General features: G+C 48.6%; 1 protein-coding gene, 1 long non-coding RNA gene and 1 other non-coding gene across 4 annotated transcripts; 2 read left to right on the top strand and 1 right to left on the bottom strand.

Moving 5' to 3' along the window:
- The first annotated feature begins 11,854 nt into the window (after positions 1–11,854).
- On the top strand, positions 11,855–11,956 carry LOC115030438 (U6 spliceosomal RNA). The gene has a single exon (XR_003836037.1). It is a non-coding gene; the product is annotated as a U6 spliceosomal RNA (small nuclear RNA).
- A 6,377-nt stretch (positions 11,957–18,333) lies between these two features.
- Positions 18,334–33,070, bottom strand: LOC110308369 (uncharacterized). Its single transcript, XR_015045796.1, has 2 exons — positions 32,656–33,070; positions 18,334–24,586 (listed from the first exon to the last, which is right to left on the bottom strand). It is a non-coding gene; the product is annotated as an uncharacterized LOC110308369 (long non-coding RNA).
- A 5,173-nt stretch (positions 33,071–38,243) lies between these two features.
- Positions 38,244–64,229, top strand: Hnf4a (hepatocyte nuclear factor 4 alpha). Of its 2 annotated transcripts, none has more exons than XM_021180831.3 (10): positions 38,244–38,511; positions 42,682–42,856; positions 43,667–43,761; positions 49,289–49,395; positions 50,059–50,214; positions 53,699–53,786; positions 55,310–55,465; positions 57,265–57,501; positions 60,213–60,335; positions 61,262–64,229. In XM_021180831.3, exons 1-10 carry the CDS (start codon positions 38,397–38,399, stop codon positions 61,402–61,404), a joined length of 1,395 nt encoding a protein of 464 aa, XP_021036490.1. In that variant the 5' UTR covers positions 38,244–38,396; the 3' UTR covers positions 61,405–64,229. The 2 variants fall into 2 exon arrangements, with proteins under 2 accessions (XP_021036490.1, XP_021036484.1); XM_021180825.2 differs by having other exon boundaries at positions 60,213–60,365.
- The last annotated feature ends 6,303 nt before the right edge of the window (positions 64,230–70,532 follow it).

Raw genomic sequence — 70,532 nt, 5'->3', positions numbered from 1 at the left:
CAGGAAGTAGAATCAAGAAGTTTAGCAGCTGAAGGTCACCACCCTCGGCTATTAGAGCACAAGTCCTAACTTACCTTTTTTTTTTTTTTTTAATTGTGTGCACATCATATCCCCACCCTTGGTACATTTTCTAGAACACTCACAGAACTCAGGCTTGTTTCCTAGCCTAGGAACTTAAGGACACTGAGGGCTAAATTCACACTTCTTTGACCTTCCTGGAACCTCTCCAAAGATACAACCGCAAGTTGACCAAGGAGCTATTTCTGCTTCTGTCTTTCTTCCCTACAGCATTCCGTCTGCCCCAGTCTATCTTCTGATTACTCCACCACTGCACTCTGTCGCTCTCTCTGTCTTCCCTCAAACCATGTGCCCTGCTCCATCTTCACTTGATCCATCTGCCCTGAACCATCTTCCTTCGATCCATCTGCCCTGCTCCATCTTCACTCGATTCATCTGCCCTGCTTGGTCTTCCTTCACTCCAGCCCTGCCCTCCCTCTGCCCTGCTCGGTTCCATCTCTAGTTTTCCATCTGAGGCTCTACTAGCTGGTTTTCTCCTCGTTCTCCCTTGCAATGTCATTTTCATTCCAATAAACCATTTCCCCTCTCTCCACCCCATCTCACCCATAGATCATAAAACACAAAAGTCCTTTTGTCTCGAGGGATAGTAAAAATCTCCCCCTTCAGACCTTGCCCTCATGCTGGGACCCACTCCCTGTAAGCTAAAGAAGGCTCCATTCAAAGAAAGTGCCCAGACTGGACAGAAAACCCACCCCTTCCCACAGAGCCTCTGTGGAATCCTGAGTCTTCTTTCTGGTCATTTCCACCCAGGCCTTGACTGGTGCTTGTCACTCTCCCCGCTTCCTGCTACCAACACAGGCCTTTGATCCTGGGTGGTGGCTCTTGTTGGATCTCTTTAGCTTGGTTGAAAAGGGGGTGAGGGTAATGGGGTTCCCCTGGGAACAGGAAAGGGGGCAAGCCCAGTAGAGCAACACAAGGCGTAGATATTACTACTCTACTTGGTGGAAGAGGAAGGGTGAGTGTTGACTTCCAAATTCTGGAAGTGAGTGAAAAAAGGAGCTCCCAAGGATGCAGCCGCATGTTTGTCATCTCAGATCAAAATCCTCCCCGGGGATGGCAGTGTTAAAATGTCCCTCCTGGGCTGGGGACATAGTTCATCTGGCAGAATGCTCACCTAGAATGCAGGAAGCTTTTGGTTCTGTTCCTAGCATCTTGTAACCCCCCTACCTGTGATCCTAGCACTCAGGAGATGTAGGTGGGAGAATCAGAAGGTCAGGGTCATCCTTGGCTTCAGAGAAGTTTCAAGATTTCCTATATATCCTTCTCACGCACGTAAATACCTCTCCCCACTATCCATGTCAAAGCAGATTTTAAAAAAAAGATTTAGCCGGGCGTGGTGGCGCACGCCTTTAATCCCAGCACTCAGGAGGCAGAGGCAGGCGGATTTCTGAGTTCCAGGCCAGCCTGGTCTACAAAGTGAGTTCCAGGACAGCCAAGGCTACACAGAGAAACCCTGTCTCGAAAAACCAAAAAAAAAAAAAAAAAAAAAAGATTTATGCATTATTATTAATAAGTACACTGTAGCTGTTTTCAGACTCACCAGAAGAGGGCGTCAGATCTCATTACGGGTGGTTATGAGCCACCATGTGGTTGCTGGGATTTGAACTCAGGACCTTCGGAAGAGCAGTTAGTGCTCTTACCCACTGAACCATCTCGCCAGCCCCAGATTTTTGTTTTAATGAACTTATTTTTACTTTATGTGTATGAGTGTGTTGACTGCCCACATGTATGTACATATGTGCATAGCTTGTGAGTTTGGCACCTACAGAAGCCAGAGAGGATATCAGATCCCCTGGAACTGGAGTTATAAACAGGTATGAGCTGCCACGTGCTGGAACCAAACCCCTGGATCCTCTGCAAAAGCAACAAGTGCCCTTAACTAGCGATCCATCTCCCCAGGCTCCTTCAACCATAAAGGGATGGTTGAATCCTAGAGAGGTGAGCTAGAGGAAAGGATGCGGTGTGTGTGTGTGTGTGTGTGTGTGTGTGTGTGTGTGTGAGAGAGAGAGAGAGAGAGAGAGAGAGAGAGAGAGAGAGAGAGAGAGAACCAAAATCACTCTTAGGGAATCCATCAGGGGTATACTAAGATCCTATCACTGGAGCCAACTGATGGCACATGCTTTTCCCTAATTCCAGCATTCAGGAGATAGACAGGCAGATCTTGTAAATTCAAGGACAGCCTGTTCTACATAGCAAATCCCAGTCCAGCCAAGACTATGTAGAAATCCTGCCTCAAAAAACAAAAACCAACCAACCAAATAAACAAACAAAAAACACCCCAACAACCCAAGATCCCATCACTAGAATCATGGGATCGGGGTTTCACTGGAGAACACAACAAGGGCTACATAGATGAGGACCAGATTCATTGAGGGCCCCCACTGAATGCTGAGAAAGAGCAAAGAGCTATTACGATATAGAGGTAAAAGTTGTGATTGGCTTGAAACAGAATGGTAGCCCTGGAAGGGAAAGCAAGTGAACTGAGGAGCAATTAAAGGAGCTGTAGACACGGTGCCCATGATGAAAGACCATGAGAAGGCAGGCTGGTAGTTTACTAACAGGGCTCTCAGGGCTGACCCTGACTCTGCCTTCCCTGAGAGATTAACCTGGAAGTGGCTTGAAGAGTGCTCTGGAGGGAGAGACTGAGAGAGTGTAGCTGGTTTTAGAGGTGGGAAACCCACCATGGGAAAATTACTGTAGGGAAGCAGGAAGAACTTAGCAAAAGGATCACCAAGAAAACAGCAGAGCTGGGGTCGATTGCTCCTCTGAGTTTCAAGTTTGTCATGTGACCAGTGTTTTAACCTGTGGTGATCTGGATGGGCTGCCAACGATTTCTGGGAGATCCAACCATGGGCCAAATGAAATGGGTGTCAGCAAAAGAAACAAAACCGAGAACCAGGTGGTAGGTTGTCATGTGTGAGAGGTTTAGACCAGACTGCAGGAGTCCACAGTGGGTTTCCCATAGGATGGAGAAGGAGGCCAGCAGAAGGCTATACCACTAGCTAGCCCATCTCAAATAGCATCCACCCTTAACTGATAACATGATTATGGTTCATCTCTTCCATTAGTCCTCAAGTTCCATGTAGAGAGGGTGAAATCTGCTTGGCTCATTTCTGTCACCGGAGTTTAACACAGAACACCACGCATAGTAGGTACTCAGTTGACCCATGAGAGGCGTGGTGGGCTAGCATGGTGATCCCAGTTCTTTCTCTGCACCCAGTGTGAGACTCCAGGCAAGCAACATCTCTCTATGCATCAATGTTCTTCATTTATTTACTTTTGGATTTATTTCAGTTTGTGTGTATTATGTGTATGGGTGTTTTACCTGCGTGTATGACTGTAGACCATGTATGTGCCACGTGTCTGTGGAGGCCAAAAGAAGGTACTGGGTTTCCTGGAACTGGAGTTACAGATGGCTGTGAGCTACCATGTGGGTGATGGTAATCAAACCCAGGGTCCCCAGAAAGAATAGCCCACGATTTTAACCACTGAGTTCTCTTTCCAGCCCCCGCCCCCCAAACTCCTTTGGCTCAAGGCTTAATTAATCCAAGCAATGCCTATGTTCAACTCCCAGCATCTAGGCTGGTATGCAATAAACTTAGCTCTCCACTCTCCCTCCCTCCTCTACCCCTCCTCTGACTTCCCCACTTTTTCATGCACTCACCGCACCCATAGTCCAGAGCCATAAAACTCCACCCATCACTGACTCTCAACAATTCCCTAGGCCCTGCTGCTCAGCCTCCTCTCTCAAGTTGGAAGGCCGATGTTTCCAAAATCTGGCTTAAGAGTCCCCTAGCTCCAGAATCCAAGATTGGGCCTGAGGGGACCTCAGGTCTAGCCGGGTTGCTGTTGCCATGACAAAAGCATGACAATCACCAGCCACAGGTTCCCTAAGTGACTGGTTACTCTTTAACGTATCCACCCACCTTGGGTGATTAGAAGAATCAATAAGATAACCGGGCGGGGTGGCAGCTGGCTGTGCTCACTGCCTTCCTGGTGGACTGGCTCCCGGTGGCCCCTTTGCTGCTGTGTGTGGGCCCCTGCTCCTCCATGCCCCCCAGTGTCCAGCTGGGTACCCTTGGTCATGGTCAGTGTGAACGCGCCCCTCGGGGCTCCAGTGGCGAGTCCTTATGGTAAGTAAGGCCAATCTCTGGGGCTGGGAGATGGCTGGACGGGGTAGGACCACGGTCAGGCTGGGGAGGATAGAGGACGACAGTATGTTTCCGATGGACTCCAAGACCCTCCAAGGGTTCCTTTAGAATGACTGGAAGGTCAGCAGATGCTGGGCCTTGCTCAGGTCCCTGACAAGGGGATGGCTTGTTCTGGGAAGGGTGTGGGAAGGACTGGGAAGGGCTGCAGGAGTCTGCGGCAAGGGCTTTGCTCTTTTTGAGGGGGAAGACTTTTCTGAGAACCTACAGCCAGGGAATCATTTCATGATTCTATAGAAAGGAAGGGTTCCCGTACAGATGTTCCAAATCCTCTGAAAGCGGTGCTGAGCCTATCAATGTAGCCAGATGGGATGGGACCTTGGTGCATGAACCACAGGGACCACATGTTGGTTCCTCCGTCCCTCTGTGGGGATGAACTTGAAATCATTACCCCTCAGGGTCTAAGGGAACTGAGTGTGATCTTGCATTGGGTGTGTGAAGCTGGGAAAACGTGCTGTCCATAGACCACAAAGGCTTCGGTGACCAGCAAACTGGCAATATATAATGAAATTGGAATATGTAAATTAGAATGATGTGTGCCCAGATAGAAAGTCTCTGATAACGAAACGGATGTAGTCCTGTATATGTACACACAGGTTTGTATTTGCATAGAAAATTCCTTGGGAGGATGCAGAGAGACTGGTGAGGGTTTTGTTTCTGGGGAGAGAGATCCAAAAGAATGTTTTTCCTCTTGAAGCACATTCTAGATTAAAAAAAAATAATAATAACTTGGTCCATTTCATGGAGCTAAATTACATGTGCACACACATATACAGAACCTAGCCCCTGGGGTGCTGTGCATGTTGGTTCTGTTTCTTGTTGTGGGACAATCATCCGAGGCAATTAGTGTTTCTGTGCTTCCACTGTTTTTAACATGAAGACAAAGTTGGAGTTGTGGATATATAAGGGGTCACAGGTTGTAAGTAAGGCTCATGACATCACACAGACTGTGAGGGCTCAGTAAATATTACATAACAGCATTCTTTTTAAAAATGTGCTCACGGAGGCCAGCGCACCACCCTCAGGAGTCAGCCAGTCCTCTTCTTCCATCCTGTGGGTCCCAGGGATCGAACTCGGATCATCAGCCTTGTCTGCAAGTACTTTTACCCACTGAACTGTGTCTTCTGCCCCTTGATATCATTCTTAGCTGAGGCTAGATTGCCAGTGTCTTGTCAGAGACCAATCTTCTGACTTGTCTGGGGATTCTTCACTTTGACTCACCAGTAAGCAGGAGAATGTGACACAGAGGACACCCAAACGTGAGAATCAAATGGCCTGGGACCCATCCCATATACCATAGGTGTGACCTTGGAAGAGTCACCTCCCCCTCTCAGGCTACTTCCTTTTTTGTAAAACGAGTTGATTTCACTGAAGTAGAGATTACAGGAGCATAGTTAAAGGACTAGAGGTACTTTAATTCATAGTTGTAAGACTTGGTTGAACCCATGGCCAGAGGAAATGGCTCTGGAACGGGACACCACATGGCTTCTGCAAACTATAACCTTTCCACTAGCATAGGCTAGAGGTGAAAAAGAGGCCCCACAGGGTCTTCCTAAAGGATAAAGTACTAAGAGCACTCAATAGCATCTCTATGTCTCCTAGGGCTATACTTAGGAAGATGTCCGTATGTCCCTTCTTTTCAGATCCTTTGCAGTGCTTAAGAAGTGCTGGTATCTAACGTAGAGTTGCTGCCATATATAGATGGGTGGTTGGGTGGATGGATGGATGGTTGAGTGAATGAGTGTATGTATAGACAGAAGTTTGCATGGATGGATAGTTATATGTATAGATAGAAGGATAGATGAAGAACAATAGATGAATAAATGGATGGATGGATGGATATGTGGATAAATAAATGGTGGAGTAAATTGCTATATGAACAATTGGATGGTTATATAGATAAATAAATGGATGTATGGATAAGTGCATAGTTGAAGGATGGATGGTTGGATGAATGGATATATGGTCAAGTGGGTGGGTAGAGGGTTGGATGAATGGATGGATGACTTTATGGATCATTGGATAGAGGAAAGGATAGATGGTTAGATGGGTGGATGGATGGGTGATGGATGAATGAATGAATGGATGGTTGAATGGTTAAGGGGATAGTTGGATAGACACATAGTTGGGTGAATGGCTATATGAGCAGTTCAATGGTTAGATAGTTAAATAGGTGGATGCATGAATAATTGGATGGATGATGGATGGTTGGATGTGTGGTTTGATGGCTGGCTGAATGGGTGGGTAAATGGCTATATGGACAGATGCTTGGATATATGATTAGATAGTTAAATTTATGGATATATGGATAAATGAATGGATAATTGAATATATGTGAATATGTATGTATATATATATATGAGTAGATAGATAGTTGAATGTGTATATACATGTGTGTATGAGTAGATATATATGTATGAGTGGATAGTCTGTATCTATTGTCCCATTTAATGGGCATACCAGTTATGCAAAACAAAGAATATTGTTATCTCCAAGGTGGGCAAAACAACAACAAAAACTAAGGCTCAGGATTTTAAAAAATATATATCTGACTTGAGATACGATGTAGTCAGCTGTTGCCAATCCTCTTGGCCATGCCACATATGTGATTGATCAGAGAAAGGGGGCTCCAATGGCCAGAGTCAGAATATGTATCTCCCGTAACAACAACAACAGCAACAACAACAACTACAGAATTGTCCCTGGACAGTGAAACATTTTCAGTGGTGTGTGTGTGTGTGTGTGTAGAGGTGGTGGTTAAAGCACCCCATTTTATGATAAAAATAAGTTGGCTTGCATCCCGGTTTTTCCCTCTTCAAGCTGTACTATGAACTTTCCAGAACTTCTGAGAATCCATCTGTAAAGTGAACCAGGGAAACCTGCTGAGAAACTCAGAAAAGTTTTTATTCTGACAAAAGAAAAAAAAAAAACTACTTAAAAGAAAAAACCAAAACCTTCTTTTGGGGACAACAGTGGCTATTCCTGAAGTTAGCGCAGCAGAGGCTGGAAACGGCAGAGACAGCAAAGGGCGGGGGCTCTGCAGATCAGGGAAGGAGCACGTGAGTGCCTAGACTTCTGCACGTCCAGCCTGTCCACAGCGTGTTTGATTTTATCTCCCATGTACTGTCTCTTGGATCAGATGTGAATTGTAACATCTGTCCCCTGACTAGACTTAAACTTCAGTAAGTCAGGGATGATGGTGGCTTGCTTGGTCTTGTTTGTCGTATAAAGTCTCACACAATTGACAGACACAATTGTGTGTTGGATGAATCCATCAGGACAATTTTTGCAAACAGCTACATAACAGTGACCCTCAAGGCCAGCCAGCTGTGAGTACTTCCTGACCTTTATATCATCCTCTGCTTGGCTTTTGTACCTTGTGTCTGTCCCAGTCTAGAACCAATGTGGTCCAGCATCAGGCGCCATGTTGCCTGTTAGAGATCTGAGGCTGCAGGAGACTGGAAGAGTTCCCCTCAGCACACTGAGGGGTTCTCTTCTTTCTGTTTTTTCACTACTGTCTCTCAATTTAAAAAAAATCAGGTTCCCCTAGAAATCTCGCAGCACACTTTGCTCAGTTCAGGAAAGCTTAAAGCCAAGGTGGGAAACAACAGAGGGCTAAGGCTGCCTTAGCCCTGCTCCTCTCTTGGGCCCAGCACACTGTTGCTCCACACTGTTCTATTGCAGGTTTCTGACCTCAGCGCTCTCTGCATGTTGGCTGGGTAGCTGTCGCAGAGGGCTATCCTGTAGCAGGATATTCAGCACCATCCCTGAATGCTGCTCTACTCCACAGAGGCCAATGATGCTTCTGCCCCATCAGCTGAAGCCACTGAAACCTCTCTAGATTCTAAACAGGTGTATCCCAGGACACGTGTCACATCCATGTGTTACATGGCATCAGGAATAGCTACTGGGACAGGGAGAATACTGGGACTCATGGATTGGTGTTTGCTTTAGGTGCCAGGGTCTAGCTCCCAGCTGACTTTGGAGCTGTTCTGGACAACTGTGAGGATAAGAGGCTGTGATTACATGCCTTGTGTGCTGATCGAACTCCCAGCTCTGTTTATTTCCTGTCTTTGTTTACCTTGATTATTACTTTGTCCCCTTAGTAGTAATCATTTCCGCTACTACTCTGTTCTTTTTGGGCTAAATCTGTATAGTCTGATTTTCTTTTCCTTCTATTTGCAAGATTTATGTAAGAGCTTTCTATAGGGTAGGGCTCTATGTAGTCTTCGGGGAGGCTAACTGAATGGAAGAATCAATGGAAAGATAGATGGAGGGATGGAAGGATGGAGAGATGGAGGGGTGGAGGGATGGAGAGAGGGAGGGGGACGAAGGGAGGGGAGATGAGCAGTAGAGCAGCCCCTGCAAATGCTTACAGGACAGGTAAGGAGAGAGGAGTCATTTAGCCACCAGACGACAGGGTAATAGACCTGTTTTAAAGTGTCAAATGAGCCCCATTTTTTTCCATGGGATAAAGATCCCATCTTTTGACCATTGGCAGCAACCTTGGCTCAGAGGTTATTGTCAGAGGCACTCAGCGTACATGGATTTCTCACTTAAAGCCATGCAAAGATAGGCTCTTCCCTTCATCCCTCTGACTGATGCTTCCAGGATCTTTTTTTTTTTTTTTTTGGTTTTTCGAGACAGGGTTTCTCTGTGTAGCCCTGGCTGTCCTGGCACTCACTTTGTAGACCAGGCTGGCCTCGAACTCAGAAATCCGCCTGCCTCTGCCTCCCGAGTGCTGGGATTAAAGGCGTGCGCCACCACGCCCGGCTGCTTCCAGGATCTTGTGGGAGATCTTATCTTACTATGTAGTCCTAGTTGGCCTGGACTCGATATGTAGACTAGGCTGGTCTCCAACTCACAGAGACCCACTTGCTTCTGCCTCTGGAGTGCTGGGATCAAAGGTGTACATCTCCACACTCAGTTTAGAATTTTACTTTGTAGCCCAGGTTATCCTGGAATTCACTGTATAGCCCAGGCCGGCTTTAAACCTGCAGCTTTAACCCCTGCTTCTGTCTAGTGGGTGCTATCAGGTGTGTGCCACTGTGTCCAGCTTAGATTCCTTTATCTGTCAAGTCAGTCTTGGGTTGAGCTAATGAAGCAAAACAGGTACAAACCATAGCATGTTTTGTGGCTTTGAAGAGTGATAGGCCCAAAGTTAAATAGAGACGCAGATGCTAGCCAATGATGGAGTCATGTCCAGTATCTATGGATGCTTCGACCCTTTCATTTCCTCCACTCTCCCAACCTCCTCCACACATCTCTCTACCTTACCTTAACATGGAGGAAGCCTCTGTGATTCAGGGTCACAAGCCTGGCTGCATGTGGAAAACTTTTGTTTTCTGTTTTTAATGTGTGTCCATGTGTGCGTGCATGCACAAGTGCGTGCATGCACGACTGTGTTTATGTGGTCTCGCACATGCATGTGTGTATGTGTGTGTGTGCATGTGCATGTGTTGGGAGTGTATGCCTGAGTACCAATGATCACTGTGGGGGTCAAGGGACAAACTTGGGTGTCAGTCCTCCCACCTTGTCTGGGTCTCTGTCATTCACCACTGTTTGTCCCCAGAGCCTCTGGGGAGTCTTCTGTCTCTACCTCCTTGCTCACCCATAAGTTGGAATTACAGATGCATACTGCTTCAAATGGTTTCACATGGGTTCTGAGGACTCAAACTCCAACCCTTACCCATTGTACGTTAAGTGCTTTATCCACGGAGCCATCGCTCCAGCTCAAGGGAGACTTTCTTAAGCTCTACACCTGGAGGATGAGGGCCTCCTGGGATGGTCTCTATGCATCTGTCCTTTTTTATTGATGTCTGAGTGTGACTTTAGGCATCCCGGTTAGCTGGGATTTGGAAGCTGTTGCCTCATTTCCTCCCGTGTATCAAAGCGAGGAGTGAATTCCCAGAATGCATCCTGTTTCCGCCGTAAAGCCTGGGCAGCCACCCCTACTCTGTGTTCTCTTTCATTCCTGTGTTCAACAACTAGTTAATGAGGAAGAGTGTGCCAGACACTCTGCTAACCACTGGGAAGGTTTAGCAGGCATCATCGGGAGGGGAGGAGAGGAGAAGAGAAGAGAGAAGGTTCCAGCTGAGGAGACAGCTTTACAAAGGTCCAGAGCCTGGCTGCCCACTGCGCTGACTTTATCAGCACTTAGCAGCGATGGACTCTACCCTTTATGAAGAATGTCTTGGCACAGGCTGTTCTGTGGCTGGTTTACCTAGTTTCCAGAAGCAACCTGAAGTGCAGAAGTTGGGCCTTCTATGTTTTTTTTTTTTTTTTTATTCTGACTCAGATGTCCCTGGCATGAGAATGGGCCTCCAACCAGGAGGGAAATGTTCCCCTTGGGCTGTGGTGAGGGTGGAACGCAGTTCACCTACAGTAGATTTTTGTAATTGATTAATTACAAAATTAATTTTAACATCAATTGATTTTGTGGTACATGCTGGACAAGTGCTCTACCACTGAGCCAAAGCCATAGCCTGCATTGTCGCCGGAAAGGGCTCCCTGGGGAGCCCATGGAATGGGCTGTGTGCATCTCAACCACTACAGTTATTCCTGTAGCTACAGAGAGTGCACCTTTCACGCGCAAGGGGCAGTGGGCCTGCTGTGTGCTAAACATCTTTTTATCTGTTATGGAGTAAACAGAGATAAAAGAGGGAGAAGTGACAGGTTCCAAGAGGCAAGTGTATTACACTGGTCTAGCTATGCATAATTGTAACCTCCACGCTCCGGAGGATCAGGGCTGAGTTCAAAGCCAGCCCTTGAGACACAGTGAGTTCAAGGCCACCCTAGAATACTTGAGACTCTATCCTAAAACACAAAACAGAGACTTCTATAGTGTCCCAATGAGGGCTCAAAATTCTCAAAGTGACTCTGTGAGGTAAGCGGGCATTGTTGCTCATTTTGCAGATAAGGAAATGGAGGCACAGACTAATCAGGCCACTCAGCCAGAGTGACCAAAGGCACTCAGGCAGGTGGGCCCTGGGTCTGTGCTTTTACGGTCTGCACAGTATATAAAGAGTGTCTAGCACAATGTCCTCTGAGTAGAGGCCGGTAATCAAAAGGTTTTAAAGCCGCAGGACAGAATGTTCTAAAAGGTTCATGACCACACTTCCAAGCCGCTCTGCTTTCGTGGTGTCCCTGGGGAATGGGGCTGCTTGTATCAGGACATGGACAAACATTTTTAAATCTTTCTGAATTTGCTTTACACCGTGTTAGGAAGATTTATAACAGGCATATTAAGACATCAATAGAAAAGCCCCTGGGTGGGCTGGCGAGAGGGCTCATTAGGTGAGGGCACTTGCTGCCAAGCCTGGTGACCTGAGTTTGACCCCCCTCCCGAATCTGCAGGATAGAGAGAGAGAGAACTGACTCCAGCAAGCTGTCCTCCGACCTACACACACACACACACACACACACGTGCACACAAGATAAATAGAAAGCTCCCAGGTGACTCATATTGGGGTCCCCTCCCTGCTGCTTCTCCCCTCAATTATGTTTGCTTGCTCTTCAGAAACAAAAGCAGGAAGGAACGTTCCCTTGTAAAGTAGCCCGTGTCCTGCTTGCTTTAGGGGCGCATGCGCTGAAGTTGGAATGCTACAGGGAGGACCAGCAAGGCCCGTGTGCAAGGATGACGTACGAACTCTGAAGTGTCCTTGTTCTCTAAAGTTCTATCTCCTCCTCCTCCTCCTCCTCCTGAGTCCTGTAGACCAGGCTGGCCTCAAACTCAGAGATCCCGCCTGCCTCTGCCTCACAAGTACTGGGATTAATGGCGTGCACCATCACTGCCGGGCCTGTATTCTTTTTCAAAGATTAACATGTACCTTCAAAGAAAGAAAAATACCAACTAAGTGTTTGCATGTAGAGAAAGTACAGCCACGAGGCAGCTGAGTGAATTGCTCTGGGAAGGACAGATGCTGCCGGATTCTGGGCACCGGAGGCTGGAGGCTGACCCTGGAGTCGGGAGCTCATCCAGTCACCATTCATAAGCTGCATATCTCATGACTCCTTCAGTACTCCCTACTGTTCAAAGCACTTTGTAATGCCGGGCATGGTGCTGCACGCCTTTAATTAATCCCAGCACTCAGGAGGCAGAAGCAGGCAGATTTCTGAGTTCTAGGCCAGCCTGGTCTACAAAGTGAGTTCCAGGACAGCCAGGGCTATACAGAGAAACCCTGTCTCGAAAAAACAAAACAAAACCAAAACAAAACAAAAAAAAAAGCACTTTGTAAAACTCCACTCTTTGATTTCTCTTAACCACCCAGTGAGGTAGGTTTTGTAATGATATTATTTCTCAGAGAGGATAGCAAGGCTCAGAGAAGTTAAATCACTCACCCAAATCACACAGCCCCCGAGTGATGGGATTTGAACTCCAACCAAGTATGTATGAAGGAGAGCAGAGCTAGCTGACTGTAACAACCAAAGCCAGAGAGCATACTTCCTTTGCACAGTTATCCAGGGACCAACACACACACACACACACACACACACACACACACACACACACACACACACAGTCTTTCTCTCTCTCCTTTCTTAGTACTTAAAGGTGTTTTGCTTTGTTTTGTTTTGTTTTAACCCCATCACCCCACTGCTGGCCTGATTCTTTTTTTTTAGATGTCTGAAAGTTTGAAACTGTGTGATAGTAGGTGCTCCATAGACCTTTGCAGACTGTGTAAACAGAGATGGGGACAGTAGAGTCCGTGTACTGAGCAACTGTCTGGGTTCCTGGTGTGGGAAGGAAGCCACTGCTCCTACCTAGGCTCTGCCCTAGGTAAACATGCCTCCCTCTGCCCAGACAGCTGCTATTTGGCAAGTGTCTGTGGTGGGACTGACCAAGGCTGACCACCGTTCTGCCAAGGCCCCAGGATTTCCCAGGACAGGCAGCAGAGGCAACCACACCTCAGGCAGGGCCTGGGAGAAGCACTCAGAGATCTTTGAACAGGCCTGAGGAAGGCTGAGAAGGTAGAAAGACCCTGGGAGTAGTCAGAGAGAAGGCCTGTGCTGGTCAGGGCCTAAGGAGATGGAGCCACCCGCCACGTGACCCCTGCAGGGCTGAGCTGTGGACTAGGAACCCGGAATCAGCCCCAGTTCCCATGCCTCAGGCATCTGCCTTGTCTGAGGCTCACTTTCCTCTTCTGTAGTTTGAAGGGCCCTGTGTGGGTTTCTTTATTTGACACAAGGTTTCATTCTGTAGCCCTGCTGTTTTGGAACTCAGTATGTAGCTCAGATGGCCTCTAATTCATGGCAATCCTCCTGCCTCTGCCTCCTGAGTGCTGGGATTAAAGGTGTGTACCACCATCATCCAGCTAACCTCACTATTATTTTAATTCCATCACTACGGGGGAATCTGATGCCTCTGGCCTTCTGCTTGGCAACAGTGAGAGAGAGAGAGAGACAGAGACAGAGACAGAGAGACAGAGAGATATATTGATTTAAGATTTTAAAATTAGAGTTAACTAAGGAATGGCATTGTTTCCCCCTCCCCTCCCCCTCCTTCCCTCTTCCCTCCCTCCCGCTCTTCCTCTTTCCTTTGTTCCTATTAATATTGCATGCTCAGCAAGTCAGGGCATGTCAGAGCCCAGGGTGGAACAATGGCTGGTGAGACCTTGGAGAAGCCTTTGAGGTCACCTGTCATCTGCCCTTTACCTCAAGATGCCACTGTAACAGGAAAGACCCTGTTGTCAGGCATGTGAAAAATGTCCCATTGCAGAAGCTTGGACTTCAGGACCAGAGAACTCAGAGACCCTTACTCATGGTCATGTGTCAGGCAGGAAGTGTGTAGAGTGTGTGAGCCCCTCCCTCGGAGCTCCTGGCAAGCCAGTGCAGCTCTCTGCCCTGGCTTTCCCTGGATGTGCTCTGTTCTTAGATATAATGCCACCAAAAAAAAAATTTATTTATTTAATGTATATGAGCACACTGTTGCTGTCTTCAGACACATCAGAAGAGGGCATTGGATCCCATTACAGATGGTTGTGAGTCACCCTGTGGTTGCTGGGAATTGAACTCAGGACCTCTGAAAGAGCAGTTAGTGCTCTTAACCATTGAGCCATCTCTCCAGTCCCCTAGAACCTGTTTTTAAAAACTAGATTCCTAGATGTTTCACTTTGGTTTTCTCTTATGTATGTATGTATGTATGTATGTATGTATGTATGTATTGCTTATTCGTTTTTGCTTGAGACAAAGTCTCCTGTAACACGGGATGGCCTTGAGCTCACTGTGTAGCCAATGATGACCTTGAACTTCTGACCCTTCTATCTCCACCTTCCCAGTGCTAGCTTGTGTGCTGAATACAGTTATGTGCTACTGTGAACACAGATCAGGGTCCAGGCCTGGTCTTTCCTGCCTCTTAGACAAAATAACTGAAACTCCGGGATCACACAGATATGCAGAAGAAAGCTTCATTGGATGCTAAGCAATAGTGCAGGCTATCCAGGGAGACGTTTGTCGTGACTGACAGCGGGCTGCACAAGTGAAAACACTGTGGAGCCCTGAGCGGGTGCTGTTCCTGGCATCCTTTACAGGGTTCAGAAGAGGGCGGAGCTTGTCCCTAACAGGCACTCTTGGGTGGTTCTCTATTTTGATTGATAGATTAGGTTATATAATCATTTCTCTGCTTTGCGTGTCCCTTCCCATAATGCACCTGGTTTTAATCATATGCCACCCAATTATGCAGAGATGAGATGGTGAGTGGAGACTCTCCATCAGAGATTAATAGAGGACAGTGTTTGACTTCCCGCTATGTACCCAAAGCACTTCAGGCCAGATTAGTCGTCTCCCCGGATGTCCTGGAAAGACACTCGCACAGAAACTGCCTAAGTCTAAGTGTTACGAGGGGTGGGAAAACATGCAGAGATAGGGGTACACATAGCCTGATGCAGTTGGGGGGACCCATGGGTGTTCCAAGGTTGTTAGATGCACTTCTTAGAGGGAGTGTGTGTGTGTGTGTGTGTGTGTGTGTGTGTGTGCATAGTGCATACAAGTGCATTATTACAAGAGGGGATATTACAACTCCAAACCAAAATGGGGGCCGAAGCCAGTCTCCCTACTATGCTAGCTGGCCTTACTAGCATCCCTGGCTTATGTAAGGCTGAAGTGAAATTCATGACCTCATTCATGTATGGTAGGCAAACCCTCTAGCAACTGAGTAACATTCCCAACCCAATCTTCTAGACATTTTAAACAGTAGGCTTTTAAAAATGAGGTCATGGGTGATATCACACCCCTGTAATGCCAGTAACTGGGAGGTGGAGACAGGAGAACCAGGAATATTTAAGGCCATCTTTGGGTATGTAATGAGTCTGAAGCCAGCCTGGGCCACATGAGACACTGTCTCAAACGAGATTCTATTTCTGAATTGTCAGTTGCTGATGCACAAAGTTGCCTTCCTTCTCCTAAGTAGAAACTGTTTCAAATGTGGAGGAGTGCCCGAAGGTAATATTTTTGTGAACAAGGATATATATCTGCTTCTCACTCTTAGCAAATCTACTATGTGGCCTTGTGTTCCTTAAATTTAGTTATGTTTGTTTTATTATTTTATTGATATTATTATTACTAATGATGTGTGAGTGTGAGTGTGTGTGTGTGTGTGTGTGTGTGTGTGTGTGTGTGTGTGTAAGCACCTATGTGTCCCAACACAAGTGTGGATGTCCTGGATATCCTTAGGAGTTGATTCTCTTCCATGGGCTCCAGGTTTTTGGGCATGTTTGTGTTTTTAGCTGCTGAGTTATCTTACTGGATCTAGTTATGCCTGTTATAATCCAGGCTCATGGACCTGATACCCTATTCTGACCTCTGTAAGTATCAGGCACACATGGTGCACAGACACATATGCAGATAAAACATTCATACACACAAAACAATAAGAATTTATAGGGGCCAGAGAGATGGCTTCGTGGTTAAGAGCACCTGAGGCTAAGACTCAGTTCCCAGAGCCTCTTCTGACCTCCAGACACACATGAGGTATACATATATGTACACACAAAATACACAATAAAGTTTAAAAGCCTAAAGAAATCTGTCTATCTATTATCTCTCTCTATCTATCTATCTATCTATCTATCTATCTATCTATCTATCTATCAATTATCTATCTATCTATCTATCTTCTGTCTATCTATCCATCTATCATCTATCTATCTATCTATCTATCTATCTATCTATCTTATGTGCATGGAGTGAGGGACCCACAAACATGTCAAGGAACATGGAGAGGGCAAAGGACAACTTGTGGGAATTGGTTGGGAATTGGTTTTCTCCCTCTACCGCATGGGATTATTGAACTCCGATCCTCAGGCCTGGCAGCAGGCATCTTTACCGGCTGAGCTGTCTTGCCACCTTGTGGTCATTGTTGACATTTTGTTTTGCCAGTCTAGTTCTTTGAGACAGGTCTGTGTAGATAACCCAGGCTGGCCTTGAGCTTCCAATACCTCTCAAGTTCTGGAATGTAGACCTGAGCTACCATGTCTAACCAAAGAACCATTGTTTAGTTGGCCTGTAGGTCTGAGATGGGAAGTCTGTGATAGATATGGGCAACTCCTGAAGGTCTTTCTTGGTGTCTTATCTTCATGACTTCCTCAAATGCTAACTAGCTCTTGGCGGTCTTCCTCAAAAAATATCTTTAACATACATTAGGTTTTCAATACCTGGGCGCCTGGGGAACTCATTCAAGCCCCTGCAGACATCTTTACACTTTTTGTCACGTGGATGAACAGTGGGTCTAACCTTGGTCTTTGCACGGGTTATGCCTCCACTGACCAGTTTACAATGCCACAATTTTTCTTTTGTTTTCAAATATATGCAGATCTTCCTGTCTTAGTTAGAACAGAACACTGTGATCAAAGCAACCTGCGGAGGAAGGGATTCATTTCATTTTATAACACGCAGATCACACTCCATCGCTGAGGGAAGTCGGGACTTAGAGGCAGGAGCCGAGACTGGAGCCATGAAGGAGTACAGTCTATGCACCGCTTTGCTCCCGCCCTCCCGTGGCCTGCTTTGTCTGCTTCTTATACCAGTTAGGCAACTGCCCAGGGGTGCCACCAACCACACTGAGAGGGGCCCTCCCACATCAATCAGTCATCAAAGTGCTGCCCCCACAAGTTTACCAACTAGCAACAGAGGCATTTTCTCAAGTAAGACTCCCTCTTCCCAATCACTTCTAGGTCTGCGCCAAGTCGACAAAACCCAACCAACACACCATTCTAGGCTCAGTAGCCATATTTAAAAACTCTCGAAAGGGCTGACTGAGGTTGGATATGGAAGTATGTGTCTGTAATTCCAGCACTTGGGAGCTGGAGGCAGGAGGATCCGGAGTGGATTATTAGTAAGGAGTCTCTAGAGGAGCAGAACTGATAGGGGAAAATCTATATGTGATTGTTTAAATCAGTTTACATAGAAGTAATAACACCCAAGGGGCTGAGACTCTGGGAGTTGCTCCGTCCTAGAGGTGGGGTGCCTCCACAGTCAGGTGGCTCCACAGTGACTGTCTCACATTAAAGAGGTCCAGAATCCCAGAGTTGCTCAGTCCCTGAGGCTGGGAGCCTCCACATTCCCTATTTTGTGCCAAACCCTGAAGGGTTCCTGGTGAGCAGCTGATCCTTGGGCATCATGAGTGTGTGGAAATGCTGATTTTGGTGTCCCTGAAGGAACCTGCAGCTTCTACTATGGGGAAAGTTAGCTTGGCAAAAGGGAAGGCTAAGAGAGCCGGAGGCCAAGCAAGCAAAGGCTCTTTCTCTACCACACCCATTTTATCTGCGCTGCTCCCAGAAAGTTCGCCCACATATGGGATGGGTTTTCCCAATCACTTACAATTCCTCAATTGAGGTTCCCTTCTCAAGTTGACATTAATCCGACCTTCACCCAAAGTTCAAAGTCATCCTTAGCTATATAGCCAATTTGAAGACAGCCTGGGCTACAGTGGACCATATATATATATGGTGTGGGGTCGGTTAGCTGTTAGAACATTTGCCTAGCATACTTGAAGCCCTAGGTTTATGTTAAGAAATTTGTGACCCCTGGAAAAAGACCATAGACAATCCAATTGTAATTAAAAGGTTTATTGATTAGCTGCTAGCAGGATAAACAATCTCTGAGCCAAATTCGAGGCTACAGTAATGGAGGCCTATGGGGAAGAACTTTAAACGGGGAAAACCACGCAAAGACCTTCGATATCTATACAAGCCAGTGGTTCTATTCTGCCAAGTTAAGTGATTAAGGCGACTCAAAGCAATCTTTGGGTATCTACATAAGCAAGTTACAGAAGCAGAAAAAGCAGCTAGTCATAGCATAACAAATGGAGAGTCAAGGTTACTGAGAACTTACTTTCCAGAGGCTGGTGGGTACCAAGATGGATGCCTAGCTTATGGCTCTTCTTCAGTCACAACATTGCAAGAATACACTTACAAACTCAGGAGATGGAAGCAGGAAAAATGAGGAGTTCAAGGTCATCCTTGCCTACGCAGCGCATTCGAGGCCAGTCTGAGCATGGGATACACAGGAGGAGGGACTTCTGAGGTCTCACCTCTCTGTAAGGATGTGTTTGCAGTTAAGTTGGTTGGTGGAGGACAGAGAGACATTTTCTTCAGTTGTGTGTCCCCAGGTAAGGTGCTCATACTTCTGTAAATAACCCAAATGACTCCACTGGGTCACACACACACACACACACACACACACACACACACACACACACACACACAGAGAGAGAGAGAGAGAGAGAGAGAGAGAGAGAGAGAGAGAAGAAAGAGGGTAGTTAATTAAGGGAAAGAAACGGCATAGTGGGAAGTGGAGTGAGGCAGAAAGGGTACTGGACAGAGAGTGAATATGGACAAATTATATTATGGACATGTTTGAGAACCATACTGCTTTCCACAGAGGCTACACTACTTTGTATTTTCAACATTATTGCCCAGGGATTTTCATGTTTCTACATCCTCACAAACTCTCTCTAGCCAAGGCTGGCCTGGGACTCAAGACAATCTTCTTGTCAAATCTTCCCAAGTGATGACAGTGTAGGCAGAAAGCATCACACGAGGCTTCTGTTATATTATTGATGAAAGACGCTATGTTCTTCTTGGTATTTGCCATTTATATATATATATATTTATATTTATATTTATATTTATATTTATATTTATATTTATATTTATATTTATATTTATATTTATATTTGAGACAGGGTCTCACTATGTAGCTCTGGCAGTTCTGGAACTCACCATGTAGACCAGGCTGGTTTCAAACTCATAGAGATCGCTTTGCCTCTGCCTCCAAGAGTGCTGGGATTAAAGGTGTATACACCATCTCTGCCTGTCTTAGGTTGGGTTTTGAGGCAGAATATTGCTATATAGCCCAGGCTGGTATTGAACTTTCGATCCTCCTGCCTCTGCCTACTGAGTTCTGGGACTGAAGGCATGCACTGCCACACCTGGCTTTCCTACTGCTGCTGGTGGTTTTGTTTTATTTTTCACTAATGCCTGGTGATGCTAGTGTTCCCATGGTTACAGAGTCATTCTATCATTTCTTTGAAGACGTGTCTGTTCCAGCTCAAGTGAAGTTGTTTGTTTTCTGATGTCGGGCTGTCTGTATTCTTACCAGCTAGATGACTTACAAGAATTTCCCTCCCAGCCTGTGGATGCCTTTTCACTCTATTGATAGTATCCTTTTGAAGTGGGTTCTTTGGAAGCCATGGAACTTTTCTTGGCTCTTAGTAACTTTAACTCAGTGTCTTAGATAGGGTTTTATGGCTGTGAACAGACACCATGACCAATGCAAGACTTACAAAGGACAACATTTAATTGGGACTGGCTTACAGGTTCAGAGGTTCAGTTCATTATCATCAAGGTGGGAACATGGCAGTGTCTAGGCAGACATGGTTCAGGAGTTGCTGAGAGTTCTACATCTTCACCTGAAGGCTGCTAGCAGAATACTGACTTCCAGGCAGCTAGGATAAGGGTCTTAAAGCCCACCCCCACAGTGACACACCTACTCCAACAGGGCCACACCTCCTAAAAGTGCCACTCCCTGGACTGAGCATATGCAAACCATCGCACCCAGGTACCTAGGGTGCTGGATGACCTTGGTTGCCAAAGCTGTCCTGAGCCAGTGGCACCTGGGCTCATTGTCTCAGAAGAACAAGAAATGTAGACAAGGAGAGAGTAGAACGACCATACATCTGTTAAGAAAAGGGGAAAGACCTCCTAGAGTGAAGAACACCCTCATGCCTCCCTCCCCTGTGGTCTTTCACGGGTGTCATGGTGGGAGCTGAATGCAGAGTGAGGTAATCTTTATTAGGACTGGTCATTTCGAGTGCATCCTGGCCTGAAATTCTGAAACGGTGAGACGTCCACATGCACTACAAAGCTCTCTTGGCTCCACTAAGGAACTCCCTGTGTCCTGGAATGATCTTGAACCTCTGCTCTTTCTTCCTCTGCCTTCCAAACGCACCACCATGTCCAGCTCGTCAACCTCATCCTTTTACGCGTGGAGACCCAGTTCCCCCAATGCGCTGGAGTTTGGTTGTATTTCATTTGAGATATTTGCTTTCTGGAAGAATTTGCTTCTGGAATCCACAACCCATCTTCCTTGGCATCATGGTTCCCAGGCTTGTGTCCAAGACCCCCAGTGACAAGAAGCTAACATTTGGATCCATCAGGATTGCCCCTGGTAGGACAATCATAGCACATAGCAAGGTCTTTACTCTGGGCCCAAGTTTTTGTCCCAGCTCTTGATTCCAGCTTGCTCTTTGGGATCATTGGAACCAGCAAATTCCATTTTTGTTTTTGTTGTTTTGCTTTGTTTTGTTTTATTTTTTTTTAAGACAAGGTTTCTCTTTGTAGCACTGGCTGTCCCTAACTAGCCTTGAACTCAGAGATCCCCCTGCTTTTTCCTCTCAAGTGCTGGAATTAAAGGTGTGTTCACTGTTAACCACTGCTAGGCTAACAGTGAATTCCTGTTTCCTAAGAAAAGCCTTGTTTTGCATTTCTGGAATAAGACTCAGGACTTTTCATGTGCTGGGCGAGCCGTCTGATGAGCTACAGCCTCAGACCCGTTTTGAACCCACACATAACTGCATGCTGGCACCTGCCTGCCAGGTGTAAGAAGGCTTATCACGTTTGCTCCACAGAGCACTCTATAAAGGGGCCCTATTGTTGCGTCCTATCTCGTAGGAGGAGCAAATAAGATCTGAAGAGCTTGTAACTTGCCCAGGATCAGACAGTTCAAAGGCCCCAGCCTCAGCACTTAGCTGAACTGCCTCTCTGCAGCTGATAGCACCTAGCCCGGGTCTCTCTGCTCCTTCAGTTACTCTCCAAAGGGCACAACTTTTACAGCCTGTCCTGTCTGTCCTAAGTGTCCCTCCTAAAATTAAAGCTTGATGCCAGTGTCCATATATGGTCACTTCAGGACAGTGTGCAGGGGAAGGGGCGTTGAAGCTCTTGACTGAGCACTGGGTTCTCATGAGTGACACTTGACAGAGAGCTGGAGTAACTGTCTCCAAATAAAACCGAGGGCTATGTTACATCACCTGCCCTTCCAAGCCACCCTGGGATAGATGTCTAACCTGTGGAAAGGATGGGGCTCATACTCTTATTCAAAGACACTTAGGTGATGGTTGTGTTTTGTTTCTTTGCTTTAAGTCTGTCTCGTGTGGCCCATGCCTGCCGCCCTTTGCAGCTCAGCCTGGCTTTGAACTCTTGACCCTCTTGCCTCAGCTACCCTGGTTCTGGGATCACAGGTGTGTGCCACAATGGCCAGATGGTGTTTGGATCTCAATAGGGTCATTGTTTTGCAGCTGACATCTTTGTAGCATTCACAGTGTGCCAGATACAGTTCTAGCCCTTTATCTATAGGAACACCAATAATCCCCACCATCGCCCATAGCCTACACATTTACTGTTTCCAAGTAAGAAAACAGACCCTGGGCTGGGGTGCGGGGCGGTGGTAGAGCACATGCATCAGGCCAAGGGCACAGAGGCCTTGAAAGGCACGTAATGTTGAGTCAGGATGTAACAAAATGGTTTATTTCATTATGATTATTTTTATTACTTTCTAATTAGGAAACGATATCCTACTTGATAAGAATAACGTTTCCTTTGAAAATAAATCCAGGACCTGGAGATGTAGCCCAGTCAGTCAGATGCTTGCTTGCCTAGTGTGTTCCAGAACCCCATAAAAACTGAACTAACGACACATTCTTGTAGCTTTATAGAATACAGGAGGGATCAGAAATTCATGGTCATTCTTGGATGCATAGCAAGTTTGAGCCCAGTTTGTGTTACGTGAGAGCCTACCTCAAAAAAAAATTTTTTTAAGACAGTAAAATAAACCTAAGTAAAAAAGAAATGACCATTGCAAGAGAGATTGTATTTGGTAACATTAGAGGTGGTTTTCAGATATGATAAGAGTTCTTGGGAAAACCCGAGATGCGTTGAGAAGTCCCATCTGATTAGGTATGTTCTGTGACAAAACACCTCCAAGACTGGTTCCATTAGCGGGGGTCTAAGTCCCTTATAGTGCATGTCCCGCTTTGGTCAGCAGAGGGCGCTCTTCACCGTGGTGACTCTACCCATCTTTGTTTCTGTAAAGAAGCACCTAGCCTCAAGGCTTCGGACTGGGGTTGGCACCACTTGCTTTTCCTCTCATGTCACTGGCCGAGACAAGGGTCACAGTCACATCCAGAGAACAGAGCAACTATGAGGCTATCCCCCTGCCTAAAAGCAAAGTAGTCCAATGTGAATAGCCCCGATAGACTAGGAGCAGACTGATCCAGAGAGGTGGGTTGGGCCAGGGCCCTTCGTTTTGCCTGTACTTACCCACCAACCGCCTGCTCGTGGTCTTCAAGCCCCTGTTCCTAGGGAAGGAAGATGAGCCTGGCAGTCTCTCTCTGAACGGGTACCTCGTGATTTCTTCATTGACTGGCCAGACAATCTAGGATCTAAAGGGAGTTGAACTGGGGCTAGGGTTTGTTTTGAAAGGACATTGGGGAGCACGGGGCAGGGTAGGTATCTGGAAAGGGGAGGAAGAGAAGGGGAGGAGCCACTGCTGAGAACCTTGCCCGAAACTACTTTTTTGCTCCTTCTACAGTGTGGGTACCAGGGATGGAGCTGAGGTCACCAAGTGCCTCGCCCTGCCGAGCGTCTGCTATTCCTCACCTTTTATTTTTCTTTTTTAAAGATTTATTTATTTTACGTATATGAGGACACTGTAACTGACTTCAGACACACCAGAAGAGGGCATCAGATCTCATTACAGATGGCTGTGAGCCACTATGTGGTTGCCGGGAATTGAACTCAGGATCTCTGGAAGAGCAGACAGTGCTCTCAACCGCTGAGCCATCTCTCCAGCCCTGTACCTCACCTGTTCATTTTGTGTATTATTGGCATGTGCATATGCATATATGTGGGCAAGCATGGCAATGTGGAGCACAGATAACTAGTGAGAGCCAGCTCTGTCTTTCTGCTGAGTCCCTGGCAAACATCTTTATTCACTGATCCACATTGTTGGTCCCTTGATGAATTCCTTTTCTTCTTTTCTTTGTTGACATGGTTTCATTTAGTGCAAAGCTACACGTAAACTCACTATGTAGCCAAGGATGGCCTTGAATCCCTCATCTTCCTGCCTCCACTTTTTTTTTTGGAGACAGGGTTTCTCTGTATAGCCCTGGCTGTCCTGGAACTCACTCTGTAGACCAGGCTGGCCTCGAACTCAGAAATCCGCCTGCCTCTGCCTCCCGAGTGCTGGCTGCCTCCACTTTTTAAGGGCTGGCGTTTTAAAGCATTTGCCACCATGCCTTGACTAAATAATTTATGATTCTCAGGCTGTTTACTTCACTCTGCAAAAAAACCCTCTCCTGTAATATAGAGTTGTTTTCACTAATTGTCAACTATCTACTAGACACTTAATGACGTTCTCTTCATGTATGCATGTGTCGGGGAAGGGTGTTACACAATGATCACATGGAGGTCAAAGGGCAGGGGTCACCTCTCCTCCTTCCACCGTGTAGGTCCTGGGGATTGCATCCGGGTCATCAGGCTGAGAGGCAAGCACGTTTACCTGATGAGCTCACGAGATGAGCTCACGAGCTCACAGTCCGCATCCCCAACAATTTCTCCTCGAAGGCCTCTTCAGCACACTACCAAATTCCTATTAGTTGCATCTTCTTTGTTTCATTTGGACCTGTTCAGGGTTTGGGGTGTACTATGAGGAATGCAGCCAGCGGGCATCTCCACATCGGGGGGCTGGAGAAATGTAAGTAGATTATCTCCAAGTAGCTGAACACGGGGCCATTTCAAGCTGACATTCTGGAAAGACGGGGCAGAGACAGAGAATGCAGGTTGAGGAAGGTACAGAACTCACACACTGTGTGGGAGAGCGGCCAGTCTGGAGCAGAAGATCTAGTCTCACACCAGGGTGTGGCAACAATAGTTAGCAGAAAGGGAGTGTGCAAAGGCCCTGAGACAGGAAGGAGAAAGGGAGGAAAGAGATGAGGTTGAAGCTGTGGGATACAGCGACAACATCTCTGTGGCAGGAGTCTTGTGAGCTTTATAAATGGCACTTCTCTTTATAAAGACATTCTCTTCCTTAGATGTGTACGTGTGTATGTATGTATGCATTGGGAAAGGTGCTCTACAGTGATCATGTGGAGGTCACGTGGAGTCGCTTCTTTCCTTCCACGATGTGAGGCCTGGGGATTGAATTCAGGGCATCAGGCTGAGAGGCAAGGACACTGTAAAAGTTTAATGAGGGAAGAGATCGGAGGCAAGGTATGTTTGCGCATGATCACGGCCCAGCTCTGGGTGAAGAGTAGACGGCACGGGAGCAGAGTGGGCAAGGGAGAGTTGTGCACAGATTTCTGCTGGCTTCCAGAAAACATGGTGACTGCACCCAAATTGGCTATAGTGGAGCAGGGGAAACATTCTAGCTAGTGTCAGGGATAGCGTAAACTGAGGGGCTTTTTTTTTTTTTTAATGAAGATGGAGGTAGATATGTCATGTGGTGGTGGTGGTGGTGGTGGTGATGTTAAGAACTTAGGAACAGAATAAGTCATCCTACTGGACAAAGCTCCCAGTGTGTTTAACATGAGCCTAATTAACAGAGCTAATTTCACTCATATCTCCATGCTAACTTTTATTTATTTTTATTTAAATATTAGCACACATGTGTATGTGTGCATGTGTGTGTGGTGTGTGAATATGCGAATGTTTGTGTGTATTTATTTTTCTGCCACGTATGTTGGAGACATGGAGGCCAGAAGAGGGCATCAGATCCCCTGGAGGTACTGCTGTGAGCTAAACCGTAGGTGCCGGGAACCCATCTAGGGTTCTCTGCAAGTAAGCTCTGTTCACCACCGAGCCTTCTCTACAGCTTCCATATCAACTTTTATGATGAGGGAGTGTTATTTAATGTTATGAATACCATTCTAAATGACGGTGTGTGCAAATAAAGGCTTTCGTTTGATGCCAGCACAAGCCTGGGAACTTCCTCAAAGCCGCCCGCACACTGGCTCCTGGGGTTGGAGCCTGAACTTTCGGAAATGCAGAATAGATTTTTTTTTTTTTTTTTTTTTAAATCTCGCATTCTGGTTGGTGCAGTGGCAGCGGGCTGTGACTAGATTACAGTATGGCCTCCTGGGATGTACGTGAAGTACATCCCAGTCTTGAGCGCCAGTTCCCACGTTGGCCACGAGGAGGAGCCCTCGAAGGCCAAATCGCTATGCTGGATGCGATCAAGAGGAAGATTTTCTGTAGCCCTGAGAGGAGCTGCAATCGCGGGACGCGACAGGGGTAGGCCAGAAGAGGATATCAGGACGCTGAGCTCTGTTAGGTGGCTACGCTTCTCTGCACAGCTCCTTTGGCCCCTTTCCTCTGGCTCTCAGCCCCGCTGAGGACATTGGCTGACCTGGGGGGTGGGACCACGGGTTTACGCAGGATTGCAAAGGCTCAGATCCAAGGTGTAAAAAAAATGCACATTCTAGCAAGTGACTCAACAGCCAGCAGCCCCCTGCCCGTCCCTCACTAAGTACCATGCGCATTAAGCTTATCCTAACAACGCCTCACGAGGGTGTAAAATTGTCTCCTCGCAGGAGAGGGCCATCTTATCCAGAGGCCAGGCCCCCTGACCACGAGGTGCTGTCATCTCTCTCAGCTTCCTTGTTCTGGGCAGCTGATCACTATTTAAAATTTACTTCTCTTTTTAATTTACCTCCCTTACTGCCTGATATGCCAGGCTGAGAATGCAGTTGCCAGACACAGCCTCAGCTCTCAGTTACATCTGGGACGGGATAAACCACACCCTTCCTTAACCTTTTTAATTTAATTTATTTTATTTTATTTTTGGGGTTGTTTTGTTTTGTTTGTTTGTTTGTTTGTTTTTGGTTTTTTGTTTTTGAGATAGGGTTTCTCTGTGTAGCCCTGGCTGTCCTGGAACTCACTCTGTAGACCAGGCTGGCCTCCAACTCAGAAATTCACCTGCCTCTGCCTCCCAAGTGCTGGGATTAAAGGCGTGCACCACCACCACCAGCCTTTTTTTTTTTTTTTTTTTTAATTTATTGTGCGTGTAAGGGTGTGTGGGTGACCACAGTCTCCTGGGGAGGTCAGAGATAACTTGTCGGGTGGGTTCCTAAGCCACCAGAGTCAGGCTAGGGGACAGATGCCTTTACCTGCTGAGCCATCCCTTATTTTTTAAGTATAAGTATGTCATTATGGAGGATATACTTATGCTACAAAGTACAATATGGTTGTCTGAAGTTACAGTCCCACTGGATGTTTTTATTTTCGTTGCTGACTACAATCCTGTAAGGGAAGGCTCTCTCCCCCTGTCTTCCTTGCTCCATCTTCCACCTCCACAGTAACGGTGCTGATAAGTGAAAATGCTTGGATGGGTGGATTCCTTCAATCCTTCACTCATTTATTCAGGCAACATATTTACTTTAAGCACCTGTTGGGTCCCTGAAAAACCATGGTAGGCAGGCAATCCAAAGGAGGAGGCAGTCACCATGACAGACACTATGGTAAATATAGTGTATACGCTCTGGGGGCTGGGAAGGAGCAGGGGAGGAGGAGTCCTCAACCCCACCCAGGTCATCAAGACTTTTCCTGGAGAAAAGCAACCAAGATGAGACACGGAGCCCCGCAGGCCTGTCAGAGAGCAGGACCTGTGGGGTCCTGGAGGCGCCTGGGGAGGGCGTGTGAAGTGTTATCAGACCATCATTCACACTCACTGGGTGGGTTTATTCGCTTCCAGACCCCTGAGTGAAGCCAGGGCAGCTTTGCTGTACTCGTATATGGGGAAACTGAGGCCTGGAACGTGAAGTGCCTGGCTTGGGCTAGACTGGGAAGGGAAGGTAGAGCTTCCAGCCCAAGTCCTACAGACTTGGAAGGGAGGCCTTGAACTCTGCTAGAAAAGCTACTTTACTGATGACCAAGGCTCCCAAAAGAAAGCAAGGGACCTGGGGCTCAAGAGGAGAACAGGACTCTCTCTACCAATGTGGCTGCTCCCAGCTTAGCAGGAGAGCATGAAGAGACAGCAAGAGGTCTTTGCAGGTTCCCAAGTGCAGCCTCTGTGCCTCTCACGCCTATCTAGGTTGGGCCTTCAGGCCCCTTGTGGAGGCCTATAGCTGATTACTCCCATGGGTCCTGGGAAGGTCTTTGGTCTCCATGGTGACCACTTCCCAATGTCCCCGAAATCTCATTGTGACCAGTATTAAGGGATTAACTCGGCAGCAGCCCTCACAGGGTCTTGGGTACCAGAGTGGCAGCAGGAAGTGGTTCAAGGATGAAGAGCTTGCCCACCGTGTGTGACCCCATAGGACTAGGAGGAGGATGTCGGACAGGGGCCAGGGGTTCCTGCAGATCACATCAGGTATGCTCTTGAGTTCATGTCTGTCCAGAAGGGAGCCCAGGGAGGTAGAAGAGAGACCAGGGACTCAGGGAGAAGCTTAGAATTCAGGGCATGTGGAGATCTTTAGTCTCAGCCCCTAACTCAGCCCAGAAGGACAAGGGTACCTGATGGGTAGAGGACATTTGATCAAAAAAAATATATGTATGCATACATATATATATATATAGAGAGAGGACATTTGATCAAAAAAAATATATGTATGCATACATACATATATATATATATAAGGTCCAGATCCCCAATGACTCTTTGGGGGTACTGCAAGGCTTATCAGCCATCTCATCTTCACTTTGCGGTTGGGGAAACTGAGCCAGAGAGAGGCAAGTGAGCCATTTAAAGTCAGGAAACTGAAGCAGGTGAAGAATTCAGAGGGGACCTCATGGTGATCTAAACAGAGCACTGTTAAACGAAACAAGACAAAACCTGCCGTCACTTCTGTCTTGAACTCCACGTTGCCCACCGTGTCTTCAGGAGCCAGAGGCAGCCTGTCTGACTGGCCCTGCTTTCTCCTCAAGAACTGGAGGCAGCCTGTCTGACTAGCCTGTTTCTCCCCTCCTGACCTTCCCAGATCTTTGCCCGCTCACCCTGAGGCCGGCAGAGAGTTCTAGACAGTCTCCACAGGGCTGGAGGGCACAGAGCCAGGACTATGCCATCCCAGGGGACAATTAGTCTCTGGGTCCCTGGTTTGGCACCTTGCTCACCTTTTAGCCTCTCTGGGGATTTCAGACCCCAAATGCCCTGGCAATCCAGCAACCAGGAGGGAAATTTAAGCCCCAGGGGCTGGGGACGCAGCTGGTAGAGCACTTGCTTGCTTGCCTACCGTGGGTGAAGCTCTGTTTTCTGTATTCAGCACTGAATAAAGCAGACCCGACGGTGCACACCTGTAATCCTAGTATTTAGAAAGTACAGTCAGGAGGACCAGAAGTTCAAGGTCACTCTCCACTAGTTAGCGAGTTTAAGGCCAGCCTAAGCTACATATATAAAACCCTACCAAAAAATAAAAATCTGAGATTTGACTCCCTGGGAAACGGAGGCTCCCTGACTGAGCCGGCTCTTCCTTAGCCAAGGCTTGCCCCAAAGGTGTCAGATAACCTACTGACCACCACAGAAAATGAGAAAAGCAAAGTTCAGGACAGCGAGGAGGCTGCGTGACAACACAAGAGTACAAAGGTCATGGACATATCTGCAAGGCTCCTGTAACGCTTGGAAGACAAGAAAAACTAAGAAATGGCCCCAAACGGTACAGAAGTTGGGAGCAGTGATGGACAGAGTCAGGGGAAGCGAGTCTCAACAGGTACCTTCTTATACTTTTATTTTGAAACACAGCAATGCAGCAAGGACATCAGATGAAAGGCTTCAACAAATGAGGTAAAATAGTAAATAAGAATAATCATTTTTAACTACCCATACTGCCATAGCGACGGATGTGCAGAGCAGATTACAACGCATGTCCTCTGAATTAGTTCCAGGTCATTTCATCCTTGACCTGGAAGCCAATATGCTGTTGCCAATAATAACAGCAATAGCCATCGGTGCCTGGAATTGGAGCTGTCCACAAACTGGAGATGGAGCCAGGTGTGGTGCAAACATCACCCATGAGTCAGCATTCTGACTTGGAGAGGAAGTTATCACCGACCCACCTAACAGATGGGGACACTGAGCCTCAGCCAAAGTTTGACCTGTACACAGTCAAACCTGGACCCCTATTAACGTATTTCCAGTCTTCCCTGACCCAGCAGAGGTTCAGAATTCTGACGACCCACCAGATTTCTCGGGAGATCTCCAGCATCTAGCACTGTGCCTCCCATTGCAAGATTTTTGTTTTGAGATAGAGTGTAACTACATAAGCCCAGGCTGGCCTTCCTCTCAGCGGGATATAGCCCAGGTTGGCTTGGAATTCCCAATTCTCCTGCTGTGATTACAGATGAGTGCTACCTTGCCTGCCTGGCTATGCAACCCCGAGATTTGCCTGTTGGTTTGTGACAGGGCTTGGGAATCACTGTTTTATCTGTCCCTTTTTGTTCCCTGTGTGGAGCCGGGGCATGACCGGGGCCTGTCACATGCTAGGCAAACATTCTACCACTGAGCCATACTCCAGCACAAGGCCTTTCAAAAGTGGTTCCATTTGGTGTTAGCCAGAATGAACCTTCAGCTCGGTTTCCCATATGAAAATCAAAGACCAAAGAGGGAAATGGCTTTTCTAAGGACCAGGCATGGCTAAGAACAAATTGGGACAAGCTATCCAATGGTTTACATGGACTGTTTGCTCAAATAAGAAATTGTATCTCCTTTGGATAGACCAGGCTCTGGGGCTTTGGAACAAGGGCGGGATTTCCACCCCCTGCACCATCCCCCACCTCAGCCTCCTGGACATTTGTGCAATGAGTGACCTGTGCAACTAAACACAGTGATCCTGGCCTGTCTCCGAACGAACTCCCAAATACTTTACCCTGATGACATCAGACAAATCCCTGGGGCCCCTCCGAACAGGAGTCGAGAAGATTAAGGATGACTTCTGAATAGCAGACTCATTCCTCATTCCCAAGACCAGGACTTGGGGTAACAGGGGCTTCCCCTCACCCCTCAGGCCCCACACAGGCCAAGGTCACCCTCACAGAACACAAACAGGGCAGTGGCAGTGGCAGCTCGGATGTCATAAGCCACCTGGCCATAGGCAAACAGAACTCAGGAAACACCGCCCACGGGACCCAAATCCTGGCTTCTACCCTGATCGTTCCCCAGACCATCCGTTCACCAAACCTCTTAAGTTTTTCTTGTCAGAACCTCCCACAATACACTGCTGTCTGTCCAGAGCTGTTTCCATGCCCCTGTGCTGCCGGTTTCTCTTGAGCATTTTCTGTGTTGGGAAAGTTTTGAAAGGATGGGGTAACCTCGGGACCAGGAATACAAGTTCTGGAGTTAGGTTGGATTTGAGCCCGACAACTTATTTCCTATCAACTGTGTGAGCTTGGGTGAAGAACGAAACCTCTCTGGGCCAGCTGTCTTAACAAACCGCTCATGAAAACGCCCAGCATCAGAGCAGCGTGGGAATTCAGGAGCGAAGCTCCTGACACAGATGTCCACGCCATTCATGTCTCTGACACCATTCGTCCTTGTGGGACAATTAGAACTTAGGCATCTTCTCAACTCATGGGGAAGAAACTGAAGCTGAAGGGTCCAGACAGTCTGGGAAGGGCTCTGGCTTCTGTGTGTCTCTAAGGGCCGGATGCTTCCAGAGATAGGACATAGCCAAGGTTAGGAGGTGCCCCTGCCTCACATTTCTGCTGCTGGGACTACTCAGAGACCTACAGGACACAGATGTCATCCCCTAACTTGGGCCTCTGGTGGCTCTCAGAGATCTCAGAGAAAAAGACCTGTCATCTCTGTCCCAGGAGAGCCAGACTATCTATCTAGTATAGCCTGTTCTTGGACAGGCTGCATCCCATCTCTGCCTCCATCTCCCATCTGCTGGGTCTGGGCCAGCACTTTCCCAGCTTGAAAATGAACTATTAAGATCTCACCTAAGAAGGCATCATGTGACACCCCCCCCCTTCTGTGGGAACCCCAGGACCCAGCTCCGAAAGCCTCCGTTTGCATGTCCCCTTAGATTCCCCGGCTTGGACGTTGGAGGTACAAGCCCCTGCTTCACATCCCCCCTTCGGATGTTCCAGCTGCCTTTATCTCCCTGTGGTAACAGAGTAAATATACTCAGGCCCTGGAGCAGGGCACATGCAGGCTGTTGACTCTTGAGCAAAGTCTCCCCTCCGGAGGGCGCAGCACAGGCTGCTGGACATGTGTGGAGAGGCCAATGGCCTCTTGCATAACCCAGGAGGCCTCCTGCCCACCCCGAGGCCTTTTCAGGGTTAGGGGTGAGACAAATTGCAAACTCATGCCCAGTTAATTTTTTAAAGCAAGACCAACAGGCTCAGCAATGATTAGCAGACAGGTAAGTTCATCTTAATCACACTGAGGACAGGGAGGGAGGAAGAGGCTACTGGAGGCCCCAGGGATGGGTCCCAGTTATCAGTTAACCACACAAATGTTTCCTTCTAAAACCGCTGGCCTTCAGCCCCCAACACTCTCATCTTCCTCTCTGAGATTCTGTGGTCAATGAGCAAGCTAGTGGCCAACAGCCATTGAGTGAAGCGACATGTAGCCATCCACAATCCTTGGGATAGAAAAGCGACAGGATCCTCTTTATAAGAAAGAGTTCACATGCCACCACAAATTAGCTTGAAGCAAGTCCCTTCTCCCCTCTGGACTTGGTGAAAAGTCTCAGTTTTGGCCCAATTTCTAACATGCAGCAGGTACCCTTCACTTGAGAGATCCAGGGTCTCCATTTGCCCTATGGGTAGCTTAGGAAGATGTCTTATCCAGTCTGAAGTTCCAGGAGGTCTTGATGGGACTTAGCCATGGTGGGATAGAGAAAGGAGCTCAAAAAGGAGCAGAAAGGCCCAGAGAGGGTACCCACCTGGTTTCAGTTGTTGGCACCAACAAGTATCGGGTTCCAGCTTCAGGAAGAAGTGATCCTCTCAGATAGGAACAGGGGTCCCTGGGTCGTGAACCCCATGGGAGATACAGGATGGCCTGGCAGGTCCTAGCTGCCCAGGACTCCTACCCTCAGGTCTTGGGAGCTGCCAAAGGAAACGGCAAAGCCAGGCCAGTCTCAGGCCAGGTGGCTGCTTGGACTGGAGTTTGGTCAGCAGTTGGGGACCTATATTGTGAGATAGTTAGGACTTTGTCCACAAACTGGAATTTGAAATTTCAAAGGGGCGAACCTGAAGGCCCTACCCCAGAGTAGACATGACTCTTGGCTTCTTGCCCCCACGACTTTTGTTCTTTGTCTTGATAAGTGCAGGTTTCCCCTGTGCTGCACTCTGGGTGGTAGGTGGGGGAGGAAGGAGAGGAGATAGAGGTGAGGTGAGCTCCGAGAGGAGAAGCCAAGGCGCCAGGTGGCCCCAGGGGGCCCCAGGTGACTAGAGGTCTGTAGAATGCCTCTAGACCTGCACTGGGGCCAGATACAGGGCTGAGGCTACTCGGGTTCATGATAACACCCCTGCTGTATGGAGAGCTGGAGCCAGTCCCAACCTCCAGGATTCTGTAGTTATTCCAGTGACCCCCGGTGTGGGGGCAACACAGAGGGAGGGAGCCTCAATCCCGTAGTCAGCTTTGGGCCAAATGGCAGACTCTTCTGTTACACGCTTCATGGCTTTCAGGCTTTTTACTTCATTGAGTCTCCATTTGGTCTTAGAAAGCGAGGATACCCTAGACTTCAGAAAAAATGAGAAGAGTGAAAGGAGTCGGGTTCTTATCATGAGGTGGGAAACACGCTTCCACAGCAAAATGCTAGTACTGCAGTTTGGTTGAGGGGCTGAGGATGTAGCTCAGTCAGTACAGGGCTTAGCTAGCATGTGTGAAGCCCTGGGTTAACTCGGGAACCAGACCTGGTGGGCACATACCTGCAATCCCAGCACTCAGAAGGTAGAAGCAGGAGGATCAGAAATTAAAGTCATCCTTGGCTACATAGATAGCCTAGGCTACATGAGACCCGGTCTCAGAAAGAGTAAGCGAGGGGGGAGGAGATGGCCCAATGTGGCAGGACCCTAAACCTCTGTTCACAGCAGGGCTGTGAGCTCCCCGCCTACCTCTTGGTTAGCTGCCACCTCTTTGGACCATCTTCTTCCCTGCTCAAGTTCCGTCTCCATCTGCAAGATGAAGGAGTTGGGTCTCCAGGTGAGCTCTAAATTCATCTCTTCCAGAGGCTGCTACCCTTTGAGCTGGAGCCTGACCGCTCAAGGAGAAAGGATAGAGAGACGAACAAGTTCCACACTGATGGTATTTAGACTGGGAAATGCCCTACCTAGGCAATCCCTAGACTAGAGGTTCTAATTCCCAAAGATCACGTGGCCAGGGGAGCCAGGAGTTACCAACCAATGGTGACAATCACTACCCGTCGCACACTGTATCTCTGGGCATCCGTAAGGGGGTCCCCACCCTCCTCAGATAGTCAAATTCACAGGTACTTGATATGAGTGACTGCTGCATTGCATATGACCCATACACCATCCGCTGTATTTTCAGTCATCTTCAGATTACATATGCCACCGTGGGAGTGCTATGTAACTAGCTGACTTGTAAGATTAATGTTGTTAAGGAGTCAAGGGAATGTACGGTATAATGGCCAGACAAATGGCGCTTGCCTGTGCCCCAGCTCTCGGGAGGCTGAGGCAGAGGGATGGCTGGAGCCCAGGAACTCAAAGCCGGGTTGGTTAACACAGTAAATCCCATCTTGAATACATCACCCAATTTGAGCCTGCTGAGGTCAGAAATAATACTAATATGATGTGTGTCCATATGTTGTGATTTAGCTTATACAGCTGTGTGTCTATGTATGTGTAGGTTGAGCACGCATGAGTATGTATGTGTATGTGTACTTGGATCTGACATCTATGCCCTCCTCTACCACCTTCCACTTTGCTTGTGGACAGGTTTTCTCACTGAACCTGGGGCTCACTGTTTGCTTAGGTTGAATGGTCTGTGAGCCCTGAGATCCCCCTCCCTCCCCTCCCCCATCTCTGCCTCCTTTTACTGAGATTAGAAACATATAAGCCATGCCAAGGTTTTCATGTGGGTGCCGAAGACTTGAACTCAGGTCCTTGGGCTTGTGTGGCAAGCACTCTACCCACTGAGCCATCTCTCCAGAACTCCTTTATTGTTTTTAAATTAAAAAAGAAAACCTATTTATTATTTGTGGGTAGAGAGAGATAGAGAGGTGGGATGGGGTGGGCACAGCGATAGAGATGTAGATTGAGGGGTGGGCATGATCTCGCTGAAGTCAGAGGACCATGCTTAGGGGTTGGTTCTCTCCTTCTGTGGGTTCAGGAACATGAGCTTCAGATTGCTTGTCCCTGACTCCAGGACCATTAGAGCGCACAGGTGGGACACCCATAGGCCAAGGAGGGCTGCCGGGAGGGTACTGCTTGGAGTCAGCTGAAGGTGGAGGGAATTATGAATGAGACGGTTATGCAGTTTATGATCCATGAATGAGTAGGTTGCAGTGCGTGAGTCGTGACAGGGTGGGACACGGGTGTGGAGCCTGCAGCACTCGATGTGTGCCAGGGTTTGTGTACCTAGCAACACTTCTCACCTGAGCTCTCTTTTCCTCTCGATAGCTCTGTCTATTTGTGATGTGTCCTGGCCAACCCTAGTTCATCACAGACTGTATTTAGTGGATTCTACATCATCATCCATAAAAAGATTCACTGGGTTGCTGCCCTAATAAACCTCTGACTGGCTAACGATCACATTCCGCTTAGGGAATGGTGGAACTGTGTCTTTTCCAGGGAGCAGGACAGATATGCTAAATACTGTAGAGTGGCTGTGGGTGGCTTGTCACCTGCTGTCCCTTTCCACCCAACCCAGCCCTTTGCTAAGTGGAGCCAGAAAGGGCCTGAAAGGGTCCGAAGTCAACCTCAGACCTTTTAGGGATCTGAAGGTGTCAGTTGCAAGCTCCAATCTTTCCTCTCCCTTCTACCAAGAAACAACGGATGAGCCTGGAATCTTTCCCCACCGTAATGAAAGTTGCCCAGAGAAGGAATGAGAACCACAAATCCACTTGAGGAGTGATAGAAATTGTGTGTAATCATGTGCGAATGTCCATGACAGAAGCAGGGCACACCAGGTCAGACTCAGATCACCAAGCTTGCAAGGCGTTGCCTGTCGAGCCATCCTGCGGGCCCCAGAGAGAGTTTCTAAACCCACAGCACTCACCCCTGAGTCTAATATCTTTCTTTCCCACGATTGCCTTCCACCATCTTGTCTCTAGGGACAGGATGGAAAGGACAGAATAAAGTACAGAAACAGGGCATCTGATGGTATCACTATCCTGTTAAGGCTCATCTACACATCCATTCACTCATTCACTCACTCACTCACTCACTCACTCACTCACTCACTCACTCACTCACTCACTCATGCTCTCACTCATTCATTCACTCACTCATTCACTCACTCACTCACTCACTCATGCTCTCACTCATTCATTCACTCACTCATTCACTCACTCACTCATTCACTCACTCATTCACTCACTCATTCATTCACTCACTCATTCACCTTTTACATATTCATGAGTTTCAGTCATTCACTCAGTAATTCACCTGGTCTCCTAGTCACTGACTTTTCTGGTTCATTCTCTCATCCCAGAACAGGCTCTGTTTCTCAGTCTTGCCCTGTGTCGTTACCATGCCCTCTGAATTGCTCTTTCAACTAGCTGAGCAAGACAGGCCCTGAAGCTTCCTAAGGTCCTGCCCTCACACTCAGCCTTCTGTGACTTCCTTTCCCCAGCTAGTGAGAGTCTCAAAAGTGTCAGCAGAGAACACAGAGGGGGACTACACAAAGGGACAGGTGCCCCAGGTCCAGAGTCAAGCCTTATAAAGGATGTAGACAGTGAAATGAACATTTAAAGAAAAAGAGTTTTAAAGGCTAAAAAAAGGTAGGGGCAGGATTGAGAGATGGCTCAGTGGTTAAGAGCACTGGCTGCTTTTTCAGAGGACCAGAGTTTAATTCCCAGCACCCACATGGCAGCTCTGGCAGCTCACAACTGTCTGTAACTCCAATTCCAGGGGATCCAACACCCTCTTCTGGCCTCCATTGGCACCAGGTATGCATGTGGTGCACAGACATACATGCAGGCAAAACACTCATACAAATAGTGTATTAAAAAAAAAAAAAAAACCTTTAAAAGAATGGAATGAATGTTGAGCCATGCAGAGAATTCCACCCCAGGGGGGAAAGGTGGATAGAAAGAAACAGGAAAAGCCGGGCTGGTGGCACACGCCTTTAATCCCAGCACTCGGGAGGCAGAGGCAGGCGGATTTCTGAGTTTGAGGCCAGCCTGGTCTACAAAGTGAGTTCCAGGACAGCCAGGGCTACACAGAGAAACCCTGTCTCAAAAACAAAAAACAAAAAGAAAGAAAGAAAGAAAGAAAGAAAGAAAGAAAGAAAGAAAGAAAGGAAGGAAGGAAGGAAGGAAGGAAGGAAGGAAGGAAGGAAGGAAGGAAGGAGGAGGCAAAAGGGAAGGGGGACCCTATAATGAGAAGATGAATTAGTGGGGCATGGTGGCACATTCCTGTTAATTCCAGCTCTTGGAAGGCTGAGGCAGGAGTGTCAAGAATTTGAGCCCAACCTGGGCTCCATAGCAAGACAAAACGATGGACAAGACAAAACAATGGTTTGGGGGTGAGGCATTAGCTAACACACCTTGACAGTTATTTTTAGATCTTATGTATTACCCAAACTACCCTTTCAGATTGCCCCATGCATTCTAGGAGATGGAAACTGAGGCTTGGAAGGAGAATCATTTACTGTGCGTCACAGTTCTCACAGGGCAGGTGTCTGAGCGGAAGCCCAGGTCTATGGGCTGCAGATCTTGTCTGTGCCTGTACTGGGAGGGGTATGCACTGTGCAAGCATTCAGTGTGACAGGAAACCATCCATGGTTCAGTTGGAGCAACCAAGAGATATCCAACCACTGGGTGAGTCCCAGCGGTTCCCAAAGCATGTGACAAACCAGAAGGGAACCAGAAGAATCCTCTTCAGCAGGATCCGAAAGACCCAAGTGTGGGCTTGGGTGTTAGGTTTCCAGTTCAAGCGACCCAGGACAGCTTTATGTCGAATTGAGGATAGAAGTCAATGATCTGGGAAGTGATTGGCTTAGGGCTTCATAGTGGTAGGCTTGCCAATGTCAAAGCGTGTCAGCTGGGTTGTCCACCTTGGTGAGACTTGGGGGCCACTGAGGCAAGGGGTCCAACCAATGCCAGTCCTGTTGGGTGCCTGCCTTGGAAGATTGGTAAGTGACTATTAATGAGCGGGAGGTGTGTGTGGGGGGGGCAACAGTTGTAATTAGCACCCCAGGTGTCAGTCAGAAACCAACAAACAACCAAATCCTCGTGGCTCCGCCCAGCCTACCCAGCAACGGGGGTGATTAACCATTAACTCCCACCCCTCCCCACAGAGCCTCCACCCTCTGCAGAGGCTAGGCCAGGACGCCAGGCTGAGTCTCCCAGAGGACAGTTTGAAAGAGAGGAAGGCAGAGAAGGGACCTGGGAGGAGGCAGGAGGAGGGCGGGGACAGGGGGCTGGGGCTCAGCCCAGGGGCTTGGGTGGCATCCTGGGCCGGGCAGGACAGGGGGCTAAGGCGTGGGTAGGGGAGAATGCGACTCTCTAAAACCCTTGCCGGCATGGATATGGCCGACTACAGCGCTGCCCTGGACCCAGCCTACACCACCCTGGAGTTTGAAAATGTGCAGGTGTTGACCATGGGCAATGGTAGGTGGGGGCAGTTGGACTGAGGTATGGAGCGGATCTTTGGCACTGGACTTTGGGATGGGAGGGAAAATGCAGAAAATTGTAGGTTGGTCCTATAGGCTCGTACAGGTGTTGTCAGGCAAAGCAAGTGGGCCTTCATCGTACTGTGGCCAGAGGCATTCTGGGTGACCGAGGCCTGTAGAGGTGGATTTCCAACAGAAAAATTCCCCAGACCCTCCCTACTTAAGCCCCCGGGGGTCTTAGGCTGACCCGATTACCATGTTAAGGAAATGGGGCCGTGATAGCGAGCTTCCTCTGGGTGGCTGCAGAAATCAATCCTGTCCAACATGGCCCTATCTTCGGGCCCCTGGGCCCTTTTACGTGCAAGCTACAAAAGGTCTGTCTTGTCTCTAGTGATTGTGACAGGAGGCATGGCTGCATTTCAGACTTTGGGAAACTGGAGTTCAGGAGAAAAGTAGAATTTTTGGGCTTCCTGTCTAAAAGGCCAACATAGCGGTGTGCGTTTACACGTACGGTCCTAGGTGTCCTTGTCAGAGTATGAGAGGCACGGCGAATGCAATACAGCTGCGTGCCTGTTCCCCTTTTTGAGTTTGTGTCCCAGCTTCATCTGTATGCGTCGAATGGTCTGTAGTTCTGTCTCCAGGATCTTTTGGGTTTTGGTTTTTGGTTTGGTTTTGGTTTTGTTTGTTTGGTTTGGTTTGAATACATATTTATATGTATAATGTCTGTAAATGTGGATGACAGATCTAACATACTTGTAAATGTGGACATACCCTGTGCTTTCTGCCTGGTGGCCCTGGATGGCATTTTGCTTTTGATATGTGCATATAGCCCCTGTGCTACTGGGCACCACTCTCTGGTATACAAGATTGTGTAGTGTCATTTGATAGGACTCTTTTTGGTTTGTTTTATTTATTTATTTATTTTTGAGACAGGGTCTCTACGTAGCTCTAGCTGTCCTGAAACTCACTACATAGACCAGGCTATTCTCAAACTCACAAGAGTTCCACCTGCCTCTGCTTCCCAAATGCCAAGATTAAAGGCATGCACCCACCAGACCCAGCTTGGTTTTGTTTGTTAGTTTGTTTGTTTTGTTTTTGTTTTTTGATACAGGGCATATGTGTTCCCGAGCTGGCTTGAAACTTAGAACATATTCCCAGGCCAGCCTGGAACTTGAGGCCCTTTGATCCAGCCTTCTAAAACACCAGGGTTAGGTTGTGAGTCTTCTTCACTGTGACTCTATACCAAAACTTGGCATTCGTGGCAGCAGCTTGTGTGTTTTGTGTCTCTGTTGTCCCTGTGTCATCATCCTTCAAACACCCACTCCAATATCACCCAGTGTGTGTCTGTGGGGTGGAGGGTGTTTCCTTTGCCAGAGGGTTGAGAAGGCAGGTGTCCTGGAGGATGGGAAGCTTCTGGAAGGGACGGGACCAGGTTCAAGGCTCGCACTGGAGAGAGAGAGAGATGGCACTTGGCTGAGGCTGGCCTACCACCACCTTCCGTCCATGATGCTTCCTCTTCCTTTCAGAATTCAAAGCTTAGGTCTGGAAAGCTGTGTGTGCTCTCAATCTAGCTAGAAGGAGGAGGCAGCGTGTGGGCTCTGTCCATGGTCAGTCCCCCTGCCCCCCTCCCCCGCTGCTTGCCCCTAGTATCTCTTGCCAAGTACCATGTGACCTTGGGTACACTACCTCCTTCTTTGTCTCTTGTGCAGTATGGAAATGGGTTTCTTTACCCCAGCTTCGTTGGACATGGGTGATTCAGAGGGGTTACTCAGGGAAGTGTTCAGGGCGACAAGTTGCTTCTGCCCGGAGATGGTAGCGCGTGACCCCCCCCCCCCCCCAACAGGGACAGTATTTGCTGTCACACTCCTGGCCACCACATAGCCTCTTCAGTATCTAGGAGTTCTGTGCTCCTGTACCTGATTAAGTGTCCTGAAGACACATCAGTCACCCCCAGCTCTGAAAAAAAAAAAAAACCCTCCTCCCCAGCCTCAGTTTCTTCATCTGTAAAACAGGGACAGGTAGAACAGCATATAAGGTTTACAAGGGATTTCCTTGTGGTTGCTTGATCCTAATCCCTATACGGGTGGTCTCCAGGACTCGGCATACGTCGGAAGGGTCCGTATGCCCTTCTGGAGTTCACAGAGCTCTGAGAGTTGAGGTTATAGGAGGTTGTCCTCCAAAGTGATTGGGGGACCATCCTGCGCTAATGGCTAGAAGATGTTAAGGATGTCTGTTCCCACATTCCATCCCCGATCCAGCAGCAGCAGAAGGGTCTTGTTTTTAAAGTCTCCACGGATCCCCAGGCAAGGGTAACATGGTTAGGGCACAGTATACTAAGCCATAAACCCAGTCCCTCTGCCTGGCAGCTCTGTAATGATGCTGGACAAGTCCCTTGTTCTCTTTGAGCCTCAGTGTTCTTAACTGGGAAATGGAAGTGGCCTGCTGACCTCAGGGGGCCTATGCTGCCCAGCAAGGGGACACTTGCCGGCCTCTGCCCAAGTTGCGGGCTCAGCTCTCCGTGGGGGTCAAGGGAGGAGAGGCTGAGGGAGGAAGAGCCAATGAAGCTTAACAATTATCCCCACCTTGGGAATAATTCACCAGCCGGAAGGGGCTCCGCTCTGAACCCTCAGAAGTCCTAGGGATGGTTCAGCCAGAAGACAGCAGAAATGAGAAACAGCTGCCAGACACCTGCTGGGGGAGTTCTCTTCTGCAGAGAAGTGTTTAAAATCACAGATAGTTCTAGAACTTACTGTATGCCAAGCACTTCCAGCTGACTGACTCACCGACTATGGACAGCTCCGGGAGATGATGATGCTCTGTCTGACAGGTGGAGGGGGGCAACGACAAGAAATCGCCCAGTGCCACAAGAACGGAGGGCATTTGATCCAATTCTATGACGCTTAAGAGTCTCTGCTTCAGTGTACCACAGCCCTCTCCAGTTTGCAATAGGACATTCCCCTAGGAACCAAAGGGCCAAGTTTCTATGGGAAATGCTCCCTCCGTGTGTGTGTGTGTGTGTGTGTGTGTGTGAGAGAGAGAGAGAGAGAGAGAGAGAGAGAGAGAGAGAGAGAGAGAGAGAGTGTGTGTGTGTGTGTGTGTGTGTGTGTGTGTGTGTATTGCACACATGCATGGGCTTTTGTTTTGGGAGGAATAATTTTAGAGTTCAGTCATCTCTGAAGGGTGTTTTTTTGTTTCCTTCCTTCCTTCCTTCCTTTCTTCCTTCCTTCCTTCCTTCCTTCCTTCCTTCCTTCCTTCCTTCCTTCCTTCCTTCCTTTCAGACAAGGTCTCAGGTAGCCCAGACTGACTTAGAACTTACTATTTAGCTGAGTCTGGCCTTGAACTCTTTCTTGATCTTCCTGCCTTTACCTTCCAGGTGATGAGATTTTCTAAAGAGTTTATATGTGGTGGAAGATTTGCTTTTAGAAAAAGTATAATCTTTTAATATATGTGTATACACACACACACACACACACACACACACACACACACACACACACACACACATATATTTCTAAAATAAGCCAAACCAGTTAAACGGACTCCTTTGCAGTTGAGGAGACTGGGGCTAGGAAAAGGAGCTGGTCTAAGACCAGAGGTGAGTCAAGGGTAGCACCAGTCCAAATGCCCAGGGCTTTTGGCACACAAGTTGAAATCTCTTTTGCCAGAGGTTTTGAGTCTGTCCTTCTCACACTCAGAATGGGGGGATGACTTCTGGAGATGGTGGTAAGAGGGTTCCATATCTGCCCAGATGTGGCTGGCAGGTCTGTCAGCATCCACCCCAGAGGCAAAGAAAGACTGTGCTTAGTTTCTATCTTTCCACTCTCTGGGAGGTTCTGTGGAGTCTGAAGGCTAAGCTCAGGTCCCTCTGATCCAGTTTTTCTGATGACAAAGAGGCTAGGTAGTCACTGTCCCCATAGTTTCTAATGAGGAGTCTGTAAATGCCTGTGATGGTGAGGGCTGCATCCCTTCCTGAAACAAGCCCTTGCTGGTGCCCCAGGAGATCAGCAGTACAGTTGCTTCTGATTTATAGACCAGAAACTGAGATTCCAAAAGCCATCTGACACTGAGAGGAACAGGGCATAGCCCCCAGCTCTGAGTTTCAGGCTTGTTTGTGGTTTGTTTTACTCTCTACCCCTCCTGGAATCTCATTCACCCTCTTTTGATGCAGATACATCCCCATCTGAAGGCGCCAACCTCAATTCATCTAACAGCCTGGGCGTCAGTGCCCTGTGCGCCATCTGTGGCGATCGGGCTACCGGCAAACACTACGGAGCCTCGAGCTGTGACGGCTGCAAGGGGTTCTTCAGGAGGAGTGTGAGGAAGAACCACATGTACTCCTGCAGGTGAGGAGCCAGCTCTGGCCTGAACTTTCTCATCTGGGATATGGGTGTTTTGGGATTCATGTCCTCTGAGGGTCCATCTTGAGGCATCTGCCCTTCCAGACATTCAAGGCCAGTCTGGCTTCTTAGCATCTGTGGATTCAGGTGTGAGCAGCTACTTTTGCACTGCCTAACAACCTTAGAGAGGATAGGACCAGCCTCCAAACTGCTCCTTTTCTAGGTTCTAACAAGGCATTGGCCCTATTTCCTATTTTAGTTGACTGAGCCATTGCCCCATGACAAGCCTGTACTATAATGTTGTCACCTGCCAATAACCTTCTGACATGGTAACAATTATTATCCTCGTTTTATGCCTTGGAGGGCTAAGCATTTACCTGAAGCCAATGAATGCTGGAGTCAGTACTGAACTCCATGTCCCCCCACTCCCATAACCTTGCCTTGATCTGTTGTGGACCAACTACTGACTCTAGGCCATAGCCAGGAGCATGCTAAGGGCTGTGGGCTCTCACAGGATATGGTAGAAAAAGCTGGTACCCCAGACACTAAGGTTTTCCATTCAGCTCCACTGCCAACCAGCTGAGTGAAGAAAGTCACATGTCACCTTTCTGGGCTTCAGTTTCCTATGTCAAGGGGACAAAATGGACTTTCAGACAGTCCACAGACCCCTCTGGCTTCCGATTAACATTAGCACTCCTGGGGTGCAAACATGGAGCAGGGAGGCTGGGGAGGGGGTGACTGACAGCCAGGTCCTGATTCTGTCCTAAGAGGAAGAGGCTGTTTCTCCTCCATCCAACCATCCTATGTCCTCTCCAGGTTTAGCCGACAATGCGTGGTAGACAAAGATAAGAGGAACCAGTGTCGTTACTGCAGGCTTAAGAAGTGCTTCCGGGCTGGCATGAAGAAGGAAGGTGAGTCCCAACTCCCCCCCCACACCCCCGCCCCACCTGCACGCAGGCTCCAACCAACCCCGCATTTACAACTGTAGCCATACTTTATGGCTCTGTGACAGGCCCTGGGATGACTGGCTAATGGCTGAGAGGAGGGAGGGCCTGGAGATCTGACCACAGGGAGTGGCTGGGCTTGGTCTTGAGAAAGATTCAGAGATAAAGCTCCCACTCACTCACTTCAGCTCCCAGCAACTGCCACTGGGCCTTCCTGTGCTACCATGAGGCGGCCAAGATGGGCGCTCTTTCTAATGGATACCGTGAGCATTAGGGAAAAAACAAACCATAGAACAGGACACAGCAAACACCCAAGGCCTGCCACAAAGGCTTCACTGATATGAACAAAGGACCCTACTATGCGTTTCCTGTCCAAAGACAAGAACCACAACCCCCTGAGTCCTCATCGCTGGGTGTCAGATCATCTCTAGAAATTTCCCTCTCCTAACAGTGGACTGAGGCATCTAACCCAGCCTGGATGGTGGAGATGGAATTACCCAGCACAGTGCCCTTTAACTGCCCTGGCCAACTTCTGCATCAGACATGGAGCTAGCTCTTCCCTGTGTCCTCTCTGAGAGGCTGGAATGAGTCCTGCCCCCCTCTATGGCAGAAACAACAGCAGTTAGTCACCTTGCTGAAGGTCTCAATCCAAACACAGTGGTTACTGGAAGAGCAGAGGTCCCAACCCCAGCTTCATGCTACGTGGGGCACCTCAGTGCTGCTGACGCTGTGACACCCCGCCCCCCCCCCCCCAGGCCTCCTTTATGACAGTTTTCAGCAACCAGAGCTGGAGCATGGTAGTAGAGCCATCGCCTGGCAAACATGCAGAGCCCTGGGCCACTCCCAGCCTACGAGGAGAATAAGAAAGAAAGAAAGAGAGAGAGAGAGAGAGAGAGAGAGAGAGAGAGAGAGAGAGAGAGAGAGAGAGAGAGAGAGAAGAGGAAGGAAAAAAAGAAGAAAAGGAAAAAATATTTTTCCTCAAGCTCAGAAATAAAAAACAAAACACTTTAAACTTGTTTTTTTTTTCTAAATAGCAAATTCATTTTCAAACCTCTTCCCTTTCTTCTCTTAACTTACTTTTCCCAACTAGCATGTACCCCTCTGGCCAGACTATCAGACACACGCATTTTCTCTTTCTCTCCCTCTCCCTTTCCCTCTCCCCCTCTCTCTCTGCCCCCCTCCCACTCTGAATCAAGAACCTGGAACCCAGCTCATGCTGGGCTGAGAGAGACAGAAGGCAAGGTAAAGGTGACAGCCTCCCTGCTCAGTTTCTGCCCTCCATCCTGAGGTCACTCTTCCTTCCTGTCCCTCAGAAGGGTCCTTACAGGCCTCTGCTTCTCTGACATAGGAGCCTATGCCCCCTCCCCTTCCCCTGTGGCTTCCCATGGGCACAGGGCTCCCTGGCTAACCTCATCTTCTCTTTGAAGACTCCTTTGTGGAAGGGGAATGTGGTGCATGTGTGAAATATTGGAGACAAGATGAAGGATTCCAGCCTAAGGGTTTCCTGTTGTATGGTTCTAATAGCTGGTGGTTCTGTTATCCCACCCTCTGAGATAATAAGCACTCGGTGATTACCCATAAGCGTTGTGTGTGAGAATGAGTCTCTCCTATAGAATTCTCAGCAGGTGGGAGAAAGGCAGGCAGTCCAATGGAGCTAGCTAGTAAGTCTGTATGTGGTCATGTGTCTTTGATTAGACAGTTTCTAGAGGGAAACTGAGGGAGGTTTCCAGCCCCTCTGGACTCTACTTTTCCAGATGACCCACAAAGCCAAGCATCCCTAGATCCTAGCTCCTGAGAGAAGAGAAGTCCCACACCATCCAGCCATAGCTCAGCCTTGAAACGAACTGCTTGCTTCTTTGGGCTGAGAAATAAATCTGCCAGGGGAACAAGAGAGCCACTGAATCACTGGCAGACAGTGCTGGCCAGTAAACACTCCTGTGTGTGTGTGTGTGTGTGTGTGTGTGTGTGTGTGTGTGTGTGTGTGTGTGTATGTGTGTGTGTGTCCATGCACATGTGCATTATTGAGAAATTGTGAGGTACAAGTAGACCAGAAGAGCAAAGCATTCTGGGAGATGCCTTGGGCAAGCACTAACAAGGTTATTGCTAGATCCAACTGTCCCCAGAACCTGTCCTCAGCTTGATGGGAAGATCCCAAAGCCACTGACCAGGTGACTGGGGACATGTTTTCATTTATTTTCCTGTCAATGTCTTCTGCACAGGGACCTAACAAACTGGACATCCTAAAGTTCTCAAGGACCAGCAAGTGAGCTGGAAGCAAGGCTGACAGAACAGCTAGGGCTAGTGAAGAGAGATCTACTTGGTTCTCATGTGGGGAAACTGGGGCACAAGAAGTGATGTGATGTGTTGGAAGGGAGTGAAGGTTAGGACTCGAGGCTATCAGAACCAAGCCTTCAAGCTCTCTGGATTGAAATTTGGAAAGATCCTTTGGGGGTGGCACATTCTGTCCTTGGTGACTGAAATCTCTGGCACGGCATTGGAGAACACTCGGATCCGTGAGTCCTAGACAGAGGATGTGCCATAGAGGCCACAAGGGGCTTCCCTGAATGAGGCAGACCGGGAGTGGGGGAGACTTGGTTGTTAGTGAACAAGAAAACAGCTGATGGAAAATTCTGTCCCTGTCTGAAGTCAGGGAGAGGGACACCTGCCCAGCCTTGGCTCCCAGGCCCAGGACAAAAGCCCAGCCACTGGCAGCAGAAAGCCAGACCAGAGACCACAACCAAGAAGTACAGGGGGAGCATAGCCCACACTATAGGACCTCCTCACAAGCCCAGCTGAGCCCCTGGGGCCCACCCAGGGCTCTCTAGGAAGACAGGCTCACGTCCTCTCCACCTCCCGTCCTGTCTGTTAATATTCAATGGAAGTTACATTAGGTCCCCGACCCTGCTAATACTGCGCAAACATTAGGAAAACATCATTCCGTGACTGAGCTCGAGGGTACTGATAAGGGCCGGCTAACCTTGAGGATCTCTGTCCACAGCTGCTGACAGCGGTCTTTCATTCCACCCGCCTTCCCGCAGCGCCCAGTGGGGGCAGGCGACAGGGCAGGCTGGGCTACCAGGGAGGGGTGTGGTAGGCTGGTACAACCAGTGCTGTGGAGGGACTTCTACACCTCAGGGTCTCTGTCCTACCCTGACTGACTTTTCTGTCTCTGGGTTTTTGAGACAAGATCTTACTTTTTCTTTTCTAGATTTATTATTATTAATTATGATTATTGGGCTCTGTGTGTGTGTGTGTGTGTGTGTGTGTGTGTGCGCGCACTCAGAAGGCAGAAGAGGGCATTAGATCCCCTGGAGCTGCAGTTACAGGTGGCTGGCTGTAAGCTGCGTGATGTGGGTGCTGGGAACCAAACTCATGTCCTCTGTAAGAGTGGCACAGCCTCTCATCAACAGAGCCATCCTTCCAGGCCTCAGCATGTGTAATCCAAGCTGTCAGTGCCTCGGCCTCCCAGACAGGAGGGATTACAGAAACGCCATATCCGGCTCTGGATTTCAACATTCGGAAATGAAGAGAAAGCTGGAGGGTGGGATAGGAGGGGGCCTTGAAGTCATGTGCTGTCTCATCCAGGGACATTTGTCACTCTACAAGTATTTACTGCGTACCTACTGTGTGTCAGGGTACTCTAGAGGTCAGACTGTCAGTGAACAAGAGGGAGGAAGGTCTGGCTTTTTGGAGCTTGGGATCTTGGTATCAAAGAGTTCACCAAGTAGTATATAACTGATACCTTGGGGAAGTTTAAAATAGGGAAAAGAGGGCCGAACCTGGGGCGCAATACTGTGTCAGAGGTGGTTGCGAAAGCACCTGAGGTGACAGGGTTTTGTGGGGGGGGGCGGTGTTTTTGTTTTGGTTTGTTTTGTTTTGGTTTGGTTTGGTTTGGTTTTTGGTTTTTCGAGACAGGGTTTCTCTGTGTAGCTCTGGTTGTCCTGGAACTCACTCTGTAAACCAGGCTGGTCTTGAACTCAGAAATCCTCCTGCCTCTGCCTCCCAAGTGCTGGGTTTAAAGGCATGTACCACCACTGCCTGGCAAGATGACAGTTTTGTTTTGTTTTTTTAAGATTTGCTTTATATTGAATTGTCCTCACACATACATGAGGACAGGTACCCACAGAGCAGTTGTGAGCCACTTGATAGGAATTCTGAGAACTGAACTCAGGTCTTCCACAAAAGCAGAACACGTTCTTAACCACTGAGCCATTTCTCCAACCTCTGAAGGTGAGGGGAAAGGGGATTCCAGGCATCAGGAATGGCTTGGACGGCCCTGAGTACAGGGGTGGCCTGTGTGGATATCCAGATATAGGGAGAGACAGGGAAGTAGTGACAGGGAGGTGGGGGGCAGGGCAGAGTCCTAAGGACTGTGAGGAATGATGAGACAGCCATTCTGAGCAGAATGTAATATGTGGCCTGGATGTGTTTAGGGGGATCCTAAGAGCAGCTCACCCCCAAAAGATAAATCCAGGAGCCTTGGATCTCAGGACCTCTAGTAGGGCCTGGTCCAGCCCAAGGGAGAGAAGTGGAGCCTTCAGGGGCAGGGCAGGGTCTTCTACGTGATGATCATCACAACAGTCCCCGTGAACCAGGACGGTCTATGTCTGTGTGCAAGGAAGACGTTGCCTACCAGCCCCTAAGATAGAAGGCAAGGCAGACACAGGCTGATGGGAGAAGCCTCGGATAGATGGGGAGACAGAGGCCCCACTGTTCCTCCTTCTTCCTTCCATAGTGAGGCCCTGAGTCTCCAGGGGACCGGTGGGACAGCCAGAGTACCTTAGGCCCATACTGACTCCGCTAAGGGTGGATGGCGGGCCAGAGGTCTGTGAAACAAGGCCGTAGGTTCCGCAATTCTGGTGAGGCAGGAAAGAGGCTGCTTCTTCTCCTTCTCCCAGGCTAGTGAGCAGGATTCTTCCTATCAGTCAGACCACCAAAGCAGTGGGGCCTCCAAGTCCCAACCTAGGACTTCTGCCTGGTGCATTGGGGTCATTCTGTGTCACCAGGGGACAAGGTCTGCTTCTTTGGAAGGGAAGAGACCAAAGAGCTTGCAAGCAGGGATCATGGATTGGGATGGTGGCAGTTTCTTTGTGCTCTTCAGTCTATGATCTGTCCATTGAGCTGTCACTAACCTGTCCCTAGCGATAGCTGGTCATTTCCTCAGCCTTCTTGTTGTATGTGGGGCCAGGGGCAGTTTTTTGTGTCTGCCATCTTTGCAAACTGAGTTAGAAGATCCTACATGTGACAGGCAAAATGGTTCAGTGGAGCATCAGCCACCAGACCTGATAACATGTGCACCATGGTACATGTTTATTGAAACACATGCATGCGTACACACACACACACAGGATAAATGCCCACCTGCAGCACTCTGGTGGCCCTAGTTCAGGTTGAACCCTCTCCTCTCACTCACATCTCCCAACTCCTTAACAATCATGGGATCCATCCTTCCTCTTAGCATCCCTCCTTACCTCTCTCTGCATCCTCCTCATAGCTGTCCAAAATGAGCGGGACCGGATCAGCACGCGGAGGTCAAGCTATGAGGACAGCAGCCTGCCCTCCATCAACGCGCTCCTGCAGGCAGAGGTTCTGTCCCAGCAGGTACCAAGGAATCCTCTTTACTACCCAGACTCCCTTCCAGGGAAAATCACTTCTTCTACTTCTGTCTCCTCCAACCAAACCCTGGAGGTCCACATGGACAGGGGCCCAGGTCCCACAGAAGGAAAACCGAACCCTGTGCTACACACTGGTTTGTGGCAGATCAAATTCAAACCTAGGTCTGGCATCCTGGGGGCACACTGTCTAGTTCATCCCAGTGCCCACATTCATAGGCCAGACCAACTGATCTCCTGGAAGGCTCAATTACAGTCCTACCAAATAGAAGTAGCCATTGTAACAAGGTAGCAGGTGGCTTCAGCCAGCCACTGGCTGTGTGACCTCAGGCAAGTCACAGTGCCTCTCTGGGCCATGGTGACCTCATATATGAGATGAGGGTAATACCCTGTTCCTCTTCTACAGCCAAGGGATTCCTGGGACTCAGGAGCTGGAAGAGATGGGGCAGGGCCGGCAGCGGGCAATGCTCCAAACAGAGCGCTCCCTGATTATGAATCTTTCCTGTCCCTTTGCCCAGAGCTTCCTTCTGACTTGGCAGTGCACAGTCTAGCTGCCACCAGACAGGGAGAGCTCCTAGGGTATGGGCTCTCTGTAAGGGACAGGAAGTGCAGGGAAAACCCGCCACCCCCAGCATTTCCTTGTCTCCTCCAGATCACCTCTCCCATCTCTGGGATCAATGGCGACATTCGGGCAAAGAAGATTGCCAACATCACAGACGTGTGTGAGTCTATGAAGGAGCAGCTGCTGGTCCTGGTCGAGTGGGCCAAGTACATCCCGGCCTTCTGCGAACTCCTTCTGGATGACCAGGTAAGGGCGCACGCGCTGAGAGCAGTGGTGGACACTGGGCCAGCAGGGTCCAACTGACCCCCAAAGACATAGCCTGGAGCTGGTTTGATTTTATTCAATGAAACACTCACGTGTACCCAGAACTGCATAAGTCACTCTACAAATATTAACTCAACCCCCTTAAGGACTATGAAGTAGAAATGTGTCCCATCTTCCAGGTGGGGAAACTGGGGCACAGAGAGGTTAAGTAAATTACTCAAGGTCACACAGTCAGCAACCAACATAACTAGGATTAGGACCAGCCAGGGAAGCTCCAAAGTCCAGACTCCACACCACTCTGCTCCCTCTCCTGGAGGTGTTGACAGGGACCTGACGCCGGGGCTCAGGAGATTTGGCTTAAGCTCTGATTTTAAGACCAGTTCCCTGTGTGACTTGGGGCAAATTACTTCTCTCCAAGGCCCAGGGTTCTTATCTGTCAAGTGGGAGTTATCTCTTTTGAGTGCTGTTCTTGTTTGGAAAGTCCGGATGGATCAACAGCATTTCAGAAGGACCTCCGCTGTCCTCCCCTGTGCGAAGTCCCGTGCTTTCCCCAAGACGGTTTAAGTCAGCATTTTATATTCGAAGCACCTTCTCCGGACAATTGAAAAACTGGTCCATGGAGTGGAGGGGTGGAAATAGGGAGCAGTGTGAGTCTCTGGATGGATAAGTTTCTGAAATGCCTCATACAATGGCTCTAGCTACACACACACACACACACACACACACACACACACACCCTTGGCCTCCACAGACAACTTCACTGCTTCGGGAAAAGTGAGGGATTGCCTTCCCAACACTGAAAACACCCACTCTTTGCACATGAGTCTGATGTTGCCTTGTCTTGTTTCTTGGGTTTTTTTTGTTTGTTTGTTTGTTTGTTTTTGTTTTGTGGAGGATTGTTGTTTTGAAATGAGATCTCACTATGTAGCCTTGGCTGTCTGGAACTCACTCTGTAGATCAGGCTGTCCTTAAACTCACAGAGATCTGCCTGCCTCTGCCTCCTGAGTGCTGAGATTTAAGGTGTGTGTCACCACCACGCCTGGCTGCATAGTCTCTTGAAGCTTCAGGGAAGTCTCTCAGCCCGACAATTGCTCCTCTGTGCAGAAGCCAGGCCTCCCTAGCCTCTATAAACAGCTATAAGAAAGCCACGGGCCCTCTAGGCCAACACTGCCTTGGTTGCTCCATGCCTCCCCCTGAGGCTGGACCCTGGATGCACCTCTCCTTTGGAAAGCTGACAGCCAGGGATGGTGTCCAAGCTGTCCCTGACTCCTCCCACACCCCCTCATGCTCAGCCCCTGTCCCTCTGCTGGAGAGCCTGAATTAATGTTTAAACCCCCCTGTTCCTTCCCAGGAACTTAGCAGGACAACAAGATACCCCCAAGCTGAGCAATTGTTAACCTCTATTCCCACCCAAACCTCCCTGGCTGGGACTCAGAGCATTCTCTGAGGGCAGTGATGGGTGGCCAGTAACACGGGCCAATCATTAACGCCCCCTTGCCTGCCCATACCCCCAAAGCTGCCATGTCTGAGGGCCCGACCTGGGAACGAACCTACTCATGATACATAAGGAGTCCATCTTGCCTAGTGTGGATAAGGCCCCCTAGGAGATTTGGGGACATGGCCTTCCAAAGAACCCACATTTCCATTGCTCTAGAGACCATCTTCTTGTTATACTAGGTAGCCATCTCCTGGATTTAGAAGGCCAGCTCTAACTAGACAAGGCTTAAAGCTCAGAGCACATTAGCCACCAGGCTGAGATTTGACTTGGTTCTCCACTCTGCGGGCTGAGAGCCACACGGTTGATGGCTGAGAGCACACAGAGCCTATGGGGCAGCGTTACTCAGTGGTTAGCGTCTTCTGTATCCCTTCCTATTGTCATGGAAAACAGTCTCATCTCCAAGCTTTCCCGTTCCCTCTCCTCATCTTTGATTTCTCTCGTTGGTTCCAGCTATGGTGGAGTGGAAAGAGGTCATAACACGTGGGCTCAGGAGGAACTAGATCTGGTGAGGACGTCAGGGTGCTACTTCAGTCGTCCATCACTGCCTCAGTCATCCTTTCCTTTCCCCCATTCATTACTTTGCTTGTTTCAATAAAGGTCTGTGTGTTTGCTGTGTTCTGAAGATCCTCTGGGCTGCACAGCAAGTCACAGCTTTAGAGAGGCATGAGCTGAGCTCTCGTCAATGTAGCCTCTCTGTCTCAGTGCTCTGTGTTCCCTCCCTCCCTCTCTCCCTCCCTCTCTTTTTCTCCCCCCTTTTCCCCTTCTTCCCATTGCAGCATGCCCCACCCCCAATTCCTAGTTTATCATTCTCTTCTCCTCACTCTCGCAGCCTAACAGTTCTATGAGCTCAGAGACCGTTGTGTCCCCACACTGTCTAATAGAGTGTCTAGAAAGACTGATGAGATCGTTCAACTGGGAAAGGTGATTTCTGCCAAGGCTGATTACCAGGGCTCACAGGGTGGACATCAAGAATCATTGTTCTCTCTCTCTCTCTCTCTCTCTCTCTCTCTCTCTCTCACACACACACACACACACACACACACACACACACACACACACACATATGCACATCTTTTTAAAAGAGCACACAGAAGCAGCTGACCCTCCCAGCATGCCTTGCCACCTGTAACTTCCTACGGAGCACACACCCTGTTGCTATTCTCTGGTTATCACACAAGCACTAAGGCCATTGGCTCTAATGCACAGGCGATGTTCTGAAAGGTGGCTGGACTGAATTCGAACTTTAGTCTCTACACACTGCCACGCAAAGATGGAGCCTGGTAATTGATCACCTGCCAATCCTGAAGTTGGCGTGAGCATGTTTTAAGAGCCGTGTAAATTCTGAGTATCACAGAATCTTACAAGTATCAGGAGTCCAAGCTCTGTGGATACCTTTAGCACTGGTGACTTCCCAAACTCAGTGGAACTTTGGAACCAACTGGGAAGCTTGCTGCCAGTGTATCCCAGGTCCAGCTCATACATCTAGAGTCAGAGCCACTGAGGGTTGAGCCCAAGACTATGAGTTTCCCTAGAGCACTCTTCACAGTTCTCTGAAGCTGGCGCACTGGTAGGAACTTATAACCTACAGCTCTAAAATATCTGGGGCAAGTTGAGGGTCTTTGGGGACTCTGGTCTGTGTCATGCACGCCAGGAGTGGCTACACCCTGATGAAGCCAGGATACAGCCTCTTGCTCAAAGATAGAGACACACAGGTTCAAGAGCAGAGCAAATAGGAGGTCCCCTACTTTGGACAGCACATGCCTCCAGCTTCCCAGTCCCTGTAGAATCCTCTCTATACTTCTCGTTCTACAAGTCATGAGAGGAAGGCAGAGGTTTTATGATGTGCTCCTCAGAGCTGAGGTAAGTAGGTCAGAGGGAACACTGAGCTGGCTTGCCAAGGCCGCTGACTTGACTCTGAGCAGCCTGCCTGGGGCACAGATCCTAGGCTTGACGCCTGCTTTCTTACAGGTGGCGCTGCTCAGGGCCCACGCTGGTGAGCATCTGCTGCTTGGAGCCACCAAGAGATCCATGGTGTTTAAGGATGTACTGCTCCTAGGTGAGGAGGCCGCCCATCCCATCCCAGCCAGAGCTTGAGAAGTGGAAGCTGGCCTGGTGCACCCATGAGGGAAGAGTATCTCCATAGTTACACATAAGGACCAGGCAGGCAGATCAAAACCATCCCAAACTGGATATACTGTTGTAAGTTGGTAATCTCTGCCACTAAGGTAGCTGAGGCAGATTCGCAAGGTCAAGACATGCCTGAAAGTGGACTAAATTGGGGGTTCATGCCTGAGAAACATAACATAACCTTATTATCATTTTGTTTTGTTTTGTTTTGTTTTGTTTTGTTTTTTTCGAGACAGGGTTTCTCTGTGTAGCCCTGGCTGTCCCGGAACTCACTCTGTAGACCAGGCTAGCCTCAAACTCAGAAATTCTCCGGCCTCTGCCTCCCAAGTGCTGGGATTAAAGGCTTGTGCCATCACGCCCAGCAACCTTATTATCCTTAACTAAAATAAACAAGTGACTTTTAAAAATCTAGTAACTATCAATTGAGAGCACACTAGTAATACCCTGGGCTGGTGAGATGGCTCAGGAGGAAAGGTCCTCTTGCCAAAATTTATGCCTGAATTCAAGCCTCAGGACCCACATGGTGGGAAGGGAGAACCAACTCCTGAGATTGTGCACTGACCTCTGAGAGCACATGGTGACACACAGACTACTCCCCCAAAATAAATAAAAAGCAATTTAATAAAACGTGCAAGGGAGGCCTGGAGGTGTAGCTCAGCGGCAGAGCACGTGGCCACCCACGCCACTACAGCAAAATTAAAATGAGTGTGACCCAGCCGTGTTCTTAGAGTTGACCAAAGTACAAGATTCCAGAGCTCAGCTCTCAGATGGTTCCCCAACTCAGATGTAGGAAATAGAGGTGCAAGGGAGGGTTTCTCCTAGCCTTCGAGTTAGAGAGCAGTCCGCTGTCCTCCAAATCTAGAGTGCATTTCAGAGTTCTTTCAGGAGTTGAAACAAAAGGGGCCAGGAATGGTACTTCCTCCCAGCTCACATCATCTGAGCCTTCAGAATATACTTCTAATCTGTAATGCATGCCAAGGGCTATGCAAACGGCCAGACAGATGTTTCAATACACCCCCCCCCAGATATCATTAGATATTCCTCTTTTTATAAGTAAGGACACTGAGGGACAAACAAATCAGATATGTCAGATAAACATGCCCAGCTAAGTGACAGAGCCATTCAGATGAGGTGACTCCATTCCAGAATCTGACCCTTGACCTTGATGCCTAAGCAGGCCTTGGCGTTGTTTCCTTCATCTTGAGTCATTCAGGTGAAAGAAGCTTGAGGGACATGAAAGGCCTCTGAAAAAGCCAAGTTCTTAGCTCATCCAGGACTCTAGGCAATCACCTTCCTCACATTTGCCTCAGATTTATGATCTGTAAAATGGGCACACAGACCTAGTAGCTCCCCCCTCAGGAGTGCCTGGCACACTCTTAATTGAAAACCGTAACCAGGGGGATAGGGGTCAACCAAGGTGATAGTCCCATCCTCTCCCCTTAACCCATTCAGGCAATGACTACATCGTCCCTCGGCACTGTCCGGAGCTAGCGGAGATGAGCCGTGTGTCCATCCGCATCCTGGATGAGCTGGTCCTGCCCTTCCAAGAGCTGCAGATCGACGACAACGAATATGCCTGCCTCAAAGCCATCATCTTCTTTGATCCAGGTATCAACCACACCTCCTAACCTGACCTTCACACTCTCAGACCTGCCGTCTCACTCCTGTTGGACTCACAGCCTCTTGGGTTGTCATGACAACCAGAAGTACTTCCCATCAGCCTCATTGAGTAGATGAGGCAGACTAGGGCTCCCAGGGAGGAAGGACTTCTCAGAACACCAACTACAAAAGCCTGGCTTTGACTTTCCCCATCTTCCTTCTTGTCCATCATCCTGAGCATTCTTTCTCCTATCCTCCCAAGGCACCATAATTGTGGCTCTTCCATCTCTGTTGATTACCCCTGAAATTTTCAGTGCTATTCTCGTCCGGTCAGCTATGGTCAGCATCTTCTGCTCTTCACTTGTTGGATTCCCTCCTTTATAGCTTTCTCTGTCCTCTCCCTGTTGACTGTGCTGACTCTCATCCTCAGTTTGCACAGTATGATCATAGTCGAATTTGTGCAATGCCTGCTTTTGTTTCTCGGTGTCTGAGGCTTCCTGGTGCTTATTTTACCTGCCACCGCGTGGACCTGTTGGGAGTGAGGCGCTGTCCTTGGTGCTGGCCCCTGATTTCACAGAGATGGCCTCTAGTAATAAAAGCAGCCAAGAGGAAAATGACTGGCATTTATTGAAGGCTCCCAGGTGCAAACACCTCATGCAGATTATCTTAATATGTTACCTGTGAGATAGAAGCCATCGCCACCCCATTTTCTAACAAAATGATGAAGGTGCAAAGAGACTAATTCAAGCAAGGCCACACAACTAGGAACTAGCAGAACACGGACTTGAACTTCAGGCTGTTAATTGATATGTGTCTTTCCCATTCGTGGTCTTGATTTCCACTTGCAACTCCCCATTCCCCAGAGAGTAAGTGTCTAGTTCTTGTCCTGCAGTTCAAAGCTTGGGGCTGAGCAGGTGGCCATTGCTCAGCAACAGGTGTGACATCGCTGGCCCTAAGGCAGTGTCGGCAGCTTGGCTGAGGGCAGGGGACCTAGGTGAGGCTGGTACAGAACAGCACTCCATAAAAGATGAGTGACTGCATGAAAAAAAAAAAGGGTGCTAAGTGTGAGTGGGGTGTCTCTGCTGGAGGAGCTGAAGCCTCAGCTGAGTCCCCAGGTAACAGGTGGCAGGTGGCAGCAGGCAAGGGAGGGGGGATCTCTTAATGTGCCAAATGCAGGGTCTAGATGGTGGGACCTTATCTGTGGGCTGGGAACCCCAAGTTCACATCATGGCTCTTCCAGCAGCTGGTTGCATGAGCTTCCCAAGTCTTCCTTATTTCCTTTGCCCAAGACAAGAAGCTGGGACTCTGCATAGTTGAGCTCTCGTCTAGTGTGTGCAAGATGCTGTGTTTGATCTCTAGCACAGCATAAAAAAATATTCAAGCTGGGAGGTGGTGGTGCACGCCTTTAATCCCAGCACTTGGAAGGCAGAGGCAGGTGGATTTCTGAGTTCGAGGCCAGCCTGCCTGGTCTACAAAGTGAGTTCCAGGACATCCAGGGCTACACAGAGAAACCCTGTCTCGATAAAAACAAATTATATGTGTGTGTGTGTGTGTGTGTGTGTGTGTGTGTGTGTGTGTGTATACAAAAGAGAAACAAGATTATAAGATGCTATTTTGGACTTTGTATCTTTCTCTGCCTGGTTCCAAGAAGCCACTCTTTGTTCTAGAGTAAGCTGGCTATTGAGGACCCTGAATTCTTGTCCCAGCTCTGGTTAAAGCTCCCTGTGCTCCAAGGTCAATAAGCCATCCAATTTGGGCCTACAGGTTAGGAGTCATTCAGTCTTCCCTGACCATCCCTCCCGTTGCAGATGCCAAGGGGCTGAGTGACCCGGGCAAGATCAAGCGGCTGCGGTCACAGGTGCAGGTGAGCCTGGAGGATTACATCAATGACCGGCAGTACGACTCTCGGGGCCGCTTTGGAGAGCTGCTGCTGCTGCTGCCCACGCTGCAGAGCATCACCTGGCAGATGATCGAGCAGATCCAGTTCATCAAGCTCTTCGGCATGGCCAAGATTGACAACCTGCTGCAGGAGATGCTGCTTGGAGGTCTGTAACACGTGGAGATGCTCTTGGGAGATCTGTAGTGCTGTGTCTCTTTGGGACCCAGACTTCAGCTGTATCTGAGCTCAATGGCTTCTGAACCCCACTGCTTCCTCAATGGGAGTCTTGGATGATCTTCCTCATCTGCTGGACCTTAGTTTCTTTTTTCTTTTTAAGATTTATTTATTTATTATATGTAAGTACACTGTAGCTGTCTTCAGACACTCCAGAAGAGAGGGATGGTTGTGAGCCACCATGTGGGTGCTGGGATTTGAACTCTGGACCTTCAGAAGAGCAGTTGGGTACTCTTACCCACTGAGCCATCTCACCAACCCTGGACCTTGGTTTCTTATCAGGGAAAAAAAACCTGGAGAGAAGGAAGGAGGTCCATTTGTTCAGACGCTGAGGGTCTAAAATGAGTAGCCAGTCTCTTTTGTAAGGTGGGAGAGGATGTCATGGAAATAGACAATAACCAAGTAGATAATAAAAATAATAGACAATAGACAGTTCACACGGGGGCATTAGATGAGTCAACTAAGAGATGCCCCCTGAAGTGATAAAGAAAAAACTACTATATTTTAAAATCTTGGAAAGCATTCTAAGCACAAGTCATTTTTTCCAGGCTCTGAGGTAAGGGAGAGGCATGAATGTGGGAGGCATGATAGCTGGAGGAGATGCAGGTGGAAAGTCACTAGAAACCAAGTCCTAAACGAGTTGTGGTGGGCCAAGAAACACTGAGTTTTTTAATCTAGGAGCAAACCTGAGCAACAGAAAAGCTGAAGAAGGAGGATCGTGAGTTTGCGAGGCAGTTTGGGAAATATAGGGAGACTCGGAAGGAAAGAATGAGAGAAAGAAAGGGAAGGAAGGAGGGAAGAGAAAAGAAGGAAGGGAAGGAGGGAAGGAACAGGAGAAAATTGTATTTTATTCTCTTTGCAACTTTTGTAAAGAGACTGAAAATTAGACTAAAGGTTTTTTTTATTTTTTGTTTTTGCTGTTGTTGTTGTTGTTGTTTTTTGAGACAGGGTTTCTCTGTATAGCCCTGGCTGTCCTGGAACTCACTCTGTAGACCAGGCTGGCCTCGAACTCAGAAATCCGCTTGCCTCTGCCTCCCAAATGCTGGGATTAAAGGCGTGTGCCACACTGCCTGGCTTAAACTAAAGTTTAAAGTAAGCTGGTCTAACTTAGGGGTCAATAATGATTTTTGTGGAGCAAGGGACCAGAAAACCACCAGGAAATTTTTTTTTTTTTTTTTTTTTTTTTGGTTTTTTGATACAGGGTTTCTCTGTGTAGCCCTGACTGTCCTGGAACTCACTTTGTAGACGGTCTCAAACTCAGAAATCCGCCTGCCTCTGCCTCCCAAGTGCTGGGATTAAAGGCGTGTGCCACCATGCCCGACAACCACCAGGAATATTACTCTAGCCCATTGTCTGAGATCATGGTGGCTTGGACTGTGGGAACAGAGCAGCAGTCAGTGAAAGAGAGATGCAGCAGATGCTGAAGTGAGCAGTGGCAGAGAGAAAAAGTAGAGGGTCAAGGGTGTCCACATGCTTTGAGGGGTGGAGACAGTGATGAGATTATTCACTGACAATGAGGAAATCTGGGTCTAGGGTGCTGGTCAGATCTCTCAGGTCCATTCTGGACTGACACAGCAGGAGCATTAGAAATCCAAGCTGAGTTACCAAGACTGGGAGGGAATCACAGAGTAAGCAATGAATGAATGGGAAAGTGATAAATTGGAGATGTGACAGACAAACCCCTGATAACATTCCCCACGAAGGGGAGCTGGACGGAGGGAGCTGAGGTTGGCTGCGAGCCAATGACCTTAACCACAGACCATGGCATCTCAGCTGAACTAAAGGAAGACTAAAGACAGTACCCTTTAAAGAGAAGCAGGGGTCAGTTCTAACCCCTAAATAAGTCTGAAGAACTCTTTCTGGGTGGGCGACAGTAAGCAGAAGCTGGAACTGAAGGCTTGGGAAGTGTTGGGGTGGCATAGTGACCCCAAGGTGGAAGCCAAGGCTGTCTGCCTCAGCAGCGTTGGTTATTTGGGAGAGGTGTGACTCCTTTTTGAGGGGAGATGTCCCAGATCTTGCTTAGCTGCGTGTCTGTCCTCTGCCTGTGAGATACGAGTAGAATTTCTCCAGGAATCACAATAAAAATTATCTCCAGAAATTGTCAAATGTCTCCCACGGTGAGACCCACTATCAGGAAGCAACCTGCCTCCTTCTCACAATGACCCCCGTGATTGTTGTGAGTCAGCCATCATGGCTGTCAGGATCAGGAGTTGTGATCTGTTTCCCAACACATTTGGGTGAGATAACCTTCCTGGAGACTGCTGTCCCATCTGTAGAATGGATGATAACGGTGTCCCCTCTCCAGAACTAACAGGAGGATAAAATTATGTACAGACTAGAAAGTGCTTCAAGTCTGTACCCACAGGCGAGAGGGACCCAGCAATTAATGATCATCTTACTATACAACTAAAGACACTACCACTCTTTGTACTTACACTCAGAAGTGCCTGCTTTTGTTTGAGTCTTAAAGCCCACAGACTCTCCTGGTTACTTTTGCGTTACTAACCCAGGAGTAAGCACCCAAGAGACACTGCCCGTCTTGATGAGCAGGCTGACCGCCACATTGGGGGAAATGGTGCTTCAAGACTGTGGTCCTCCTTCCAGACTTCCAATCCTGACTAATGTCCTCCTCTTTGTCTACAGGGTCTGCCAGTGATGCCCCCCACACCCACCACCCCCTGCACCCTCACCTGATGCAAGAACACATGGGCACCAATGTCATTGTTGCTAACACAATGCCCTCTCACCTCAGCAATGGACAGATGTGTGAGTGGCCCCGACCCAGGGGGCAGGCAGGTGGGCAGCCTGGGGTCTACTCTACCATGGGTAAGGAGGGGGGCTAAGAAAGAAAGCAGGAGAAGATCGCGCCTAGAAGGGGAAACCAGGAACATAGCTATCTGTGTTTCCGAGTAGGGATCTGAAGGGGTCAGGTTGTTGATGGTTGAAGCTGTTTATTCAGTATGGCGGTGTCTTCAGTGAGGTGATTGACGATGTCTACTGTATGAGGCAATCCGCCAGGTGAGGGATCATTGGGGAAATATCTGCTGGCTGAGAATTCCATCTATTAGGTGAAAGTGTTCATTGAAGGACTGGCCCAGATGGATAAGGTCACCCTTCGGGCAGTTAGAGGAGGCTGGCAACGAAGTAGGACTTGGCTCTTCAAAGACCAGGATCATCAGTGAGATGAGGTGGCCCCTGGGGTGAAAGGGATCTCATTGAGTTTGGCTGTGGGAAAGTTGTCTACCAAATGAAAGCATCCGGTTGGAAGGAAGTTATTTACCCAACCTGTGACAAGAGGCCTTGGCCTTGATGTCACTCTTCTGCTAAATATTGAAGAAATACCATGCCAGGCCCTGTTATCTCTGAGCCTCCGTTGTCCTTTCTACCAAGGCAGGACAATTTTACCACATGTATTATTGCTTTGGGGGACAGTCACACCCGGACCCTGGTCTGGGAAAAGTAATGGGAGTTTCCATGTTAAATGGTGGCCAGACGGGCAGTAGGGCATCATGAAACACAGATCCTAGAAGTTTGAGCCATAACCACCTTAGGGATTGGATTCACCATCTTATGTTATGGAATTATCTCAGCAGATGGAAGAGCTTTCCCAGGGCTCTTTGGTTATTCCCACAATGGCTGATTTTGTTTGTTTGTTTGTTTGTTTTTAGTAACTTATTTTTTTCTCCTTTCAGCCACTCCCGAGACTCCACAGCCATCACCACCAAGTGGCTCGGGATCTGAATCCTACAAGCTCCTTCCAGGAGCCATCACCACCATCGTCAAGCCTCCCTCCGCCATACCCCAGCCAACGATCACCAAGCAAGAAGCCATCTAGCAAGCCGCTGAGGGGTCGGGGGTTCTGCTGGCTCATACCCTCAGAAGAGCACCTGGGCGTAACTTAGTCATGGCAAAGAAGATGTGACACGAGGGACCAGTCCCAGAGCAGCTATGGAAAGGGTGTAAGGCCCAAAAACCATGTGCTGAGGGGCGAATGTGTCACCACCCCTGACCCCGCATCTGGAGGGCAAGGCTTTGCTTGAGAAGACCCCGGTGAGGACTGTCTTCCACTGCCTGGACTCCTCTCAAGTTGAAGCCACCGTCTTCATCTTCCTCCGTATCTTCTTCCCTCAACTTCTTCACCCCTGAAGGATGACTGTCTGCAGATGTTGCAGGACCTTGTTTTAAAATCAACTCCCTTCTCTCCCAGCGGGGGCCTCTTCCTTCCTGGTGCTGGTCAGGGGGCCTGGAAACAAACTTTCTGAGGCTGGGTCAGCTTGCCTTATAGTACTCCTCTCCTGCTGTGCTAACCTCAGGTGACCTGCTACCGCCCTCTATACGTTCCTCCGCCATCTGACTTCTCTAAAGCCATCTCTCTGGAGGCTGAGGAAGCCATGGTAACCATTTCCCCACTCATTTTGAGAGCCTTCTGTAAGCACTGACCTGGGTAAGGCAGAGGGTAGGAGTCACCATCCCTCCTCTGCCAATATCACTACAACTCCTGCCTCCAGCACTAGGCTATAACTTTGGAGTGATAAGTCCTATGGCTTTCTACAGTAGAGAACCACCCAAGGGTGTCAATTACAACAGAATGTGGAGAGTGGGTGGCCATCATTGGGAAAGCATCGAGAAAGAGGCGAGCTTTGCATCTGTCCCTTGACAGGGAAGGTAGGCTTCTGGCTAGCAGAGCAGGTGACACAGACCAGTTTATTGGAGAACAGCCTGGACAAAGGCCCATAGGTAGGTAAAATAGTATGGGAGGGAGGCAATGAAGAAATCAGTTCCCATGGAGTTGTGACAGGGCACACACTGGGGACCATAGAATGACAAACTGAGGTCAGGGGTAGCTGCAGTGTGGGACTGTCAGAAGATGAATACAGCATCCTGAAGAGGTAGGATGTGAGGAGGCCATACTGGAGCGTAGGGATGAGATAAAGGGATGGATCCGAGTCCTCCCGGGGCCTGCCAAGCTTCTCCATACTTCCAGATGATGTTATAAGGCATTAAACAGCCACCATCTCATAGAACCTTCCCTGTAACCCAGACACTGTCAAGGAAGATATAAGTAGAGGATCTTAACTGCCTTACAGGAAGCACTTGTCCCCCCCGGCACAGAATCCAGAGGGTTCTTCATCCTTTACCAGTGTCAACCCCAGAGGCTTGCTCTCTCCAGAACTGGCCAGCTAGAGACTGTTCTAAAGTCCACTGGAAGTCAAGAATCCCATTTACTGATAATAGTAAAGTTGATTCATGACCCCTGTTCTTTTTTTTCTATTGATCTACCCAAGTGTGGGTGAGCTGCAGCAGGGAGTGGTTCCTGGAAGAGGGATCAGTCTAGTCTGGCAGTCAAGGCTGAGGAGTTTGGGAGAAGGGCAGGAGAAGGATAAGAAAGCCTGGGTTTTAGGCTTGCCTGAGGAGCTACAGTCAAGGTGCATTCTGGGAGCTACTCATCCCCAGCAGTCAGCACTCCACCCCGGGCTGACTCTTGATGGCTTTGCGGAGCCCCTGCAAAGTGCCACTGACCAATGGGAACAAGAGGAATGTCCCTGGACTGGAAGTGTGTTAAGTGGAAGGAATGGGGCTGTGAGACTGGATAGTTATGGTGCATCAAGGCTGATCCTTCTGATTGGGTGGGGCTAGAGTCCCAGTGTCCAAAAATTCCAGCCATTATGACAGGTCCTCTGAAAAAAGAGGTGCTGAGGAGTAATGGGGCCAGCTGCTTAAAGAAAAAGAACCCCCACAGGCCAGGACTGTCAGGACAGATTGAGTTAACCCCTCAAGTCCCGGGTGTCAGGAACAGTTGTCCATGCTCAGAGCTCTCAAGCCATCCTTGGCCACTCTCACTCCAGTGCCCCCCAGAGACCCCAGCCAGATGGCTCAGACTGCCCTGCATGAAGGCAGGACAGCTGAACTCTCTCTGGTCCTTGTCTTTCCCACTCTTTGTCCCTCCATCTCCAGTGGCATCAGGAGAGGAGTAGGTAATGTTGGCCTTCAGTGGTAGCAGTCTTCTGGGGCAGGGGTCAGCCGCTGTCCCAATCAGTCCTTTCTGAAGGAGAAACCCATTCCACATTAACAAATTTATTACAGTACAGGAAACATGAAATAAAGGAAAGTTTACTCTTCTGATTATAAGCTGAGGATGCTATGTTGCAGTTTGTTGTTTGTTTGTTTGTTTGTTTTTCTTCTTCTGAGCTTTGTTTCTAGTACACGATATGACGGGACCAAGTACAAGCTGGTGGTGGACAGAGCTGGGCGCCACAGTTTCCACCAAGAGCAGCCTCTTTTCTTCATGGAGTTCTCAGAACCTTTCAGGGTTCGGGAGGCTCCCCTGAGAGTAGACAGGAGAGGGTCAGAAGCAGACGTCCTCCTTTTCTTGTGATAACCACGCTACTTGCCTTTGCTAGAGCTCTCTGTGGCCAACCTTGGGAAATTCTAATCATGACCTTCACACCAAACATTCAGAAGTAGGCTGTGTCCCATCAGATCAATCTGCACCTTCCTGTGGTTGTGTAAACATCACGGGGCCCTACACTGATCCCCAAGTCCCCACCATCACTGCCCAAGGGGGTAAAAAAGAGAAAAAAAAACCCTCAAAACCAGTTCTTACTCCTATGTTTTAGCAAAAATTTATTAAACAAAATAAATGGTACTTATGTTTTCTAAGTCCTTCTACTGGTGTGTCTTTTTCCACGTAATGGTAGAAATAGGATAGCCTGGGGCATTCATGGTGGACAAGAATCCTTCCTTTTAATAACCCTTTCTAGTAAGAGGTTAACCTTTATGGATACTCTTCCATCATGTAGATGGGGAAACTGAGGCTCAGAAAGGTGATTTTCTGTGAAAGTCAGAGGTAGAAATCCAATCCTCCACCCTATGTCCACCTCGTGTGTGTGTGTGTGTGTGTGTGTGTGCGCGTGTGTGTGTGTGCACGCGCGCACGTGTGTATGTGTTTGCATGTAGAAGGCTGCACATGTATATGCATGTATGTGCTCATACCCAGGTTGGGCAGAGAATGACTTCATGTGTTGTTTTGAGGACATCACCCACCTGGTTTCTGGAGGCAAGGAGAGAGACAAGGTCTCTCGCTGGCACGGAGTTCACTGATTAGGCCTCTAGTGGCCATCGGTGAAGAGCACTGACTGCTCTTCCAGAGAGAGGAGCAGGGTTCAATTCCCGGCACCCACATGGTGGGTCACAACCATTGTAGCTCCAGGTCCAGGGAATCTGACTCCCTCTTCTAGCCTCCAAGGCACCAGACACAAATGTGGGGTGGCAGAAGCACGCGCATGTGGGAGACACGTCCATGCATATTGAATAAATAAATATTTTAAAAACATGGGATTCCACATCTAACTTTTATCCATGGCTTCTGGAAATTGGGCTTGGCTTCCCGTGCTTGCAAGATAAGCACTTTACCAACAGATATATTTCCTCAGCCCCAACTCTGGCTTCTTGACTCCAAGCATCAGGGGAGAGTGAAAGTGGCTGCTCCTGCCTAAGAGGGAAGTGATGAGGGAGAGGGTGACAGAAAGATTTTAAAGAATAGACAGAGGTTCAAAGATGGAGCTCTTTTTTGGGCCACCTCAACCTCTCAGAAACATGGGCACCAGGATGTCATAAGAGCAAAAATAATCTGGTTATATGTATGAGGCTCTCGTGATCCTTGCCCGCAGGTAGCCATCCTTTCCCCGATGGCTTACCACTGCAGGTCACATCCACACATTCTCATGGGGTGTGCTGAAGCCAGCATGTGAAAGTGAGATGTCAACTTCTCTTCCCAGATGTTTTCCTAATACCGTGTTAGCGTCTTAAAGTAGAAGGGGGCATCTTGGCATCAGTACCGACCAATGGGACAAATCTGAATTGATTCTCATGGAAAGTTCATTAGCCCAGCACCCCAGGGCATCCAGGAATGATGAGACTTTGGGACACCCAGCTACAGGGACACTTGTAGCCCTCCTAAGGGCTTCACAGCCATTCTAGTTTGTGATTCGGGCACAGTGTAGGGCCAGTCACTCCATTTCTGCGAGTCCCAGCTGTAAGATAGGAAAAATGTTGTGAGGGATACGGGTCTCACACATGTCTCTAGGGGAGAGACTAACCGATCCATTTTCTGTCTTCACAAGCACCCATTAACTGTCCTTCCTGGGCTCTGGAGCCACTCCTGCCTACCTGTCCATTCCCTCAGCCAGTGAGCACCAGGAAATGTTTTCACAATGTTGCAATAAGCCATCTCCACTCCTGCCAACAGGGCTGTGGGGGTGGGGGCTGGAGGAGAACACTCAGCCCTAAATTGTGCTTAATAAGTCCATATCAAAACCATAAACCTCGGACTGCCATAAATTCCCCGACCTTGGCTCCTCCACCTCACCTGCCCTTTGCCCTCCAGTCTTAGTGTAGGCCATCAGAGCCTCGAATCCAGTCCCCATTTCAGCTAGTAAACAACCTGAACCAAGATGACTAACAGCTCTACCCTCATTTAGAGAGGGTGAAATGAAAGTTGAGAAAACTGAGGCACTCAAGGACTGGTAGGAACCTGAGCTTCTCATCCCAGCAGGGCTCCAGTGCTCACAGTAGGACCAGAAGAAACACAAAGACCGCCAGTTGACAGGCAGCTTCGAGAGCCAAAGAAAGCCTCAGGTAGCAGGAATGACCTGCCACCCCAAGTTGATGAGATTGCCACCTTCAGTTTTGAAGCCCAGATCACCTTTGATTGATACTTCCCCAGTCTATGTATCTATCCTATGTAAAGTCCAAGCTGAGGTTTAAGGGACCAAGGTCCCAGAATCCCTTGCAGCCGTTTGATGATGGAGTGGAGTCACGGTGTCAAGTACAATGAACCTTGGTGCTTCCTCTTTGCCTAGTGTGCTGGACATAATGAAGTTCCACCAGTCTCTGGGGCAGCTATTGTTCTGTCATATGAGTGAGAGGACAGGTTTAGGAGAAGAAAGGGACTTGCCAAAGGTCCTTCGCTGGTGTGACAGCTGATCAGGTGCCCATTGTCTGACTCCAGAGGCCACCAAGAGGACACTGGGGAGCCGTGGACAACTCAGTCATTGTGCAGTGGGCACAGTTGGGAGAATACTGGACGGTGACAAAGGATACCAGGCAAAGACCCAGCGTGAGGCATTCTGGGATTACAGAGAAACGACACCACGAGACGCTTCCCTCTCTCCCAGAGCTCATCTGCTCACATGTACAGGGGAGAGCAATGCATAGCTCACTCTGAAGAGCCAAGGGGAGTAGTGAGGTGGAAGGAAGGGGGATTGCTGATATCCGGGAAAGGAAGTGTCCTGGGAAGGAAAATGATTCAGAGGCAGGAGCGAGGCAGGGGAAAGTACACTTGAGGTGAAGTTGAAGTTGGAGAAGCCACAGAACACAGAAGGGAAGAGGTCAGCCCTGCCCAGCACGCGCCACCTGGACCTTCTCCATCCCCAAACCTCCTCTTCTCTCCAATCGGTTCATAAACAGTCCCTTCAGAGACTCAGAGCCGCTAACATCAATAGGAAAGCTGGAAACAGGAAGTGACTGCAAAATTAAAGTGGAACGAAGGTTAATTTTAAACTGTAAGCTGTAGCCAAACAGAAATGGCTAGGAAAAGCTTGGCTTTCGTTTCTTTTTCTTTTTCTTTCTTTCTTTTTTCTTTTTTTTGTTTTTGTTTTGTTTTGTTTTTTGTTTTTTCAAGACAGGGTTTCTTTGTATAGCCCTGGCTGTCCTGGAACTCACTCTGTAGACCAGGCTGGCCTCGAACTCAGAAATCCACCTGTTTCTGCCTCCCGAGTGCTGGGATTAAAGGTGTGCACCACCACTGCCCAGCTCCTTTCTTTTACTTTTTGTATGTTTGCTTGGCTTGGTTTGGTTAGGTTTCGAGACACTGTCTCCTGAATGAAGATTAAGAGTCTGAGCTAGCTTTGAACTCTCAATCTCCCTGCCTCAGAATTCCAAGTGCTGGTATTATAGAGGTGTATTACCATACCAGCATCTCTAACTGTTCTTCCCTCCTTCTTCCTTCCCTCCCCTCCTCCCTCCCTCTCCTCTTCCCTCCCTCCCTCTATCCCTTCCTTACTCCCTTTCTCTTTCCTTCCCTCCCTCCTTCCCTCTCTCTCTCTCTCTTCCTTCCTCCTTCCTTCCCTTCCTTCTCTGTTTGGAAAATTAAAGCAGAGTGCTGTGCTGTATGCCTGTCTCTAGTTCTAGCTATTCAGAAGGCTGAGGCAGGAGGATGACTTAAGTCCACAATTTTTCAGCAAGCCTGGGCAACATAGCAAAATGTCCTCTCAAAAGTAAAGTGTGAGACAGGTGACTTGACAGGTACCACAAAAATGTTAAAGGCACCTCACCCAATGGGGAATTTTTCCTCGAAGTTTCCAGAAGGAAAGATCAGGACAGAGGCAGACTCAGCAGGGAGGGGGGTGTCATGTCACCTAATGCCATTCCTCTGCATCTGGTAAATCTCCCAACATCCTACAGTGGCCCTCAGCTCACTTCCAGAAGCATGCTCGCTGGTCTGCTCACAGTGGTGAGGCCTTCAGTACTGGTCAGAGAAGTCCCAAGTCTGCTGGGGACATGAGAACACACTAGTGGTTTCAAAGCAGGGAGGGCTGTGGCCAGTGTGTGCGTTTGAAGGGTCACTGTGGCTGCAGTGTGCAGGGTGAAGTGTGGCTCTGCTGCCATATGGGAAGACTGGAGAACTAAGAAAAGTGTCTGTGCGAGCCGGGCGTGGTGGTGCACGCCTTTAATCCCAGCACTTGGGAGGCAGAGGCAGGCGGATTTCTGAGTTTGAGGCCAGCCTGGTCTACAGAGTGAGTTCCAGGACAGCCAGGACTACACAGAGAAACCCTGTCTTGAAAAAAAAAAAAAAAAAGTGTCTATGTAATGGTGGCTCTAGAAGAGAGAACACAGCCTAAAGGTTTGGACTCAGAGGTTGCCTAAGAGATACTGGGTACTTTTCTGGATCTTATGGATAGGGCCAGAGCAGCCAGGCTTTCTAGAGTCTTGAAAAGGACTTGGAGTCTACCTGCAATGCAGTTGTGAAATGAGAAATCCAGATTCTTAGACGTTTGAGATAAGGCAGTGCTTCCATTTGTTTCATCTTTTTTTGTCTTTCTTCCTTCCTTCCTTTTTAGTTTATTATTTTATTTTTCAGGGGTCTCACTATATAAGCTGGAACTTGCTGTGTAGGCTAGGCTGGCCTGAACTCACAGAGATCTGACTGCCTCTGCCATCTTAGTGCTGCAATTAAAGGCTCCACTACCACAATCAGATTTTTTACTCTTTTAAAAACGACATTTGTTTACTTGTGTGTGTGTGTGTGTGTGTGTGTGTGTGTGTGTGTGTGTGATTGTGCAGACTCATAGCATGGCACACATATGAAGGTCAGAGGATAATCTGCTGGAGTCGGTTATTTCCTTCCCCCATGTGGGTTCCAGAGATTGAGCTCAGGTCACCGAGTTTGGCAGCAAGTGCCTTAACTTGTGGCGCTATCTTACAGCATCACAACACTCCCTGGTCAGACTGGGTCTCATATAGCCCAGATTGGCTTTGAATTTGCTATTAGCCAAAGACAGCTTTGGAGTTTTGATCCTCCTGCCTCCACCTCTGGGTGCTGAAATTACAGGCAGGATCCACCAGGCCTTGTTTTCTTCTGTGCCAGCAACAGAACCCAGGGCCTCAGATATACAAGACAAGTGCGCTACCAAGGGAGCTACACATCAAGTCCCTGTTTCACATGCTTAAAAGACCCCTTCTGCTATGTGGAGAACAGGCTGTGTGACAGACACCACATAGAAGCTGTGAGCTTGGGAGTGGGGCAGGTGAGGGGCAGGCACATCGGTTTGGGATGGGAACAGGCAGAATTCTAAAAGAGGCTCCAGGATTGCTCGCCCACTGATTCTGAGTCATCTCCCAGTCTTCAGTCTATCGCCCACTGGCCTGCTACAACAAGATTTTTTTTTTAAATGTTTTTAAAAGTCATGGTGGCATACACCTTTTATCCCAGTACTCAAGAGGCAGAGGCAGGCAGATTGCTGGGAGTTCGAGGCCAGCCTGGTTCACAAAATAAGTCCAAGACAGCCAGGGCTATACAGAGAAACCCTGTCTCTAAGAACAACAGCAACAACAACAACAATGACAATGACAAAAAAGTTTTGAAAGTACATTTTGTTTACTTTGTGTATGGGGTTGGGGTGCCCACATGGCCATGGTGTGGGTGTGGCATTCAGAGGACGGCTTTCAGAAGTTGGCTCTTTCCTTACACCGTGTGGATCTTTAGGAATGGACTCAGGTCATTAGGCTTGATGGCGGGTGCCTTCACCCACTGAGCCATCTTTTCTAGCCCTACAGTGAGGACATTTAGAGGCTTAACTAAGGTCCTAAAACCACCCTATCTCATCAGTCAGCCCTTGAAGGAGACAGAGTAATTTCTGGCATATTAGATAGGAAGTTTGGGATGGGTGGTAAACGGGGATGGGGGGGGTCCACTGCAAGGACCCCTGCTAGCTAGCAGCAAGGAAATGGTGACCTCAGTCCCGGAACCATGAGGAGCTGAAAGTCAGCCAACAACACAGGTGGGTTGTATCCCTCCTTAGAGCCTCCAGTTAGGGATGCAAGCAGCTGGCAGCGGGATCTAAGACAGTGATGCCCTGCCCATGCTTCTAAGCTAAAGTCGCAGAGGTAGGTAATGGATGTCACTTGACTGCGTTGGGGACCTCCAACAGAGAAGAAATGAAAGACTCGTGGTGCTGAGAGAAGATCACACTGGGATATTTGAGGAGACTGATCGAGAACCTGCTGCTGTGGAGGAAGGAAGAGAAACCATCCCAGCAGGTGGTGGCAGCTCCTAGGGAGGAAGAGTAGAGGAGCCACCCATTTGAGTTGACCTTTGCCTGTATTACCTGAGATGTCAATGAACCGACTACAGAAACACTGAATATCTGAGTCTTGAGTCTAGGGGGATGTTGGAGCTGGAGA

The sequence above is a fragment of the Mus caroli genome, unplaced genomic scaffold, assembly GCF_978045245.1.
Source record: "Mus caroli unplaced genomic scaffold, Mus_caroli_1 scaffold_2, whole genome shotgun sequence".
Classification (NCBI taxonomy): Eukaryota; Metazoa; Chordata; class Mammalia; order Rodentia; family Muridae; genus Mus; species Mus caroli.
Note: the sequence above shows the minus strand (reverse complement) of the source record. Positions and strands in the feature narration are given on the sequence as shown.

Excerpts from the sequence above, each read along its gene's own strand:
- Hnf4a (XM_021180825.2), top strand. The coding sequence starts at position 38,397 with ATGCGACTCTCTAAAACCCTTGCCGGCATGGATATGGCCGACTACAGC. Across the intron at positions 53,787-55,309 it reads TAAGGATGTACTGCTCCTAG|GCAATGACTACATCGTCCCT; the intron begins GTGAGGAGGCCG and ends TAACCCATTCAG. Across the intron at positions 55,466-57,264 it reads CATCATCTTCTTTGATCCAG|ATGCCAAGGGGCTGAGTGAC; the intron begins GTATCAACCACA and ends CTCCCGTTGCAG.